Source organism: Haliotis cracherodii, unplaced genomic scaffold, assembly GCF_022045235.1.
Source record: "Haliotis cracherodii isolate W230 unplaced genomic scaffold, xgHalCrac1.p SCAF_13, whole genome shotgun sequence".
Taxonomy (NCBI): Eukaryota; Metazoa; Mollusca; class Gastropoda; order Lepetellida; family Haliotidae; genus Haliotis; species Haliotis cracherodii.
The window spans coordinates 5,085,060-5,157,148 of NW_027266268.1; the positions used below are offsets into that span (position 1 = coordinate 5,085,060).

The 72,089-nt window shown below is 42.3% G+C and overlaps 4 protein-coding genes across 5 annotated transcripts; 1 reads left to right on the forward strand and 3 right to left on the reverse strand.

The window, feature by feature from the left end:
• Positions 1-8,951: 8,951 nt before the first annotated feature.
• On the reverse strand, positions 8,952-10,691 carry LOC139459419 (uncharacterized). The gene is made up of 2 exons (XM_071240871.1): positions 10,687-10,691; positions 8,952-10,491 (listed from the first exon to the last, which is right to left on the reverse strand). The coding sequence occupies exons 1-2, from the start codon at positions 10,689-10,691 to the stop codon at positions 9,141-9,143; spliced, it is 1,356 nt and encodes a 451-aa protein (XP_071096972.1). The 3' UTR covers positions 8,952-9,140.
• Positions 10,692-11,147: 456 nt separating this feature from the next.
• Positions 11,148-45,290, forward strand: LOC139458769 (actin-related protein 5-like). Of its 2 annotated transcripts, none has more exons than XM_071240184.1 (20): positions 11,148-11,232; positions 12,000-12,114; positions 14,016-14,104; positions 15,975-16,079; positions 17,611-17,722; positions 18,174-18,278; positions 19,734-19,927; positions 22,029-22,145; positions 27,320-27,421; positions 27,744-27,824; positions 28,827-28,958; positions 29,301-29,450; positions 30,523-30,606; positions 31,916-32,024; positions 33,076-33,146; positions 34,044-34,138; positions 42,387-42,470; positions 44,118-44,235; positions 44,739-44,850; positions 45,090-45,290. In XM_071240184.1, the coding sequence occupies exons 2-20, from the start codon at positions 12,003-12,005 to the stop codon at positions 45,260-45,262; spliced, it is 2,145 nt and encodes a 714-aa protein (XP_071096285.1). In that variant the 5' UTR covers positions 11,148-11,232; positions 12,000-12,002; the 3' UTR covers positions 45,263-45,290. The 2 variants fall into 2 exon arrangements, with proteins under 2 accessions (XP_071096285.1, XP_071096286.1); XM_071240185.1 differs by having other exon boundaries at positions 18,174-18,269.
• Positions 45,291-47,592: 2,302 nt separating this feature from the next.
• On the reverse strand, positions 47,593-57,684 carry LOC139458771 (ciliary microtubule inner protein 2B-like). Its single transcript, XM_071240186.1, has 6 exons — positions 57,620-57,684; positions 54,465-54,700; positions 51,847-52,019; positions 50,171-50,309; positions 49,148-49,369; positions 47,593-47,672 (listed from the first exon to the last, which is right to left on the reverse strand). The coding sequence occupies exons 1-6, from the start codon at positions 57,682-57,684 to the stop codon at positions 47,593-47,595; spliced, it is 915 nt and encodes a 304-aa protein (XP_071096287.1).
• A 4,953-nt stretch (positions 57,685-62,637) lies between these two features.
• LOC139458772 (uncharacterized) lies at positions 62,638-63,045 on the reverse strand. The gene has a single exon (XM_071240187.1). It carries the CDS (start codon positions 63,043-63,045, stop codon positions 62,638-62,640), a length of 408 nt encoding a protein of 135 aa, XP_071096288.1.
• Positions 63,046-72,089: the final 9,044 nt, after the last annotated feature.

Below are 72,089 nucleotides of genomic sequence, written 5' to 3' on the forward strand. Positions count from 1 at the left end.
CAGCAAAATGAGTTGCTGGGGATAATAAGAATGATGTTCATTGCAGCTGTTTGTGCCTTTTCCAGAAACCTGATATGGAGCATGGAGTTAATCATTTATCTACATGTACAGTTGGCTGAACCACATGTCAACATCACCTGGTCTGTCCTTTGCATATCTCCCAACAGCCATTCCTTCCTTCACACATCTCCCATGAGCCATTCCTTCACACATCTCCCAACAGCCAATCCTTCACACATCTCCCAACAGCCATTCCTTCACACATCTCCCAACAGCCATTCCTTCCTTCACACACATCTCCCAACATCCGTTCCTTCACACATCTCCCATGAGCCATTCCTTCACACATCTCCCAACATCCGTTCCTTCACACATCTCCCATGAGCCATTCCTTCACACATCTCCCAACAGACATTCCTTAACAAATCTCCCAACAGCCATTCCTTCACACATCTCCCAACAGCCATTCCTTCACACATCTCCCAACAGCCATTCCTTCACACATCTCCCAACAGCCATTCCTTAACACATCTCCCAACAGCCATTCCTTAACACATCTCCCAACAGCCTTCCCTTCCTTCACACATCTCCCAACAGCCATTCCTTCACGCATCTCCCAACAGCCATTCGTTCCTTATATAGAGTGAGTGAGTATGGGTTTACGCTGTATTTAGCAATTAAGCGTGGGACACCAGAAAAGGGCATCACACATTGTACACACTTGGGAATCGAACCATGGACTTTGGTGCGACAAGCGAACGCTTCAACCACCCATACCATATCATAGGCCGATAGGCCACCGTATAATGGAGGGTGGGTCTCGGGTGCTTTCTCCGACTGTCATGTTTATACGCATATCACTTCTTCACTCTATTTAGTACTTGTAGGCTACGGGCCTTTAGGTGCAAACAGTATACGATATAACACTTTTCTTTGCTTTTTTAAACAAAAGTGCCTCATTTTACCGTGGAACACTGTACATCGTGGAACATCGCTTCAGCTTAATAACTCTATCTCACATAGTGCTGCTCAGGTATTATTATACTGTGCTGGAGATGTTGAACAAAACCCAGGACCCTTTGATTCTGGTATTGGAGTAGTTTTAGAACAAATGAGGAAAGAAAAGGCTGCAGTTTGTAATGAGGTTAGTCAACTCCGAGATGTAATCCAGAATATTCAGGTCAAATATGAAGAGTTGGACAAGAAATGTGATGGGATAAAAAAGGACACTACAGAATCTCTTTTTGTTATTCGTGATGACCTTTCTGCAATAAAAAAACCCACAGAAGACAATGCAGTCTAATATTGAGAAAGTTTCAAGTCGAACACCCAATCAAGCACGAGCAAATCGAGAAGCTCAAGGGTGAAGTTGATAGGCTGGAAGTAATAGGAAATAAGTTTTGTGACATTATTTTCAGAATATAAACCTTTTTTTTAACCAGCCACAAAAGTGTCCCAATTCGGGAGGAATACTGGTTTTGATAAGATATTCACTGGTAAGATATGTTGTTGATGTTCGATATGGAGAACATGCTATCACTATTCTGTTTGATAAAAATATGTTTGGTTTCAGCAGAGCTACACTATGTGTGTTTACATTTATCCAACCGGAGAGATCGACTTGGTACGATAACAAAGATAGACACAGTGGGGTAGAGAGTTTGCTGTTATTCTTATTGAGTACATTGGAGGAGTACCCAGCTGTTTCTATCATTGTACTTGGAGACATGAACAGTAGAACCGGTGTGACGCTGGACTGAGTGGAGAACGATGTTATTCACCATGTTGAAGGTAATGATTACTTAGTAGATGTTTTTACACAATTTGAGATGGAAAGATATTCATGTGATAAATTACTAAATAACTTTGGAAAAACACCTTTGGAAATGTGTTCATGTCTGAACACATATATTGTATATGGAAGATTTGGGACTGACTATCAAATCGGTGACTATACATTTATTGGTCATTTAGGGTGTAGTGTGATAGATTATGTTTTCGCATCGAGTGACATGTTCCCTGATATCACGAAATTTGATATATTATCTACATCGGAATCGCAGCATCTACCTGTACATTTAGGCATTAAAAAAGCTGTTGCACAAAGTCAGACTCCTTAGGTAACCGTAAAGATAACAGATATATAGTGTTTTTTCCACAGTATGGGATCCTCTTCGACAACAGACTTACTAGAGAATGCAGCACTGTGTTCTGTTACAGTCGCGTTATTAACTGATGCTATTTTATCAGCCGCTTCTATGATAAAGACACGGGTGAGCGATAACTATGGACGTTCACCGTAGTATGATGATGAATGTCTCTGTAAAAAAACATGAACGGTGCCATTATTTAAATGCGTTTAGAAAAACTAAAGATAACTCTTACCTTATTAAGTATAACAAAGTTTGCAATGAATACAGATAATTGTGTGGAATCAAGAGGGACCAGTATTTCTCGTCGCTGTATTAACAGATGGGTATTCAGGATGATCTTGGTGAGGTGGAGGACATAGTGACATGTCCAGGTTATGTGCAAGAACTGACAATTGACATTAGATTCCCTGATCACCAGATCCGAACTTTTTGAAAGCATCAGTGCCTTGAAAAATAATAAAACAGCTGGTCTTGACATTCTTAGTGAATATCTAAAATACTCGTCCGCTGTTATAATACCTTATTTAGAAATCATATTTAACAGCAATTATCAAAACGGTGTTTTTCCTGAATGTTGGGCTACTGGGATAATTATCCCACTACATAAGAAAGGGTACGCCTCTGTTCCTGATAATAATAGGGCTTTAAGCCTCCTGACTATCCTCAGTAAGGTTTTTACATCTATTTTAAACAGAAGACTAGTGTATTGGGCTGCAACACTTGACAATATATCTGAATGTCAGTTGGGGTAACGAAAAGATTATTCAACTATTGATAACTGTTTTGTTTTAAATTCTGTCATTCAGCGTAATCTTTCACGTAAAGGAGGTATATTTTATGTAGCGTCATCTTCTATGGAGGCTATTGTACAAACATGGTTGAGTGCTAAAATGGGTAAAATGTTACAATCCATCTACAGTAATGTAAAAGCTTGTGTTCGTTCAAACAACAGAGTATCTGGTTCGTGCTACTGCTTAATGGGTGTGAGGCAAGGGTGTATGCTTAGTCCTTTTTGTTTCATTTTTTAAATAAACAAACTGGTTACAGAAATGGAACAAAATTGACGTTTTGGTGTTGTTACAATCGGAATTTATTCATAATTTTCTACTTCTATTTGCGGATGACCATATTGTGTTTGGCAGTACTGTCTATAACTTACAAATGAAGTTAAATATCTTGCATGATTACTGTTGTAAATGGGAAATGTCAGTGAATCTATCGAAAACAAAAATAGTTGTTTTAAAAATGGGGGAGGTTTATTACGTTATGAAAAATGGTATTATGATGGAAATGGAAGCTTTAAATAATACTGCAATTCAGGCAAGAAAGTTGTTCATGGTCCTTTTAAGTAGTATACATTCCTTGAAACCAGGCGACTATGCTTATCGTAAGAGGCCACTAACGGGATCGGGTGGTCAGGCTCGCTGACTTGGTAGAAGCATGTCATCGATAACAATTGCGTGGATCGATGCTCATGATGTCAATCACTGGATTGTCTGGTCCAGACTCGATTATTTACAGACCGCCGTCATATAGCTGGAATTTTGCTGAGTGCGGCGTAAAACAACAAACCAACCAATTTTTTAATCCATACTCGCCCCACTTTTACTTCAAATTATTTGATGCCAAGATAACACCAATACTTTTATACGGGGTTGTAATGTGGGGGTTCAGTGACAGAACCAGTAGAAAAAGTTCAATTGTATGCCTGTAAGCGTCTTTTAAATGTAAAGTTATCAACTTCAAATAATCGGGCGTTAGGCGAGTGTGGTAGATATTCTATTCAGTCACTTGCTGTTTTGAAATGTGTCAAATATTGGCTGTCTCTTTTCAATATGCAGGAATTTCGTTTACCCAAAAAATGTTACAATTTGTTGCGCTTGTACGATGAACAAGGCCAAGTAAATTGGGTAACGAAACCTAAAACTGTTATTTTTAGATTAGGATTTGTTGATGGCTGGTTCTTTCAAACATTTGGTAATAAAACCGTATTTTTAAATATGTCACGTCAACGGTTAAAAGACAAAAAAAAATTCAGGTTTGGCATAGATATATATCTGAAAGCCCCAAATGGCTCATAATGTTCAGTTTAAATATCCATTTTATGTGAGAACTATTTGAGTAGTATTACTGTTATTAAATTCAGAACCACATTGACTCGTTTCCGGCTTTGGACGACAATATAATATTCCTCCTGAATTTAGAAAATGGAAAGTATGTAACTTAAACCATATCGAAAATGAATATCACTCTTAATTGATATTAATTTGTCCAGCCTATAGCCATCTCAGGCAAAGTTACATAGAATCTAAATTTTAATCTAAGTTTAATACACTTCTGTCATCGCAAGACCCTATTATGAATATGAATACAGCAATGTACTTGTTTTATGTCAATGCTGTAAGAACACAAATATTCCAACCTTGATAATATGCAATTATGTTATACATATATCACAATCAAACAACTAGCATGGTGTAACATAGAACAAAACAACAAACGTCTAATACTGAAACTATAGTTTCCACTGGCCGTTTTTTGAGTTGCCTGAAGAATTATTCACAAGTCATGTTAACGACCTTGACTCATGTGCACGTTTCACACCTAACCAACCATCACTCATCGCTGAGTCATCAGGAGGACATCACTGTGAGAAACACACACTTACTGTCTCATGACTCTTCTTCTCACTCTTAGAAGGTGAAACAGGTAAAACTGCCTTTAACAAATTTATCCTCCTCGATTTTCCATTGTATGTGAACTGGATCCACCCACCACCAAAGCTTCGTTCTGAAGGGAAGTCACTATTACCATCTCTCCTGTCACTAACTGGCTGACCCGTGAAGGTCCGGGGTAGAATAGGTCTTCAGCAATCCATGCTTGTAGTAAAAGGTGACTATGCTTGTTGTAAGAGGCGACTAACAGTATAGGTGGTCAGACTCGCTGGCTTCGTTGATGAATGTCATCGATCTTAATTGCGTGGATCGATGCTCATGATATTAATCACTGGATTGTCTTGTCCAGACTTGATTATTTACAGACCGCTGTCATATAGCTGGAAAATTCCTGAGTGCAGCGTTAAACAACCAACCAACCAACCAACCAACTAACTGGCCACAGAAGTGTTTTTGTTTGGATGGAAGACTAACGCTTAGTCTTACCACATTTACAGTAAATAAAACTTGCTTTATTTAGGGCTATAGCATCACAGGACTGGTCGGAAGGGAAAATAATATGGGACTGTAACATTCGTCACCACTCGTCTCTTTCTGTAACCTGCAAGAAGACGTGGCTTGTGTGACAAATGAGACTGTGAGACAGACTAGATTGGATGGCTGTTTCTATTGTTGTGCTGTTTGAAACAGGAACAAATGAAGCTGTGGTAGCTAATGAGTCCAGGGTATTTATTATAATAGAATGGAGATACAATGCACTGGATGATCCAGGATGAGTATCAAAGTTACATCAACACATTTCAATAACAAGTCTTCTCTGTTACATCAACACATTTCAATAACAAGTCTTCTCTGTTACATCAACACATTTCAATAACAAGTCTTCTCTGTTACATCAACACATTTCAATAACAAGTCTTCTCTGTTACATCAACACATTTCAATAACAAGTCTTCTCTGTTACATCAACACATTTCAATAACAAGTCTTCTCTGTTACATCAACACATTTCAATAACAAGTCTTCTCTGTTACATCAACACATTTCAATAACAAGTCTTCTCTGTTACATCAACATTTGGTCAATGAGATCAGAATTACAGCAGGGGTTTACAGACACAGAACACTGAGTATTGAGAATGGAGGCAAATAATTTAGATTGCAAGTCTTTGAGGATGCAAAAAGATATGGCTGGTGAATTTTAAATCTTTCAAAATTAAAGACTGCTTTTACATATAACTGACATTCTGTTCTGGTGAGAAATCCTCAGTTAAGAGAGTGAATAGATGATTTTCCGCAGTCTAACACTGAAATCCCATCTATAGTAGGCTTGAGGCTTCGAGACACGGCCTTCGAAATTCACGCTAGTACGCTAGCCTGAGACTACTAATTTGTGCTGGGGACAAATAAAACTTCAAAGATGGTAGTCCTCTTTAGCTAGCAGGGCAACATTAGAGGGCTCTATTTCTGAACTATTTCAATGCTTCACTTTGGCTACAAATTAGAACTGAAATAAGTGACAGTAACAGTAAACATAGTAAACAGTTTGGTCTTCTTCACGTAGAACTAGATACACACTCTGAGGACTAGTGATCAGTTTCCACTAGTTCTCCAAATCAGTCTAAAAAAGAAGAAGTGAATTTCAAGGTTGAGTGCATCATGTGGCCAGCCTTGGACTCCATTACTGAGAGTTGAAGTGAAAATATATAGACCCATATACATCCCTGCTGCAGGCAAGTAATTTGGTATGAAATACAGTGTTCTCAATGGAAATAATTACAAAACTTATCAAAAATAGCACTAAAACAGCCTTGAGACAGAAATGACATCACTGTGGAATCTCTAGCTATGCACACGGGACAGAAGAAAGGTTTTCCTGCCCTGTGCACACACAGGAGACAAGGGAAGCAACATACCATTACTTGCACAACTAGTTATGAATAGTTGACCGTGAAGTGGACTTCTGTTGAAAAGCTGAAGATTTCTTATGGTAGTAATGACAGGCTAAATACAGGATTTCTGGCAAGTGTGTAATAGAGGTATGGCATTTGTAGGAATTATGACATCACTGAGCCCTGACTCACCCAACCAAGTATGTATGACTTTCAGACTAGTACAAGTTATAATTTTATGCAGACAAGTGAAAACCTGTCAAAAAAACCCAAAGAAATATATCTCCATTCTTTCTTTTTTCTAAAGCTGCCATTTCCACTCTTGTTTGCCATCTGCAAGCTTGTTTACCAAGGGAGACAACTCCGGTCATACTTTACAAACATTACATACAGTGTTTTCTCCCTTGAAAAAAACCCAGTTTCTACATACACATAAATATTGATGGTCAAAGAGGTATGAAAAATTCTCATTAATTTCTGGTAAAAAGCATGTAAGCATGAAAATATGCATACTTTGTGAAATGTGAATATAGATGGAACACAATATTCATACAGACTGCCAGAGATCCATGTTTATCATATTCACAATTTCACTTTACTCAACGTAGCAGTAAAAGGTTCAGTGAAAATATCATTCATTTCTTTCAAGACAGTGAAATTATTATGTAAATTGTGGAGACAGTGAACTGGGTCATTCATGCTATCACAGTGAAAATACTTCCTTTATCTTCGCATAATATCTTTATGTTGTACCCTAGTGTGTATAATAAAACTTTATACATCATATACATCAATGTGGAGTGTTGGACAAATAAATAGACTATATATACAAATATTGCATAAAAACATGCAATTTGAAATATGATAAAAACAGTATCAATAACTTATAAGTACAAATCACTTTTGAGAAGTATACCCTGACCTGGTATAAAACCCAGCGAGGGATGCATAAAAACACATGTACCCCTTGTGATATTGCTACAACAAATTTATCTTACCGACATGTTAAATCTGACATTGTAAAAGAACTAAAACAAATTGAAAATTGATAGAAAACAGCTGTTCGATTAAGCTGAGGTTAACTTGTGTAGTGTCACATGACTTTCATTGACTTGGAAAAAGCATGCAGCTTTTTGTCTCAAACGGGTATAAGTGAATTATTCTCCTGCTCAGAAATCCACGTGCAGACTGTTTTCTTTGTGGCGGGGTATTAAGAATTTATTCTCGTACTCAGAAATTTATTTCCCTCCCACATAGGATACACAGTATTTTATCAAGATCAAATGAACCAATCTCAACATTCTGACATGGACGAATGATAAGTGTACTAATAACAACCTTACACAGAAAGATAACAGGTCAAGTGACAGCCCCAAATAAACCTCTAGTGATGTCATGTTTGCGTTGTTGCTGGCCTTCCTTTCACAGAATAATCTCCCAGCAGGGACTTTCTCCAGAGTATCGCTTTTGTTTGTTTGTTTGTTTGTTCAACGCTGCTCTCAGCAATATTCCAGCTATATGACGGCAGGCTGTAAATAATCGTGTTTGGACCAGATAATCCAGTTTGTTTGTTTGTTGTTTACACTGCACTCAGCAATTGGGATACGATGACATGCATCAACCAAGTCAGTGAGCCAGACCGACCGATCCTCTTTCAACAAGTATAGTCGCCTTTTACGGCAAGCATTGGTTGCTGAAGACCTGATCTACCCCGGATCTTCAGATAATTCAGTGATAGACATAATAAGCATCGATCTATAAAATTTTGATACGATGGCATGCATCAACCAAGTCAGCGAATCTGACCACCTGATCCTGTAAGTCAGGTAATTTTAAGATTGTGAAAACCTTAGGAATGGTTCCAGGGGCTAGTGTAGGTTTACCAAAATGTGAGCCCTGGAGATACAGAGGATGTTACCAGGAGAAAGAGACCACTTTGCTTTCTTGATTAATAAGAAATTATGAGTTCTTTCAGTTTGGGAAAAATAAACATTCCCATAGCTTTAGGGAGCGGTCGGGTAGCCTAGTGGTTAAAGCATTCACTCGTCACGCCAAAGACCCGGGTTCGATTACCGACATGGGTACAATGTGTGAAGCCCATTTCTGGTGTCCCCTGCCATGATATTGCTGGAATATTGCTAAAAGCGTCATAAGGAAATACTCAATCACTCAAAGCTTTAGCATTCACCCTACTCCAAACTGCAGTTTAGTGGTACTCTATTTCTGACAAAACAAGGGAATAAATGAAAATGCTCACCAAACACTGAAAACTTTAGAGTAGATTTCTAACATAATTTCAGGGGCTTTCAGAGAAAAAACAACTCACTCCTTTATTCTAAAACTGAGTGTACTTTGAGATTAATTTGTACCATTTAAAATTTGCTAGGACCAGTGGCCAATTATTGTATTAAAAGAATCACCTCAGCAGCGAAGCAACTTCATCCTGAGACATTTTCTGATCCGTCTTGCTTTAACAGGAAATATCCAGCATACCAGAACAATTAAAAGTAAAACTCCAAACACCATTACTGTAACTAGTTTTGCAAACCTATCGATAGCCACATCGAAGTTGGACATGGAACATCTGTATAGTTCTGAATGACGAAAGCAGTACAGATTGGCTTCCGATCCTCTTAGGTATGAGGAAATCTCTCCATAACCACTCTGGCTCACAATGAGAGTTTCGCATGAAGCTAAGACAATTTGATCCAGTATAACTTTTGAAAATCCTCCACAAATTTCTTCCTTGACCCTGGTTGATCTTTCAATATGAACAAGCGGACCTGGCAAGTCGACAATTAGATCTGGAAACATTTTTGCTGCATCAGCGCGAACTTGTTCCGAATCAGATGTCACAAAAATCTTAAAGTTTTCATTATTAGAATGATGGTGGTGATGATGATGATGGTTGTCTTGGTGATGATGATGGTGGTTGTTGTCATGGTGATGGTGGTTGTGATTGTGATCATGTTCTAGGCTCTCGTGTTCATTTCCTGTGTGAAAACCTTTGAAGAAATCCCACACTATTCTTACATCCGAATAAAACCCTCTCACTTCCGTATCGTTCAAATTTGACGGATTTCTTCCGAGTCGAATTTGAGCACATTTAAGTGAAAATCCAAGAGGAAGCTTCATGTTAAAGTCTTGCAATTTCTCCTCTAGTTCAGGAGAAAGGCGAAATAATGTTTTGTAAACATGACTGAAAATCTCAGGATTCTTCATTCCAAGCATCCATTTTAAATTATCAGAATAAAGAACATTGTTTCTCAAATAAGGCACAATGTCTAAATTAAAGGCAAAATAAGTCACTCTGTGAGGAAATGTATCTTCTAGTTTCATAACCTCAGTATTTTTCATAAAAACAGCATCGCTCATTCCCATAAAGAAAGTGGTACTGTCATTGCCCAACTCTGACACATCAATCCGCCAATCAATCAAGTTTGGCAACAAATAGTTGGAGATGTCACACGGCACAGTCATATGAATTCCAAACTTGCTGTTGGTGGCATTAGCTAGGAGATATGCTGCTACTACTCCTTTGAGTCTGTCTGCCCACCCCCCACAGTAGAACGTCCCATCACAGGTATATATGATGTACTTATCACTCGATGCCTGGTCATGTGCATGGGACACCATGGAGAAAGGGTCGTCAATGGCACGTTGATTGCTCTTAAGGGGTAGGAGCATCCTGTTCAGTCCATAGTAAATGATGAGGCATAGGAAGGTCCAGGCGCCCAGGATGGCAAGAAATGACTTGTACATTACATCAAGTCTGAAAATAGAAGGAACAAATATAGAACATCAGAGGTAGAAATTACAGAGACCATATATAATAGATATATCATATGGTCTCTGGAAAATAGAAATGTATTTGTTCTCGAGAACACAGGGCATGGAGATATGATCTACACACTATGTATAATAAGACAACCTACAAGGGGCTCTAGGGGAAATGGCCAAACTTCACGGCATTGTTGAACAATGGAAACATATTTGCAGTAGTTGTAGAGGCAAACAGTTCCACCTATTATCTGGGAAAGGCCGTAAATCGCCTTTTGGTTCTTTGATATTTAACTTTGACTATTTCGAGAGCGAAGAACGTGTCCCGGCACTGCGAAGGAGTTTGCAATGGTCAATGAAGTGTTTATTAGTTTCAGAAAAAGAACACTGTACGGAGCTTAATAAAATCAGGAGACCATAACATTTTGGGGGTCGGAACCGGTTAATTGTGTCCGGAAGGGAGGTCTTAGTTATTGATACCTTATCTGTCTATTTTTCGAAACAGATTTTGTCAAAATGTAGCTTCATGTTATATCGAAAAAATACATAGTTAATTTAATTGTTTGGTACCAAATTATTCAACTTTTGTTCATGTGAATTATTATTTTATTTTATATTTCGTGAGGCAATAATGATATCTCAATGCAGTATGGCGGCATGAGTTTATTTGTGAGAGCGCTTCTTACAACACTGGGGTCTATTTCATCTCTTTGATGCATTATCGATTTCTAGAGTGAGTTCAACTATTCCCCTTCATTGTACGATTACTGACGAAAATTGCGTCAGTTACAACTAACTTACTTTCTTTTACTGAACAAATGTTTTGGGCGAGACTGCTGTTTACCGTTCCTGGCAGCCGACTGTCTCTCGCTTTACATAACTCCGATCTTCCTCTGATACGTGCCATACTTCCGGGTAGCCTACCCTCCTAACACAAGTAACCCACTGGATCGAAGAGGTGTATACCAAAGGCAGACCAATGAGCATTTCGTAGCGGAGCTGCTATGCGGTCCAATAGTCAAAACATGAACCTACATCGTCTTGACTGTAGGAACCCATCGCGGCTCTCGGCTTAGAATTTAGCGCCCGGTAAACTGCTGTCTTGTCGTGTTCCTAAAATTCTGCATTGCACGTTAAAGAAGCTGGCACAAATTGACTTAGGCTGACTGTGTCTTCTGCTTCACAGAACTTGTATTCCTCTAGTTGTGATAGAGTTAGGGTAGGTTACCCTTAACTCCATCTTTAGCTCTTGGTTAGCTCTTGGTTCCCCTTTCCAATCAAGCATCCCTTTAGAATCACTAGGGTTGGGCACCACTTGCCAATCAAACACACCTTGTGACCCTATAGGATCTATTGGTACTGTATACTAAATATCTAAGAAGATAATATTTGAATTTTCTGCTTTTGACTACATGCTGACTTGCAATCGGTAAGTAGATTGTAGATCTATTTATATGAGATTCAACTAAACATGCTGAAAATCTTTTTCTTTTGTTTCAGAAAATGTCTGTGCCCAATCTGTTTTCTTTCAAGGATGAAAAACCAGTGCCTGATCCAGTGCATGAGTATTCAGATTCGCTGAGAGACGGGAAAGTACCACTTGTCATTGATAATGGTATGGATGTTGTAAATGTCATAAGGCTAAAGTTAGGGGACACGAGTGGCCTGTCATCTAAGGCACTGCAATTCACTGTGGAGAATTGCTTGTCTTAGGGATAATTGACACAGCACAAGTAGTTGGTACAACTTGTTGTATGCAATTAGTTGTATGAACTGAAGTTGTTTACAACTTGGCATTCACAATTACGATATCGAAAAGCAGAAGTTACCGCCGTGAATCAGACTCACCATTTTTGTTTACAATTTGACGTGTAAATGTCACATGAATTTCATACACATTTTGATTGGCTGCGTGTACACAACTTGTCGCATTAAAAATATGCATGCCCTTTTCCGTACAACTCACGTCCAACAAGTTGCATATGTTAGCCTGACTTGCCTGTTCACATGATGCAATGTGTTGCATGCAATAAATTGTATATAACTAGTTGTACCCTGTGAATGCCCCTTTAGGCGTTCCAGGAACCTATGGTCATGATTTCACATCACACTGACATGCCATGATATAACTGAAGTACTGTTCAGAATGGTATTAAACCATACTCACTCAGTCATAAGAGCTGACCATAATGAAGATCAGGTGGTAAGAATATATCTGATCGGGCTGAATTTGTGTTTTGTTTTCAACCTCTGATTTGTCTTACTGAATGTGTGTCGAGACATCACCCACTGGTTTGTTTGGCCGAATGTGTGTCATGCCATCAACCACTGGTTTAGTCCATCTTCCTGAGGCAAGGGAGTTAACTGACTATAAAAGTCCAGTTTCCACCCTTGCCGAATGTGGCTGGAATGATGGAGTTATATTTTCTGCGTGTCATGCTATCAACCACTGGTTTGAATGGCTGAACTTTTCTTATAAACAGGCCATCATAATTTATCAGCGATATTGTTGACTGCAGTATCTGTTGATAGACCTTGCACTAGGGCTGGGACGTTTAACTCGGGTACTCGGGTCAGGTGGGTACTGAGTAGGACCCGGGTACCCACAGCACTACCCGGACCCGTGGTTAGTCATGTGATTATATTGTTTAATGGCAAAAAATATCTAGGACTCTATGGTTGCACTATAAGTGACAAATGATCACGTTTCTTACCGACTATGCACACATTCCTTCTGACTTTATATGTTTGCATAAAGATATAATTTCAGTCAACTTCAGATATGCATCGCCAGATCATTTTATACCTGTATCTAAATACATTTTGACAGGGGTACCTACGGTGGGTACCCGGGTAGGGTCGGGTAATAGGGGGATGGGTACCCGGGTAGTAAATTTGGACTCGTCCCTGCCCTACCTTGCACTGTTAAATATTTGTTTGAGTTACAGAACAGTACGGGGTAGCTGACCTAAGGTGTATGTGCACATTCTCTTGGCATTACAGGCAGGGGTTGGGATAACAAGGCAAAGCTTTGGAGAAGGGCACCCAAACAACCTGATATGCCTTAACACTAACAGCAGTAGGGCTGGGACGATACACCAACTGTGTGATCTGATACGTATCACGATACCTTACTCACAATCCAATATGTGTCACGATACTTACATGGTCTCTTATCTGTCGTGCGTAAGCAATGGTAAGACATCATTTTCTTAGACAGGATGGCCAAATACCTGTCACACTGATGATTTACAGTTGGCAGGGTGAAATATGGCACAGTAAATTAAAATATTTGTTTTCACTATTAACTTGCACTACTGATTAGTGTTTAGTGGAACAGTTATTAAATCAAACATTTAAGGTCAGAATCAATATTTTTTACTTAGTGTGTGACTGTGATTGATACTTGTATCGAGAAGTAAAAAATCGTGATCCACCGATGCATCAGTGTATCATCCCACCACTAAACAGCAGTCATGTCGATTCATGGATAATCAAATTCTGATGTGTTTTCAGGAACTTATCAGTGTCGAGCAGGATGGGCCAGTAAAGAGAAGCCCCTTCTGACATTTAAAAATATTACAGCAAAACAGCGAGGAAAAAAGGTGCGTTTGTTTCACTTGACATTGCTTTTTTTAAAACATCAAATGAGATTGTTTTTGGTCATTGTACCCAATCCACAGCCTGGCTGTCTTCGTGTATCATTGTACCCATTTTATGACCTGACTGTCTAGTGTATCATCGAACCCATTTCAATGTCTTTGTCATAGTTAGTTAACATATACAGGTCACAGCAGGCTGAGTGGGTTATCCTATCAATTTCAAGTCTTGTCTGTCAGATTTTTGTCAAACACAGCATCCATTGCCTGTCTGTTTCCATCCTTGATTTTAATAATTCTGGCAGTTTTTAACATGATGATTACAGAGTTACAGATAAGCTGCGTTATTGCGTAAAATGCCCCCCAAAATATTCAAAACTGATTACCGGTACTTTCAATTAACTTGCATACAGAAACACATGCATTAAATAAAAGACTCAAATGCATAAAAACAGCACATGTGAATACCCAATGAAGATTTTTCAGCATGCGTACAAAGGAGCTAACTTCCAAAACACAATTATGGGCTAATTTACTTTTCGAGTCAAGCGTATATATTTAGAACAGTTATAAACATCGAAAACATAATTTCATTTTTTTTAAATCTTAGAATGTTCACTTATGTTAGGAAAAAAACAATTGAGTGATGAATAGGTGAGTGAAAACATATTGGTTACCCAATGAAAAATGTAATAACCCAATTAAAATCGAAACCCTAGAGTAAAAACTCAATTGCTGAAAAAGTTATCTGGAGGTCTGTGATTGACATTGAATACTGCAAGGATGAGGCCCTGCTTTGAAACTTTAGTCAAAGTTCAAGGTCAGAGTTAGGGTTTTATTAAAAAATTGTTGTAGCATTGTCACACTACATCAAATGTCAGTGGCCTGTCTGTCAAAGGTCAAGGTGAAGGTCCTCTTTGAGGTTATTGTCTAAAATATTGATTCATGTAGGAGGGAACCCCCCAAACCAAGAATCATATCAGGCTGAAACAGTGATTCGAAACGACCCGTGAAGATTCCGGGGTAGAATAGCTCTTCAGCAACCCATACTTGCAGTAAAAGGCGATTTTGCTTGTCGTAAAAGGTGACTAACAGGATCGGGTGGTCAGGCTTGCTGACTTGGTTGATACATGTCATCAATCCCAATTGTGTGGATCGATGCTCATGCTGTCAATCACTGGATTGTCTGGTCCAGACTCGATTATTTACAGACCGCCGTCATATAGCTGGAATATTGCTGAGTTCAGCGTTAAACAACAAACCAACCAACCAAAGTGATTCGAAACAGGGTCAAAGGTTTCTGACGTGCCAAAAGCATGCCCTGCTGCACAGTGAATTGTGGCACCTAAACTAGTCCACTGATCCCTGTTATTCTGTGGATTCAAAGGTTGGGTATGTGTGAGGTCATTACATTGTATCAATGTTAAAATCCAGGGGTGATGCAGGAGGAAGATGTGGGCTGTTGCTCTTAATATCAACTGGTTTGTGTGGCCCAGACTTAAATATTTACTTGCCACCCTGATTTAACTGAAATATTTCCTAGTGCAGTGTTAAATAGGCATGTCATCGTATCTAATCGACATGAGATGATGCTCGTCGTATCAACCACTGGTTTGTGTGGCTGTTTGCAGTGTTTAACAAGCATGTCATCGTATCTAATTGATATGAGATCATGCTCGTCGTATCAACCACTGGTTTGTGTGGCTGAGTGCAGTGTTAAACAAGCATGTCATCATATTTCATCGACATGAGATGTTCGTGACATCAACCACTGGTTTGTGTGGCTGAAATACTTATGAGTGCAGTGTTACACAACAAATTGATATGATGCTCGATACGATGAATGGTTCCACATTCAAATGTTTTCTTTTTCTAGGAGTCTGACCTACAGATAGGAAATGATATCAGCAACATTGAGGTTGTCCGCTGGATTCTGCGAACACAGTTTGACAGAAACGTGGTCACACTCTATGATGTTCAGGTAATTTCTTTCATGCTCTGCGTTAATGATCAGCTTGTAATCATGCTTCCAAAACTTTGAAAAGGAATGACAACAGAAGTTGTCATCAAATCATTTTAGGGACCGGTCATTTATCACAGGGATGGGTGTGTCAATTTAATGAATTAATGTGCTGAAAAAAATGACCCTTCCTACATGTCCCAAATGCTTGTCATATTTTTGGATGTCACCCCATGTCCTCATACATGTTTTTCATGACTCTCCCTGAAAAGACTACATTCAAAAGCATTCTATTTTTTATTTATAATAATATATCCATTGTGTTAAGAATTATTTACTCACTCAGTCATGACAAGCATTCATGCATTTAGTGAGGCCACACTATACACTGCTATACCTACAATAAATATCAGTAGAAATCTAAACAAATTCAGGGCTCGAAATTATTAATGCTGCTGTTCCTGCAACACACATATAATAGGAAATGACATGCTTGAATTTTATGTACACTGCCTCATAAGCACGGTCATTTGCATTAAAAGTACTTACGTTAATTTTTATTTCATTGTTCATGTCTTGACAAAATTAAACTGTGAAATGAAAAGTTTTCTCTATTAGCTGATTAGTTGCATGTTCCACTGTCACTTCCTGTTATTAAATCAATTGGCATTATTTGGTGATTTCTGATGACTGTGTATTACAGACGAAATGTTCAAGATTGCATGAAGTACATTTGAATGTAATCGTCTTTCCGTATTTTGATGGAATATGATCATGTAGGTCTTGCTTTTCAAAATGGAAGTGCTCATTCGTGTTGACTGTTTGAAAAAGCTAGCCGACGATCGCTATTTGTTATAATAATTGGGTAGAAAAGACAAAGCACACCTTAATTGAAAAACAGGGCCATTGCCCTTAGGCACATCTGATATTTGTTTTTAATTTCGGGCCCTGAATTCAATATTCCTATAGGCCTGGGGATGGGGGATTAGGAGATTGTCATCATGAAAAAACATGACTTTAGGGAAGGAAAAATATAATTATACTTTGTTTGTATTTTGTATTTTGCTGCAAACCTATTGACTTTGTACTGCCTTAAATATATGCTAAGATGTAGACACAGCAAGCACATTGTTGTGTATGCTTGTTTATTGACAGCAAGCACATTGTTGTGTATGCTTGTTTATTGACAGCAAGCACATTGTTGTGTATGCTTGTTTATTGACATCAAGCACATTGTTGTGTATGCTTGTTTATTGACAGCAAGCACATTGTTGTGTATGCTTGTTTATTGACAGCAAGCACATTGTTGTGTATGCTTGTTTATTGACAGCAAGCACATTGTTGTGTATGCTTGTTTGTTTACAATGTATGCCTGTATATGTAAACAGCAAGCACAGTAACTTAAGGACATGTCTTTTGGAGAGGGTCAGTAATATTTGTGCATTTGTTTGCCAACCTCCCGTGTGAAATATAACCAGTGCCTTGGTGGATAGTTGCCTTTGATAAGATCCTTCTATACCCAGATGTCTTAGACAGAATGTTTGTCTTGTAGGAGCAGATATTTGACTATATATTCACCCATCTGGGCATCAACACAGAGGGTAAAGTGGATCACCCGATTGTCCTGACGGAGCCTGTGTGTAACCCCAACTACTGCAGACAGCGTGAGTACACTACCCTCAAGTTATACTAGACACAGTGGTTGGTGGAGTTGAGCGGAATGAAAATGTAATAATTAGGCTAAAAAACATAATTGTCTTGGTTCTCAGGCACTGCCTGCATCATCACAAAGTCCGCTGCACGTTTCATTGTTATTTCCATTAAAAACATAAAAAAATCTTTAATTACCCGCGTCTCAAACACACAACCCCGACAGTGAAATGCTACAATACTTAAGAACAACATGATTTCACTGTTATTATTGTAAGCAACATTTGGTAACATACTAACTTGAACAAAATTATTGTAAGCAACATTTGGTTACATACTAGCTTGAAGACACCCCCCGACCAAAAAAAAAAAAAAATAATAAAAAATTCTTTTATTTTTTTAAGCCTTAATTAATTTACTTTATGGGTAATATGACAGATGAAGACTGTATTTTTTCTTTATCAGAGATGTCGGAGCTGATGTTTGAGTGTTACCATGTTCCCCAAGTGGCGTACGGCATTGACTCGCTCTTCAGTCTCTACAAAAACAAGCCACACACAGGTAGTGCAAGTAAGGAGTAGTGGGCCAGGTGCCAACCATCTTCCTGAGGCAAGGGCGTTACTGACAATTAAAGTTCAGTTTCCATCCTTGCCGAACCAGGCAACGTGCAGATTTTGGTAAACTGAAGGATTTGTACTGCATGTGTACCCTCAACTGGTCATTGACAGATATTGTGCATACCTTTTCATGTTTTTAATCAAGGTGCTCAAATAATTTGATACACTTCTCGAGGTAAGGCATGTCATATTACAATATAGATCTTGATTATCGATCAGATCGTCTTGACTGGGTGCTGCCATTTTGTTTGACACAGTTGCAAGTAATATGAGAGATGGAATCTGATTGGTCAGTAGGAGGAACATAACTTGTAATAGTCACTGGTGGCGCTACGATCAGCCCTGAAAAATTTGAGCCCAGTTTGGTAAGGGTGGAAACAGGAATTTTATAGTCAGTTAACGCCCTCGTTGGGAAGATGGGTGTCAACTGAATCTACATTGTAAAATGAAATGGAATGTGCGCTGCAATCTAATTAATTGACAAACGCTGTTGGGATTGGATCCTGAAATATTTAAGACTTTTCACTGCATATGAATATGTTTCTATTTTTCTCAACCCCAAGTTTGAAAACCCCTGTGCTATTTTGCTTTGTACAATGTTTACCACGTTAATTGGATATATTAAGTTTGACAAAAAAAATTCAAACAACTTCAGTTCCCCCTTTTGGGCATGATGACTCCCAAACTTTGGTTAGGGTTAAGATGTCTGGTAGTATGTATTTGTGTTCACTGCGCAGCTGGAACTATGACATGTCGGCTGTCCCATAACAACATACTGCTAGTAATACTGTAACAAATGTTATATTTGGGATAACACTTTCTGAGTAAAGTACAGATTCTTGGACTTTGTTTGGGTTGAGTCCTGTCTGGGATTCAAACCCATCTACACTTGTCAAAGGGGTACACAAAGTACGTGATCTAGACTACTAGTTGTCAGACTTTCATTTTGTGGAAGCCTCGGTGGTTGAGTGGTTTAGATCGTTGACTTTGTGTTGACTAATAACGATTAGGTGCCTCGATCTGGCAGTGTGGGTTTGAATCCCGGACGGGACTCAACTAAAACAATGTAGGAGAATCTGCACTTTACTGAGAAAGTGTTATCCCAAATATAACATGTGTTACATTTGACCACTTTCTAACTGGCATTGTGAGTTCATGCTAATAATACTGTTATCTGGTTATGAAAAACTGTAAAGTAAACTTTATAGTAAAGTTTGAATTTGGTGCAGTAGTTAATAGTCATTAGAATGCACTCTATCCCAGTTCGTTTTCAATTTTAAAGTTAGATAAAGTCTTCTAGATTTTTCAATACCTGTCTCAGAAAATGTTAAGTACTCTGTATACAGACCGGTGTACATCCTCAAACATGTTTTTTTTACCACTGCTTATATGATGGTTGTTATTTCAGACTCGATGAACTCTCTCATTGTTGACTGTGGCTACCAGGCTACACACATTCTGCCCGTCCTGAATGGCCGCTTGGACTCGGTCAACGGTCGGCGTATGAACTTGGGGGGCGTGCATGTTGACTCCTTCCTCATGAGGCTTTTACAGCTGAAGTACCCCGGCCACCTGGCAGCTGTCACTCTGAGCCGGGCTGAGGTAGGCCTTGTAGAGAGTGTAGAATAGTTCAGCTGTAGTACCACGGCCACCTGGCAGCTGTCACTCTGAGCCGGGCTGAGGTAGGCCTTGTAGAGAGTATAGAATAGTTCAGCTGTAGTACCCCGGACACTTGGCAGCTGTCACTCTGAACCGGGCTGAGGTAGGCCTTGTAGAGAGTGTAGAATAGTTCAGCTGTAGTACCCCGGCCACCTGGCAGCTGTCACTCTGAACCGGGCTGAGGTAGGCCTTGTAGAGAGTGTAGAATAGTTCAGCTGTAGTACCCCGGACACTTGGCAGCTGTCACTCTGAACCGGGCTGAGGTAGGCCTTGTAGAGAGTGTAGAATAGTTCAGCTGTAGTACCCCGGCCACCTTGCAGCTGTCACTCTGAACCGGGCTGAGGTAGGCCTTGTAGAGAGTGTAGAATAGTTCAGCTGTAGTACCACGGCCACCTGGCAGCTGTCACTCTGAGCCAGGCTGAGGTAGGCCTTGTAGAGAGTGTAGAATAGTTCAGCTGTAGAGGTAGGCCTTGTAGAGAGTGTAGAATAGTTCAGCTGTAGAGGTAGGCCTTGTAGAGAGCGTAGAATAGTTCAGCTGTAGAGGTAGGCCTTGTAGAGAGTGTAGAATAGTTCAGCTGTAGAGGTAGGCCTTGTAGAGAGTGTAGAATAGTTCAGCTGTAGAGGTAGGCCTTGTAGAGAGTGTAGAATAGTTCAGCTGTAGAGGTAGGCCTTGTAGAGAGTGTAGAATAGTTCAGCTGTAGAGGTAGGCCTTGTAGAGAGTGTAGAATAGTTCAGCTGTAGTACCCCGGACACTTGGCAGCTGTCACTCTGAACCGGGCTGAGGTAGGCCTTGTAGAGAGTGTAGAATAGTTCAGCTGTAGTACCCCGGCCACCTTGCAGCTGTCACTCTGAACCGGGTTGAGGTAGGCCTTGTAGAGAGTGTAGAATAGTTCAGCTGTAGTACCCCGGACACTTGGCAGCTGTCACTCTGAACCGGGCTGAGGTAGGCCTTGTAGAGAGTGTAGAATAGTTCAGCTGTAGTACCCCGGCCACCTTGCAGCTGTCACTCTGAACCGGGCTGAGGTAGGCCTTGTAGAGAGTGTAGAATAGTTCAGCTGTAGTACCACGGCCACCTGGCAGCTGTCACTCTGAGCCAGGCTGAGGTAGGCCTTGTAGAGAGTGTAGAATAGTTCAGCTGTAGAGGTAGGCCTTGTAGAGAGTGTAGAATAGTTCAGCTGTAGAGGTAGGCCTTGTAGAGAGTGTAGAATAGTTCAGCTGTAGAGGTAGGCCTTGTAGAGAGTGTAGAATAGTTCAGCTGTAGAGGTAGGCCTTGTAGAGAGTGTAGAATAGTTCAGCTGTAGAGGTAGGCCTTGTAGAGAGTGTAGAAAGGAAGCCAATTTTCCTGATGTTAAAAATAATTTAGAAGTCCGAAGGCTCATAATATTTGATTATTTTGGGGTGTTTTCCTATATCACAATTTGGGCTTGTAGACATTCTGGGTTGATTTCTATAACTTTTATTGCAGAAGCATGAATTATTGCTTAGATTATTATTAGGTAGAGCTGAAGTATGGATAGAGCTGAAGTATAGATAGAGCTAAGCATAGGTGGAGCTGAAGGTGAAATGGGGTTTAACATTGCGTTCAAGATTATTGCACTTATATAGCGACATGCATGCACGTGTGTATGTTGCTGCTTGTCCTAGTCCGGACTAATGCTGATTTTATAGTGCTACAGAGCTGCATAGATAGAGCATAGATGAAGTATAGATAGAGCTGAATTATAGATAGAGCTGAAGTATGGATAGAGCTGAAGTGTGGATAGAGCTGAATTATAGATAGAGCTGAAGTATAGATAGAGCTGAAGTATAGATAGAGCTGCATAGATAGAGCTGAAGTATAGATAGAGCTGAAGTATGGATAAGCTGAAGTATGGATAGAGCTGAAGTATAGATAGAGCTGAAGTATAGATAGAGCTGAAGTATAGATAGAGCTGAAGCATGGATAGAGATGAAGTATAGACACCATCTGATTAAATGGTCTGTTCCTTCTAGTGAAATCATTTATTCCATCTGGTGAAACCATCTATTCCTACATGTGTTCCAGGAGCTGGTGCGAGATCACGCCTACCTGGCCACGGACTACGCTGACAACCTGCATCAGTGGCTGGACGGAGATTACTTTGAGAACAACGCACACAAGATACAGCTGCCATACACCAATGTGAGTCTCAGGACGTATGTGACACTTAACGTGAGTCTCAGGACATATGTGACACTTAACGTGAGTCTCAGGATGTGTGACACTTAAAATGAGTCTCAGGATGTGTGTCACACTCAATATGAGTCTCAGGATGTGTGTGACACTCAATGTGAGTCTCAGGATGTGTGTGACACTCAATGTGAGACTCTGGATGTGTTTGACATTTTACGTTAGTCTCAGGATGTGTGTGACACTTAACGTAAGTCTGGGGATATGTGTGACACTTAATGTAAGTCTGGGGATATGTGTGACACTTAACGTGAGTCTGAGGATATGTGTGACACTTAACGTAAGTCTGGGGATATGTGTGACACTTAACGTGAGTCTCAGGATATGTGTGACACTTAACGTGAGTCTCAGGATATGTGTGACACTTAACGTAAGTCTCAGGATATGTGTGACACTTAACGTGAGTCTAAGGATATGTGTGACACTTAACGTAAGTCTGGGGATATGTGTGACACTTAACGTAAGTCTCAGGATATGTGTGACACTTAACGTAAGTCTGGGGATATGTGTGACACTTAACGTGAGCCTCAGGATACGTGTGACACTTAACATAAGTCTGGGGATATGTGTGACACTTAACGTAAGTCTGGGATATGTGTGACACTTAATGTGAGTCTCAGGATATTTGTGACACTTAACGTGAGTCTCAGGATGTGTTTGACACTTAACGTGAGTCTCAGGATGTGTTTGACACTTAACGTGACACTTTGTAGGGAAGAACTAATCACAGCAGAGTACAGTTGACTATTCTTTTGTGAGAAGTTGGAATTCAGCCCCTCCCATGGACCTCACCTGAACATTACTTGTTTATGGGGCTATATAAGATAGCTACGCGATAAATCCCAAATAGCATTAAAGAATGAAGTGTTTTATTTCACGATAAAACACTGTTCTATCATGACGTTAGATTTGAACATATGATCACAACTTGCTGACTTGAGGATGTGTGGATTGTGAAAATATGTGGGAAATACCCACTAGTGTATAAAAAGGACTTGTCCGACATTGCTGAGGTCAGATTATATTGAGGGAGTCATCATTATTTAAAAACGGGTAAATATGTTTAAAGCTTGTACACTTTATCATCATCCATCAAGAGACTGTACATAATGTTGATCTGTGAAGATCCGGGGTAGAATAGGTCTTAAGCAACCAATGCTCGACGTAAAAGGTGACTATGCTTGTCGTAAGAGGCGACTAACGGGATCGATTTGTCAGGCTCGCTGACTTGGTTGATCCCAATTGCGTGGATCGATGCTCATGAAGTCAATCAATGGATTCTCTGGTCCAGGTTCGATTATTTACAGACCGCCATCATACAGCTAGAATATTGCTGAGTGCGGCGTTCAACAACAAACAAACAAACATATGGTTGATATCTCATATAAGAAATATACGACTCATAGTCGTTGTTTATCATACAATAAACAACTCCAACTCATCGTTTATTTCTTAAACCACAGCAAACATTGCCCTGACCATGCTGATGAGGAAACAACCATTTGTTTACAGGGTTTGTGAGGGGTGGTCGGTTAGCCTAGTGGTTAAAGCGTTTGCTCGTCACGCCAAAGATCCGGGCTTGATTCCCGACATTGGTTCGATTCCTGACATGGGTACAATGTGTGAAGCCCATTTCTGTTTCCACTGCCGTGATATTGCTGGAATATTGCTAAAAGCGGCGTAAAAAAACATACTCACTCACACACTCACTTACAGGGTTTATACTGGCTTGAAAAAGTCTTGATTTATAAGATCCCTCTTGAAACTCCTTTTTACTGTCAACCTTGAAAAGCCTTGAATTTTAATGTTACATATCTGTATAACGCCTTTTATATATTGATTGCGGAATGTTATGTATAGTACTTATCATGGTGTAGTGTGTTCTAATGGCATATTGAAGTCCTTCACTAATGTGAAATGGTGTACCCCGTAAATGAATGTCTTATGCCATTTATATTGCGCTATATTCCCACACCACCGAGGGGCATGCACAAAGCGCTGCATTATTATTACCCTGGTCAGTGGATCAGTGTGTACTCAATTTCATTCTCAGCTCCCTTGGGAGTATACAACCCAGATTGCCTATGATATGCTAGAAGGTTAACAGTCACATTAACCATTTGCCTGAAATATTAGTACTATAATATGCATAAAAATTAGAATGTTTTTTGTCATATTTATTTATAAATGTGTAACCATATGTGGTTCAAATATTATTTTAAAAGTTCAATATAATTAAACTATTACTTTTGATTTTATTCGAAACAGTTAACTCGGTAAGTGATTTCCTTATATCATGTATATGGTGTGATTTTGATGCTGTAATTCATAAGCATTGATCAGCTGCAACTCACATAGTGTGATACTGAGAAAGTGATTTTATATTTGCTTTTGGACAGTTAGATTCAATCATTTTAATTTGAAACACACATATCTATGAAAGGTTAGAAAATACTCTCAGTGCAAACCAGCAAACACCCTTAATTTATTTTTGTTATTTTGACCACCTATCCTAAGGTTTTGTTAAAGAGTACTTTGAGAGAAAAAAGCCTTACCTCATTTTTTTAGATAAAAGCAGCATTTTGCTGTGTCCCTGTTTACTCGTCCTGAATAATGTCTGTGTAGTACTGCAACAGGAACTGTCTGGCAGCTGATGTTTGTAGCACAGCTTAGGGATTTATCTACGCTTCACTGAAGAACACTCCCCATTGGTCAGACTGGTACAGGGATTGTGTCAAAACAGTTTTAATTCAACTTTGTTTCATTTGATAAAATAGAAATTTGATGATCTGGAGTATACTGTTCCAATCTATATATTACAGATTTGCTTTCCATAATTAAAACTAGCATTATGACATTATTTTATTTTCCGACAGTTTGTTTTTGAGATTTGGTTACAAAAGATCTTTGAGATGGTCCCCAGCAAATTTCCTCTTGTTGGTTTAAGGGGTTACATAATTATGAATAATTGTGTCCATTGTGTCTAAGCTGGGATTACCACATAAGCTGGGATATCGGAATTTGGGTCATTCAGAATTAGAAATGTTCTGATTTATGTGATGAAAGAAAATTTTATTTATACATGTCCTAGTGATTTTAATCAGTTAAACTTGTTTGTACATTTTCTGATATAGTCTCTTTATCACATTCATGTTAATGTGAATGAATGGGTTTCAGGAAGTAATTGTTCCAATATTGCAAATTTGATTGTAACATGCTTATAATTAAAAGTAAATTGCAAATGATTCTTGGGCATTTGATTGGCTAACCAACAAATTCTTTCCCCCCCCTTATGTTCCCATAAAACAAAACAAAATTAAGCCTCATCCACTAGCCGACTGACCCGTCGATCTGGGGTAGAATAGGTCTTCAGCGACCCAGGCTTGCCGTAAAAGGCGACTAATGGGAATCGGGTGGTCAGGCTCTCTGACTTGGTTGATGCATGTCATCGTATCCCAATTACGTGGATCGATGCTCATAACATCATTCACTGGATTGTCTGGTCCAGACTCGATTATTTACAGACCGCAGTCATATAGCTGGAATATTGCGGCGTAAAACAGTAAACAAACAAACTAGCCAACTACTGTTTCCTAATTTCCCACTTTATTTTACCCAATAAACTGACTGCCGCGAACAGATTTATGTCATATATAAAAAAATAAAAAGCTGCCAAAACATTTTTTAAATCTTTTTTTTAACCTACCCATGTCAAGTGGTAAACAAAAAATATGTATTCATAAAACAAACACTATGTCCGAAAGATGGACGGTACATCGACTGATTGATGCAATGCAATTGTCCACACCCTGATGGTGACACAGCGATGATGTTAGCAATAGTTAACATTATCAGATAGCCATTTGCTTAACATTTCTTTCTTACCAACTGCTCTTATAACTGAGTTATCTCCCCTTGTGTATGATCTCCCAAGCTCCCCACAGCAACGTCCCATTCGTGGAGCTCTCTAGACTGTCGCTGTCACAAACAAGTGATGACTTCCGTGACGCTGAATACTCTTACCCTAGCTTAATTATTTTCATTGTTTGTGAATCTGAATTTCTGCTTTATTCCAACTATCATGTAATTGGTATAATAAGAATGTAACGGGAAAGTTAAGTGATTTTCTGTTAGTCTGCAATCTTGAACCAATCTGATTATACAAACAAAAATGTAAATTCACCTGGAAAACATGGTCAGTCGTAAACCTTTTCAAAATTCACAATGATGGCATTCCCAAAGACATAAACAAAGTATAAATGTTACTATATTTGCAACGTTACAATTTTCAAGATTCTTGTAATGGTTGTGCCCACACTGGTGGTAGCGGTGTCACCAAGAGTGTAACGAAGGTGTGACGCATTGGGAAGGAGCTTGGAGGTACACCTTGACAGGGGAGATCAGTGACATGACAGGACGTTACCATATTTGGGGTTAGAGGGCAAATTTCAAGAGTTATTCACTATGTGCGAAAATAACAGTTAAATCCCCATTCATGTGACCTCCAGGTGAGACTTGTACGCTACTTGCTTTTATCACAGTTATATCCCCTTGTGTGTGATATCCAGGTGGGAGTTATACACTACGTGCTATTATAACAGAGTTAACTCCCCATTCATGTGACCTCCAGGTGAGACTTGTAGTTGTACGCTACTTGCTTTTATCACAGTTATATCCCCTTGTGTGTGATATCCAGGTGGGAGTTATACACATTACATGCTATCATAACAGAGTTAACTCCCCATTCATGTGACCTCCAGGTGAGACTTGTACGCTACTTGCTTTTATCACAGTTATATCCCCTTGTGTGTGATATCCAGGTGGGAGTTATACACTATGTGCTATCATAACAGAGTTAACTCCCCTTGCATGTGACCTCAAGGTGAGACTTGTATGCTACTTGCTTTTATCACAGTTATATCCCCTTGTGTGTGATATCCAGGTGGGAGTTATACACTATGTGCTATTATAACAGAGTTATCTCCCCGTTCATGTGACCTCAAGGTGAGACTTGTACGCTACTTGCTTTTTTCACGGTTATATCCCCTTGTGTGAGATATCCAGGTGGGAGTTATACACTGCGTGCTATTATAACAGAGTTAACTCCCCTTGCATGTGACCTCCAGGTTAGTGGCGGCAGTCAGCTGACCCCGGATCAGCAGCGAGAGAGAAGGGAGCAGCAAATCCAGCGTCTGAAGGAAGTCAACTCTAAACGTCGCCTGGAGAAGGTGAGACCTGGGTATTCAGGGAGGATGAACAATCTTAGGTGTTTGCTGGCCTTGTATGCTTCACTACATAAGTCTTTGCATGGAATCACCAGGAGCATAGGGGAAATGCAAACCCCATCCCCTTTAGTGTTTTAAAATAACGACATCATCCTGTGTCAGTCCCCAAGCCCATTAAGATCTGTTACTCCATCAGCTCCGTGGTCTAGAGGTAGAGCGTCTGCCTGTAGAGCGGAAAGTCCAGGGTTCGATCCCCGACCACGTCATACCAAAAGATGTTAAAAGATTGTATTTGTTGTTACCCTCCCTGCCTTGTCCTCCCCAGCTGGAGGCGGAGGAAGAGAGACTGCGGCAGCTGATGAGTGTCCAGGAGTTGCTGGTGGATGGAGATGAGGACACATTCACGGTCAGTACGGCATTTTGTCCTTCTGGTAGTTCAAGATACAACACGATGCCTTATCACAAAGGTTTCTATGCTACATGTTGTGAACGAGGGGGCTGGGTTTCTCGCCGCTTTGAACACTATTCCAGGTAGATCACGGCGTGTCAACTTAATATGGGACAAAAGCCAGAAGTGAAACCCAAAAGCACCAATGCTAATATTGCATAACATCATTTTTATCTTCCAAGGCAAGGGAGTCAACTGACTGTAAAAGTCCAGTTTCCACCCTTGCTGAACAAGGCTCGATCATAGCACCACCAGTGGCTATTTCGAGTTATGTCTCTTCTATGTCCCTCCTATTAACAATCATACTCCACCTCTCATACTCTCATATCACTTGGCCACGATATAACTGGAACACTGTTAAAAGCACGTTAAACACAACTCACTCACTCACTCATATCACTTGCATTTGCTTCAAACAAAACAGTCAAGACAATTTGATCGATAATCAAAATCTATATTGTGTTCAAACAGGTTTTACTTCCTGAAGTGCATCAAATCACATGAGCACCTTGATTAAAAACATAAAAAGATTTGGAAAATATCTGTTGTCGCCGAGTTGGTGGTACACATGCTTTACAAATCCTGCAATCGACCGAAATCTGCGAGGCTGTTTACGAACCAGATGTCGATTTTGTTACATGATTTTGATTGGTCTATGCATAGACTCATTAGTCCAGCCAAAATGTAACTCCATTATTACAATATATAACCCAATAATTGCGTGGGTGGAAACTGATCTTTTATAGTCAGTTATCTGCCTTGCTCGGGAAGATGCATAATTTTAAGAGGCTTAAGAAGTTCCAATTCATTTTCGTACCATATCATTTTATATATTCTTTAGTATAGTATCACATGCGTTGTGCACAATATTTGTATTATGAACAAAACCACTGATGCTTTGATGAATCATTGCAGACTTAGTGTTACCCCTATTGTATTGACCTTATTTTCCCTGTACAGAAAGCCCTGTACAACGTGGGCTTCAAGACGGCTGAAGAACTGCAGGATACGGTCAACAAGCTGACCGTCAGTATACAGAGAGCCAAAGCTAAAATACTGGGTGTAGAACTCCCTCCTGAAGAGCCTCAAGAGGTTTGTAATCGGATCACGGGTACCTCTTGCTGATGGTTGTCATGGTTACTAGCTCCTGGGTTAGACAGGATTTATCTTGGCCTGCTCCGAGGCCAATATTCAGCCCCAAGTCTGCAGCAAATATCAAAAAAAATTTAGCTATTTGACTTGACCTTGATTTTTTGGGAAGAAGCCTTGAAAAGATTTTGTGAAATTCTGTACGAACAGTAGATTCTCGATTTGGATTCTTAGATAAAAATTCCTCCCATTGTTTAACAGAAATTAGATTTATTATAGAAGGAACAAAAAGGCATATTTGTCCAATTCTGCGAACAAGTTCGATAACACGAAAGTCTTCCCCAGGTGAAGGAGCCGGTGTTTGACCTGCTGGACATCCCAGACGAGATGCTCGGCCCTGAGCAGCAGGCTGCCAAGAAACGACAGCGGATCCTGAAGAGTGCACGCGAAGGACGACTCAAAGCTCAGGCACTGCAGAGAGCCAAACGCCAGAAGGTGAGTGTTACTCCTTGCAGAGGAGCCCAGAGTCAAACAGTGAGCTTGAACAGTTGATGGCTGCCAGCCTGAGAAGTGAGTGAGGCATCATTCCAACAATATCATGGGGAACACTAGAAATATGCTTCACACATTGTACCCATGTGGGGAATCAAACCCGGGACTATGGCAGGAAAAGCAGACACCTGAACTACTTGGCTACCCCACCATGACCTGTCTGCCCTGTTGTAACATAAGCCCTGTGGGAAATTAGTCACAATTGGTACCCAGCAATTGATGCTGTTGCAACACCTGACTACAGTGAGCATTAGGTGGATGGTTAGTTGTTTAACGCCACACTCAGCAATATTCCAGCTATATGACGGCGGTCTGTAAATAATCGAGTCTGGACCAGACAATCCAGTGATTTACATCATGAACATCAATCCACGCAATTGGGATCGATGACATGCATCAATCAAGTCAGCAAGCCTGACCACCCGATCCCGTTAGTCGCCTCTTACGACAAGCATAGTCGCCTTTTACGGCAAGCATGGGTTGCGGAAGACCTATTCTACCCCGGACCTTCACGGTTCCAGTGAGGATTGGGTGGTTACACTGTGTGACCTGGTGGAGTGTGTATCCACGTAATCTGATGGCATGGAATTTTGCCATTTCTGTACAATCAGTTTGCCTGGAATATTTACCATATTTAAGAGAATGTTAATATTAAAAGTGAGTGGTCTTTTATTATAGGGAAAGGGGAACTGGGGTGTGTCGGATGGGAAGGGGAGAGGCACCCAAAGTTATCACAACTATACAGCTGGCCTTGAAAAAATTACATGGTTCTATATTTTTAAATTTATTATTGGGAGGTCATGGGAATTGTTACATGTATTATTTTTTTGGGGTGGGGAGGGGGTGGGGGATAAAAAAAAAATGGGGTGGGGTTAAAGGCAAAATATGACTTGGTCCGAAGACCAATCACCGGCCCCTCTAACTGTAATGAATGACCAGTCCCTAACTTACAACACAGTAGGTGTGTAGTGTAGTGTAGTGTAGTGGATTTAACAATGACCTGTGAACTTTGCAGGAGTTGGAAGAAGAGCGTCGTCTGGAAGTGAAGCGTCAAGCTGACTTTCACGGCTGGTTGTCAGAAGTCAGGAAAAAGAGACAGGTAATGTAATCGTAGCATCTTGGAACTTGACTTGGTCTTGGTGGGCAAAATTTCAAACATTAAAATCCTACCCTGTGTCAGCAGCTTATGACAATATATGATGCAATAGCCTGCCCCTCCTCAGTGATTCCTGGTCTGATGTTGATGGAGTGAGTTTGGGTTTTACGCCAGATATATGTCATGGTGTACTGCTTGATGTGTGATTCTAAGATGCTTAGCTAAAAGATCAAAAGCACTGACCGTACTTTGTCCTGTCCTCTTTGAGTTACGTCATAATAGGCTGATGTTATGGTGCTGTTCAAATTACCTCCCCCGTTATCTAACGTATCCTTGGTAACATCGTTCTTTTATACAGTCAAGCGACTATCTTCTATTTAGCTATAAGACTTCATAGTATACAAAGCTGTACCTACTTACACTACACGTGGGGGTAGAGTAAACATTATTTTGTAAGGAAAGTGATGCTGGTCAACAATTACCAATTTGGTGAAACCCATGAGCATGGGTATGCGGTGTGGTGCTTACAAACCAAGACACAGAATCATAGCAAATCTGGGATTTGAACTCACGATCACAGGATCCTGGCACATTTTAGGCACACAACACTGTACAGTGAATTGTTGTGCCATAGATGACTGGGCCATCCATGGGCCCATCTGATTATTTGGAGGTAAACGACATCTCTGTTGCGACATCTTTATATGTCATGGACAGAGATATGTTCCATGGGGTTTCATACCTCTTGTACACTGGAAGAAAATAGTATTTTACAATAAATTTCATAATATATGAACATCAGACATTAACGTGAATGAGGTAAAGGAAGTTATAAAAGAAGCCAATTAGAGCGAGTGAGTATGGTTTTACACCGCTTTAAGCAATATTCCAGCAATATCACGGCGGGGGACAACAGAAATGGACTTTACACATTGTACTCATGTCGGGATTTGAACTAGCGGCCGCTTTAACCACAAGGCTACCCGACTGTGCCGCAGCCAATTAGATGTTGTTATGATCTGTTTTTGACAATATCGTCCAGTCACAATTCAGTGTTTCAAAGAGTAATTTTCTACAGAGCATCTCACTGCTTTGTTTTCAAATTCGTGAAACAATAATTAATGAAAGTAGGTCATTGTTAGTGCTCACATGCTAAGGAACCCTCTCCTCTTAATCAAAGAAAATGACTAATTCCTCCTATTTAACTTTGGGTGGAGGACCTTGGTCCTTGATTTACCTCTGATAATATTGGACTGTTTACAGAGTTTGTAAGATTGCTATCTTCAACTTACCAGTCGTACAACTGTTTTAGAAAATTCTTGAAGCGAGGACATCCCGAAGACAAAGGAAGACTGACATGGCCAAGCGGGGGACGTACGCATCCCAGCAACGGATGAAGATAATCTCCCAGCTTGCACAGAGTCAGTTTATTTGTTTGTTTATTAGTTTAGCGCGACACTCAGCAATATTCCATCTATATGATGGCGGTCTGTAAATAATCGAGTCCGGACCAGATTCACTAGAGTCAATATTAGAACATGAAGGGCTGTGAGTTCTAAGTCTCATACACATAAATAATTCATATTCATCAAAACTTAGATCCACAGGATAGGGAATTGAAGTGGTTGACCTTCATTGAGGTCAAGGTCACTGTAAAAGATCCTTCATGAGTGAGTGAGTGAGTTTGGTTTTATGCCCGTTTTAGCAATATTCCAGCAATATCACGGCGGGGGACACCAGAAATAGACTTCACACATTGTACCCATATCGGGAATCGAACCCGGGTCTTTGGCGTGACGAGCGAACGCTTTAACCACTAGGCTACCCGACCGCCCCTCATGAATTAGTTGTGCCCCTTTGAGTTATAAAGCCACCATTTATGGGGTATGAGAAAGAGCATCTACATGTTTGCAGATAGATATTTTCTGGCATATACCGTATTTGGTTCAAGGTGAGGGTCAAGGTCGTTGTACTGGAAGTGCATGTAACTTTGTTATTAAGATAGCTGGAAGGATGAGACTTTGAAGTTGTACAGTTGTACAGCTAGCATGGTATTCAGATACTGAAAGTGATACAGTAGATTCGAAGTGCATATCACTTTCTTACTACAGTAGCTGGAGACATGGCACTTATAGGCCATATGGTTTCTCTGCCTGCCATTAATGTCATTAGACTGGAAGTGCATTAGATTTCTCATTAGGCAAGAGGCAAGGAACCTTACAGCTGGTATGAGGGTGTATTGTAGAACTAGAAGCGGGTGAATGTCCGGACCAAACATGTCGGAGTGGGAGTGCATGATGACAGGAATACATGAGGAAACACTTTCCGAACACTTTCTAGTTATGGAAACAGCTGAAATATCCTACATGACTACCACCTTGGTAGTCACCAGGTCTATGAACTAAGGTTGCAGATAGAATAATTACTCTTTTTAGGGTTGTTGTGAAGAGATTTTGTATTCTGAATTGGCAGATGTAAAGTCATCGAAGAAGGAAGACACATTTGGCCAGAATGATGCTGATTGGGACGTGTACAAGTCCATTGTAAGTGAACTATTTCTCCTGGAGATCCATTGTAAGTGAACTATTTCTGCTGGAGATCCATTGTAATTGCACTAATTCTCCTGGAGATCCATTGTAAGTGCACTAATTCTCCTGGAGATCCATTGTAAGTGAACTAATTCTCCCAGGGATCCATTGTAAGTAAACTAATTCTCCTGTAGATCCATTGTAAGTGAACTATTTCTCCTGTAGATCCATTGTAAGTGAACTAATTCTCCTGGAGATCCATTGTAAGTGAACTATTTCTCCTGTTGATCCATTGTAAGTGAACTAATTCTCCTGGAGATCCATTGTAAGTGAACTAATTCTCCTGGAGATCCATTGTAAGTGAACTAATTCTTCTAGGGATCCATTGTAGGTGAACTAATTCTCCTCGAGATCCATTGTCAGTGAACTAATTCTCCTGGAGATCCATTGTAAGTGAACTAATTCTTCTAGGGATCCATTGTAAGTTAACTCATTCTCCTGGAGATCCATTGTCAGTGAACTAATTCTCCTGGAGATCCATTGTAAGTTAACTCATTCTCCTGGAGATCCATTGTAAGTGAACTAATTCTCCTGGAGATCCATTGTAAGTGAACTGGTTCTCCTGGGAATCCATTGTAAGTGAATTAATTCTCCTGGAGATCCATTGTCAGTGAACTAATTCTCCTAGGGATCCATTGTAAGTGAACTAATTCTCCTTGAGATCCATTGTAAGTGAACTAATTCTCCTGGGAATCCATTGTAAGTGAATTAATTCTCCTGGAGATCCATTGTAAGTGAACTAATTCTCCTGGAGATCCATTGTAAGTGAACTAATTCTCTTGGTGATTTTTGCTCCTGTTTGATGCCTTTCTCCTTCCCTGCTGTGTGTCTGTACTGTTGTGTGTTGTGTAGAACACGGAGATGAACACCAGCGACTCCGAGGCAGAGGAGGAGAAGCTCGAGGAACTGGAGACAATGTTGAGAGAACACGACCCTGACTTCCAGAGGTGAGTCTTGTCAGAACACGACCCCGACTTCCAGAGGTGAGTCATGTCAGAACACAACCCCGACTTCCAGAGGTGAGATGTCAGAACACGACCCTGACTTCCAGAGGTGAGATGTCAGAACACGACCCTGACTTTAAGAGGTGAGATGTCAGAACACGACCCCGACTTTCAGAGGTGAGATGTCAGAACACAACCCCGACTTCCAGAGGTGAGATGTCAGAACACGACCCTGACTTTCAGAGGTGAGATGTCAGAACACGACCCCGACTTCCAGAGGTGAGATGTCAGAACACGACCCTGACTTCCAGAGGTGAGTCATGTCAGAACACGACCCCGACTTTCAGAGGTGAGTCTTGTCAGAACACAACCCCGACTTTCAGAGGTGAGATGTCAGAACACGACCCCGACTTTCAGAGGTGAGTCATGTCAGAACACGACCCCGACTTTCAGAGGTGAGATGTCAGAACACAACCCTGACTTTCAGAGGTGAGATGTCAGAACACGACCCCGACTTTCAGAGGTGAGTCATGTCAGAACACGACCCCGACTTTCAGAGGTGAGATGTCAGAACACGACCCCGACTTTCAGAGGTGAGTCATGTCAGAACACGACCCCGACTTTCAGAGGTGAGATGTCAGAACACAACCCCGACTTCCAGAGGTGAGATGTCAGAACACAACCCCGACTTCCAGAGGTGAGTCATGTCAGAACACAACCCCGACTTCCAGAGGTGAGACGTCAGAACACAACCCCGACTTCCAGAGGTGAGATGTCAGAACACGACCCCGACTTTCAGAGGTGAGTCATGTCAGAACACGACCCCGACTTTCAGAGGTGAGATGTCAGAACACAACCCCGACTTTCAGAGGTGAGATGTCAGAACACGACCCCGACTTTCAGAGGTGAGTCATGTCAGAACACGACCCCGACTTTCAGAGGTGAGATGTCAGAACACGACCCCGACTTTCAGAGGTGAGTCATGTCAGAACACGACCCCGACTTTCAGAGGTGAGACGTCAGAACACAACCCCGACTTCCAGAGGTGAGACGTCAGAACACGACCCCGACTTTCAGAGGTGAGATGTCAGAACACAACCCCGACTTTCAGAGGTGAGATGTCAGAACACGACCCCGACTTTCAGAGGTGAGTCATGTCAGAACACGACCCCGACTTCCAGAGGTGAGTCATGTCAGAACACAACCCCGACTTTAAGAGGTGAGATGTCAGAACACGACCCCGACTTTAAGAGGTGAGATGTCAGAACACGACCCCGACTTCCAGAGGTGAGATGTCAGAACACGACCCCGACTTTAAGAGGTGAGATGTCAGAACACGACCCCGACTTTCAGAGGTGAGATGTCAGAACACGACCCCGACTTTAAGAGGTGAGATGTCAGAACACGACCCCGACTTCCAGAGGTGAGACGTCAGAACACGACCCCGACTTTCAGAGGTGAGTCATGTCAGAACACAACCCCGACTTTCAGAGGTGAGTCTTGTCAGAACACGACCCCGACTTTCAGAGGTGAGTCATGTCAGAACACAACCCCGACTTCCAGAGGTGAGACGTCAGAACACGACCCCGACTTTCAGAGGTGAGTCATGTCAGAACACAACCCCGACTTTCAGAGGTGAGTCATGTCAGAACACGACCCCGACTTTCAGAGGTGAGTCATGTCAGAACACAACCCCGACTTCCAGAGGTGAGACGTCAGAACACGACCCCGACTTTCAGAGGTGAGATGTCAGAACACAACCCCGACTTCCAGAGGTGAGATGTCAGAACACGACCCCGACTTTCAGAGGTGAGATGTCAGAACACGACCCCGACTTTCAGAGGTGAGTCATGTCAGAACACAACCCCGACTTCCAGAGGTGAGACGTCAGAACACGACCCCGACTTTCAGAGGTGAGTCATGTCAGAACACAACCCCGACTTCCAGAGGTGAGACGTCAGAACACGACCCCGACTTTCAGAGGTGAGATGTCAGAACACAACCCCGACTTCCAGAGGTGAGATGTCAGAACACGACCCCGACTTTCAGAGGTGAGATGTCAGAACACGACCCCGACTTCCAGAGGTGAGATGTCAGAACACGACCCTGACTTCCAGAGGTGAGTCATGTCAGAACACAACCCTGACTTCCAGAGGTGAGACGTCAGAACACAACCCCGACTTCCAGAGGTGAGATGTCAGAACACAACCCCGACTTCCAGAGGTGAGATGTCAGAACACAACCCCGACTTCCAGAGGTGAGATGTCAGAACACAACCCCGACTTCCAGAGGTGAGATGTCAGAACACAACCCCGACTTCCAGAGGTGAGTCATGTCAGAACACAACCCCGACTTTAAGAGGTGAGACGTCAGAACACGACCCTGACTTTAAGAGGTGAGATGTCAGAACACAACCCCGACTTCCAGAGGTGAGATGTCAGAACACGACCCCGACTTTAAGAGGTGAGATGTCAGAACACAACCCCGACTTCCAGAGGTGAGATGTCAGAACACGACCCCGACTTCCAGAGGTGAGTCATGTCAGAACACGACCCCGACTTCCAGAGGTGAGACGTCAGAACACAACCCCGACTTCCAGAGGTGAGATGTCAGAACACAACCCCGACTTCCAGAGGTGAGATGTCAGAACACAACCCTGACTTCCAGAGGTGAGTCATGTCAGAACACAACCCCGACTTTAAGAGGTGAGATGTCAGAACACAACCCTGACTTCCAGAGGTGAGATGTCAGAACACAACCCCGACTTTAAGAGGTGAGTCATGTCAGAACACAACCCCGACTTTAAGAGGTGAGTCATGTCAGAACACAACCCCGACTTTAAGAGGTGAGATGTCAGAACACAACCCTGACTTTAAGAGGTGAGATGTCAGAACACAACCCTGACTTCCAGAGGTGAGTCATGTCAGAACACAACCCCGACTTTAAGAGGTGAGATGTCAGAACACAACCCTGACTTCCAGAGGTGAGTCATGTCAGAACACAACCCCGACTTTAAGAGGTGAGATGTCAGAACACAACCCCGACTTCCAGAGGTGAGATGTCAGAACACGACCCCGACTTCCAGAGGTGAGTCATGTCAGAACACGACCCCGACTTCCAGAGGTGAGACGTCAGAACACAACCCCGACTTCCAGAGGTGAGATGTCAGAACACGACCCCGACTTCCAGAGGTGAGTCTTGTCAGAACACGACCCCGACTTCCAGAGGTGAGTCATGTCAGAACACGACCCCGACTTCCAGAGGTGAGATGTCAGAACACAACCCCGACTTCCAGAGGTGAGATGTCAGAACACGACCCCGACTTCCAGAGGTGAGTCATGTCAGAACACGACCCCGACTTCCAGAGGTGAGACGTCAGAACACAACCCCGACTTCCAGAGGTGAGATGTCAGAACACGACCCCGACTTCCAGAGGTGAGATGTCAGAACACAACCCCGACTTCCAGAGGTGAGATGTCAGAACACGACCCCGACTTCCAGAGGTGAGTCATGTCAGAACACGACCCCGACTTCCAGAGGTGAGATGTCAGAACACAACCCCGACTTCCAGAGGTGAGATGTCAGAACACGACCCCGACTTTCAGAGGTGAGTCATGTCAGAACACAACCCCGACTTCCAGAGGTGAGATGTCAGAACACAACCCCGACTTCCAGAGGTGAGATGTCAGAACACGACCCCGACTTCCAGAGGTGAGTCATGTCAGAACACGACCCCGACTTTCAGAGGTGAGTCATGTCAGAACACAACCCCGACTTTAAGAGGTGAGATGTCAGAACACAACCCCGACTTCCAGAGGTGAGATGTCAGAACACGACCCCGACTTTCAGAGGTGAGTCATGTCAGAACACAACCCCGACTTTAAGAGGTGAGATGTCAGAACACAACCCTGACTTCCAGAGGTGAGATGTCAGAACACAACCCTGACTTCCAGAGGTGAGACGTCAGAACACAACCCTGACTTCCAGAGGTGAGTCATGTCAGAACACAACCCCGACTTCCAGAGGTGAGATGTCAGAACACAACCCCGACTTCCAGAGGTGAGATGTCAGAACACGACCCCGACTTTCAGAGGTGAGATGTCAGAACACAACCCTGACTTCCAGAGGTGAGATGTCAGAACACGACCCCGACTTTAAGAGGTGAGTCATGTCAGAACACAACCCCGACTTTAAGAGGTGAGATGTCAGAACACAACCCCGACTTCCAGAGGTGAGATGTCAGAACACGACCCCGACTTTCAGAGGTGAGTCATGTCAGAACACAACCCCGACTTTAAGAGGTGAGATGTCAGAACACAACCCTGACTTCCAGAGGTGAGATGTCAGAACACAACCCTGACTTCCAGAGGTGAGACGTCAGAACACAACCCTGACTTCCAGAGGTGAGTCATGTCAGAACACAACCCCGACTTCCAGAGGTGAGATGTCAGAACACAACCCCGACTTCCAGAGGTGAGATGTCAGAACACGACCCCGACTTTCAGAGGTGAGATGTCAGAACACAACCCTGACTTCCAGAGGTGAGATGTCAGAACACGACCCCGACTTTCAGAGGTGAGTCATGTCAGAACACAACCCCGACTTCCAGAGGTGAGATGTCAGAACACAACCCCGACTTCCAGAGGTGAGATGTCAGAACACGACCCCGACTTTCAGAGGTGAGATGTCAGAACACAACCCTGACTTCCAGAGGTGAGACGTCAGAACACAACCCTGACTTCCAGAGGTGAGTCATGTCAGAACACGACCCCGACTTCCAGAGGTGAGACGTCAGAACACAACCCCGACTTCCAGAGGTGAGATGTCAGAACACGACCCCGACTTTCAGAGGTGAGATGTCAGAACACAACCCCGACTTCCAGAGGTGAGATGTCAGAACACGACCCCGACTTCCAGAGGTGAGATGTCAGAACACGACCCCGACTTTCAGAGGTGAGATGTCAGAACACGACCCCGACTTTCAGAGGTGAGATGTCAGAACACGACCCCGACTTTCAGAGGTGAGATGTCAGAACACGACCCCGACTTCCAGAGGTGAGTCATGTCAGAACACGACCCCGACTTTCAGAGGTGAGATGTCAGAACACGACCCCGACTTTCAGAGGTGAGATGTCAGAACACGACCCCGACTTTCAGAGGTGAAATGTCAGAACACGACCCCGACTTTCAGAGGTGAGATGTCAGAACACAACCCCGACTTTCAGAGGTGAGACGTCAGAACACGACCCCGACTTTCAGAGGTGAGATGTCAGAACACGACCCCGACTTTCAGAGGTGAGATGTCAGAACACGACCCCGACTTCCAGAGGTGAGTCATGTCAGAACACGACCCCGACTTTCAGAGGTGAGATGTCAGAACACGACCCCGACTTTCAGAGGTGAGATGTCAGAACACGACCCCGACTTTCAGAGGTGAGATGTCAGAACACGACCCCGACTTTCAGAGGTGAGATGTCAGAACACGACCCCGACTTTAGGAGGTGAGATGTCAGAACACGACCCCGACTTTCAGAGGTGAGATGTCAGAACACAACCCTGACTTCCAGAGGTGAGATGTCAGAACACGACCCCGACTTTAAGAGGTGAGATGTCAGAACACGACCCCGACTTCCAGAGGTGAGTCATGTCAGAACACGACCCCGACTTTCAGAGGTGAGATGTCAGAACACAACCCCGACTTCCAGAGGTGAGTCATGTCAGAACACGACCCCGACTTTCAGAGGTGAGTCTTGTCAGAACACGACCCCGACTTCCAGAGGTGAGATGTCAGAACACGACCCCGACTTTCAGAGGTGAGTCATGTCAGAACACGACCCCGACTTTCAGAGGTGAGTCTTGTCAGAACACGACCCCGACTTCCAGAGGTGAGATGTCAGAACACGACCCCGACTTTCAGAGGTGAGTCTTGTCAGAACACGACCCCGACTTCCAGAGGTGAGACGTCAGAACACAACCCCGACTTCCAGAGGTGAGATGTCAGAACACGACCCCGACTTCCAGAGGTGAGTCATGTCAGAACACGACCCCGACTTTCAGAGGTGAGATGTCAGAACACGACCCCGACTTTAAGAGGTGAGACGTCAGAACACAACCCCGACTTCCAGAGGTGAGATGTCAGAACACGACCCCGACTTCCAGAGGTGAGTCATGTCAGAACACGACCCCGACTTCCAGAGGTGAGACGTCAGAACACAACCCCGACTTCCAGAGGTGAGATGTCAGAACACGACCCCGACTTCCAGAGGTGAGTCATGTCAGAACACGACCCCGACTTTCAGAGGTGAGATGTCAGAACACGACCCCGACTTTAAGAGGTGAGACGTCAGAACACAACCCCGACTTCCAGAGGTGAGATGTCAGAACACGACCCCGACTTCCAGAGGTGAGTCATGTCAGAACACGACCCCGACTTTCAGAGGTGAGATGTCAGAACACGACCCCGACTTTCAGAGGTGAGATGTCAGAACACGACCCCGACTTTCAGAGGTGAGATGTCAGAACACGACCCCGACTTTCAGAGGTGAGATGTCAGAACACGACCCCGACTTTAAGAGGTGAGATGTCAGAACACGACCCCGACTTTCAGAGGTGAGATGTCAGAACACAACCCTGACTTCCAGAGGTGAGATGTCAGAACACGACCCCGACTTTAAGAGGTGAGATGTCAGAACACGGCCCCGACTTTCAGAGGTGAGACGTCAGAACACAACCCCGACTTCCAGAGGTGAGATGTCAGAACACGACCCCGACTTTCAGAGGTGAGATGTCAGAACACAACCCCGACTTCCAGAGGTGAGATGTCAGAACACGACCCCGACTTTCAGAGGTGAGATGTCAGAACACAACCCCGACTTCCAGAGGTGAGATGTCAGAACACGACCCCGACTTTCAGAGGTGAGACGTCAGAACACAATCCCGACTTCCAGAGGTGAGATGTCAGAACACGACCCCGACTTTCAGAGGTGAGATGTCAGAACACGACCCCGACTTTCAGAGGTGAGATGTCAGAACACGACCCCGACTTTCAGAGGTGAGACGTCAGAACACAACCCCGACTTCCAGAGGTGAGATGTCAGAACACAACCCCGACTTCCAGAGGTGAGATGTCAGAACACGACCCCGACTTTCAGAGGTGAGACGTCAGAACACAACCCCGACTTCCAGAGGTGAGATGTCAGAACACGACCCCGACTTTCAGAGGTGAGATGTCAGAACACAACCCCGACTTCCAGAGGTGAGATGTCAGAACACAACCCCGACTTTCAGAGGTGAGATGTCAGAACACAACCCCGACTTTCAGAGGTGAGATGTCAGAACACGACCCCGACTTTCAGAGGTGAGATGTCAGAACACGACCCCGACTTTAAGAGGTGAGTCACGTCAGAAGACAACCCCGACTTTCAGAGGTGAGATGTCAGAACACGACCCCGACTTTCAGAGGTGAGTCACGTCAGAAGACAACCCCGACTTTCAGAGGTGAGATGTCAGAACACAACCCCGACTTTAAGAGGTGAGATGTCAGAACACAACCCCGACTTTCAGAGGTGAGATGTCAGAACACAACCCCGACTTTAAGAGGTGAGACATCAGAACACAACCTTGACTTTAAGAGGTGAGACATTAGAACACAACCTTGACTTCCAGAGGTGAGATGTCAGAACACAACCTTGACTTTCAGAGGTGAGATGTCAGAACACAACCCCGACTTTCAGAGGTGAGTCACGTCAGAAGACAACCCGACTTTCAGAGATGAGTCTTGTCAGATCACGACCTTACCTTCCAGAGGTGAGTCTTGTCAGAACACAACCATGCCTTCCAGAGGTGAGTCTTGTCAACACAACCTTGCCTTCCAGAGGTGAGTCTTGCAGAACACGACCTTGCCTTCCAGAGGTGTGTCTTGTCAACACAACCTTGCCTTCCAGAGGTGAGTCCTGTCAGAACACGACCTTGCCTTTCAGAGGTGAGTCTTGTCAGAACACGACCTTGCCTTCCAGAGGTGAGTATTGTCAGAACATGACCTTGTCTTCCAGAGGTGTGTCTTGTCAGAAGACTTCCCCTACTTCCAGTGATGAGTCTTATTGAAACATGACTTCCAGAGGCGTGTCGTTACAGAGCTTTATTAGAATTCCTTCAGAGGATATTGCTTTTTTTTCAGAAAGCAAACCACCTTACAAACTTCACCACACCTCACTATGTGCATATTTCCTACAGTTGGTCATCTATGTTCCAGGGAGTTGGACTTTGGAGGCCTGCCGGGAGGAGAGTTTGACATCGCTGACTACTATCGCCTGTATCTGGCAGTAGAGAGAGTGAGGTTGGTCCTTTATACGGAATACACTGTGTGGCCATCACTTCCTCCCTTGTAAAACATGTAATGTACAAATTAGATAAGATTTGGACAAAACATTATCAGTGAAGGGCAACTTGGAATTCAGGTAGTTTCAATCCTGCAGATATCCTGACCATTATCACTGAAGGGCAACATGGAATTGAGATAGTTTCAATCCTGCAGATATCCTGACCATTATCACTGAAGGGCAACATGGAATTTAGATAGTTTCAATCCTGCAGATATCCTGACCATTATCACCGAAGGGCAACATGGAATTGAGATAGTTTCAATCCTACGGATATCCTGACCATTATCACTGAAGGGCAACATGGAATTGAGATAGTTTCAATCCTGCAGATATCCTGACCATTATCACTGAAGGGCAACTTGGAATTCAGGTAGTTTCAATCCTGCAGATATCCTGACCATTATCACTGAAGGGCAACATGGAATTTAGATAGATTCAATCCTACGGATATCCTGACCATTATCACTGAAGGGCAACATGGAATTGAGATAGTTTCAATCCTACAGATATCCTGACCATTATCACCGAAGGGCAACATGGAATTGAGATAGTTTCAATCCTACAGATATCCTGACCATTATCACTGAAGGGCAACATGGAATTGAGATAGTTTCAATCCTACAGATATCCTGACCACTGCCATGTTATATACCTAATTCCGCCAATATGATAAAGTGAAATTTTGTCAGCAAACATTATTGCCAGTAATGTAACTGGTTATTGACATTACAGGTAAATCAGTATCATTTACCATGTATAATGATACGTCTTTCTATAGAAATTATTTCCTCCTTCTCCTTAGCGACTATATAATGTTGCCAGGACGCTAAAAAACAGGAATTTTGGTCCTAAAACATTCAAGTTTTGAGAAAACAGTTTCAGTTGACAATGCTTTCCAATGTGAGTTTTAGTTACACTCTACATAGTCACATTCCATGCAGTCAATCATTCTAATAGTGATTACTTGCTAGTTTTGAAAATACCTTATTTCCTTGAATGCCTGGGCATATATTTCTTTCAGACACAGTGGACCCCGGCATTTAATTGCAAAGATAAAAATGTGGAGAATTCTGTGCATAAAATGTACCCAGTGTTAAATCGAGGCCCCGGCGTTTCGTCGAGACCCGGGCCTATATTTGATGACATATTGTAACATATTTTAGACCAGAGTTATCCCAAATATTCCAATGTGCTTCAATTTGGGGTTGACATTTCAGCTGAGCTCAGTGAATAAATGATTGAATATGTATTGTCTTATGCCAGTGGTTGATAGTATGAGCAGCAGTTCGTGCTGTCAGGGCATGAACGTCACACAAAAACCTGCCATGTCACACATGATGACCACAGATCTGCATTCAAGACCCTCTTGAGAAATGGTCCCCAGCAACCAATGCTGGTTGTCGAGGTGGTTTGTGGATCGGGTGGTCAGGCTCATCTTACCCTGATGCTGCTCACTATATCAATCACTGGTTCCTCGGGTCCAGACTTGAGTGTTTACAGGCGGCTATCATAAGGCTGTTGTGTGTGGTGTTGAACATCAAACAAGCAAAATAGTAATTTCCTTGTTGATAAAGTAGAGACTATATTTGCAACTTTTTCAGAGCACCGGAAGTCTTATTCCAGCCCTCCATGATCGGTGTTGAGCAGGCCGGTATTGCTGAAACTGCTGATTTTGTTCTCAAGAAATATGACGCTGCCTCACAGAACAGTCTTGTACAGGTATTTATCATGTTTACAGAGGACTCTTGGCACAGTGGTGATGTGAATGTTTCAGAATGTGTTCATTACTGGTGGCAATGTCTGGCTGTCAGGCTTCAGTTGTGATGTGAATGTTTCCGAATGTGTTCATTACTGGTGGCAATGTCTGGCTGCCAGGCTTCAGTTGTGATGTGAATGTTTCCGAATGTGTTCATTACTGGTGGCAATGTCTGGCTGTCAGGCTTCAGTTGTGATGTAAATGTTTCCGAATGTGTTCATTACTGGTGGCAATGCCTGGCTGTCAGGCTTCAGTTGTGATGTGATTATTTCAGAATGTGCACATTACTGGTGGCAATGTCTGGCTGTCAGGCTTCAGTTGTGATGTAAATGTTTCAGAATGTGTTTATTACTGGTGGCAATGTCTGGCTGTCAGGCTTCAGTTGTGATGTGAATGTTTCAGAATGTGTTCATTACTGGTGGCAATGTCTGGCTGCCAGGCTTCAGTTGTGATGTGAATGTTTCAGAATGTGTTCATTACTGGTGGCAATGCCTGGCTGCCAGGCTTCAGGGAACGTCTAGAGAGGGATCTGCGACAGATAAGACCGTTTCAGTCGACGTTCAATGTGTCGGTAGCAGGTAAGATATCTATGTATGGTCAAGCCCATTTCTGGACAGATACTGAATGTCTATTTATATGTATATAGGGACATTATTAAATTATGCATCTGTGATTCGTAGAGCAGAAAATTGTTAATCCTTTTGAACTCATAATCATAGGATTCTGGCAAACCTAAGGGACCTTTTATTTCAGGCATTCCTTGCACATTGATCTGACACACCTTGATATAACTGGAACTCACTCACTCCTGTTTCAGCCAATCCCAGCCTGGACAGTTGGCTGGGGGCAAGGAAGTGGGCGCTGTCCCCCCTCCTGTCATCTTGCAGCATCACCAGGGGGGAGTATGAGGAGATGGGGGAGGGCTACCTGAGGGAACACTTCGCCTCCAACAAGTTCATCCCCACCCCCGTGCTGGTACAGAAGACATAACTCTCAACACACTCACTCACTCACTCACTGCCATTTCATTTTGTAATAAATCTTGGAAACAACTTATTTGTTATGCTTTTCATCTCACTGAACTGAAAGTTCTGGTTATAACATTGTCTGACAGTCCATTGTAATCTGATGTGTATTTACATCGGTTAACAATAAGCTCATGATCCTAAACTTTGCATGGAAGATCCCAGCTGTGGTCTAAAGGGTCACAAAACCGTACAGATGAATAGAATATTGATGCTGTCTTACTAGATTCCATATTTGTTTGTTTGTTTATTTGTTGTTGAACACCACAATATTCCAGCTATGTGACAGCAGTCTGTAAATAATCGAGTCTGAACCAGACAATCCAGTGACTGACATCATGAGCATCCACACAATTTGGATACGATCACATGCATCAACCAAGTCAACGAATCTGACCACCCGATTCTGTTTATTTACCTTATGACAAGCATAATCGCCTTTTACGGCAAGCATGGAATGTGTATCACATCACTGATTAGGTGAGGTGAGGTGAGAGGAAATTTGGTTTAACGTCGCGTCCAAGATTATTGCACTTATATAGCGACGTGCATGCACGTTGTGTGTGTGTGTGCGGCTGCTTGTACTAGTCCGGACTGATGCCGATTTATAGTGCTAGCCCACTGAGATACCATGCTGAAGTTTAACATGAATACCCCACTCAGACACAGTATACTGACTCCGAGCCGACCAGTCGTTGTTTTAGCACCTTAATGCCGAGCGCCAGACAGGGTAACAACAAGTACCATCTTTTAACGTCTTTTGGAATGACGCGGCCGGGGATCGAACCCCAGCCCTTCCTCTCTCCGGGCGGATGCTCTACCACTAGACCACGGAGGCGGTCCTCACTGATGTACTTCTTGACGCAGGATGAATACCCCCCATAGATGCAGGATACAGCATACCAATCGTTACAGTGATAACAAACAAACCAGCAAGTTGTCACGGTTACAGATGAGGGCAGTAAACATAACATTACCTAACTGATTCCCAAAGAAAAAATGACAACGCTATGCTACAATATCTATATTTATTTACATTTTATACATCAAAATAAAACATTTATGACAAAAAAAGTTTGAAAATTATATAAATTACACTGTCAATCACTTATCTTACAAACATTTGAAAAAATCTTACTAGAGTACAATCATACACCATGTGCTAAACACTTGTCGTCTAGCTGTGAAACACCCTTGCTTCCTTGTTATTCCATTGCAGTATATATTATTTATACATGGCTTTAATTGGACCAAAGTAATTCTTGGCAGTAAATATCAAGGAGATGGTGTAAAATTTCAAATATTTTCTGGATAGAAATCGAGATATAAAAGTGCCATGCATGCTGTATATTCATTGCAAACACGTCCTCCCATGGAGGCATGATAGATACTATTGGCGTAAATTACTGCCGTTTTAAAAAGTATCATGGCAGCTGCAGGAAGTCGAGTAATATGCACGTGGTGGCCAAATATGGTGGCAGCGTACGAATGTGAATGTTGTTGGAAAATGCTGATGTAGAGGCTATGGGGTTTTCCAGATCGTTGACAAATTTTCACACACAGGTGTAGGTCTTAGCAGAACCTAATATCAGAAACAGCCATCATGCCATAAGGTCACACTTGGATGATTCTCTGTTGTGAATAAAAAGGCATGTAGAACTATTGTGAAGGAATAACAAAAATCATGTTTGCCATGATAGAACTGTAATTGAAGAATGTAACTTAGTTTGATCACAACGAAAAACGAAAATGAAGAAAGTTATTCTTCCTTGTAATAATAAATATGAGGAATAAGCTGGTAATCAGAAGACATGATTATTTAAATTGTAACTTATCTTGGGAGTCGCAAAGCTCAAGACATTTTTACTGAGACAAAAAAACGGAAATGCCAATACCTCAATCACTGAGGTTACTGGTCTACTGAAGGATGTAATAATGTGTTCATAACAAAAACCGAAAGTGTAACAAAATTTTCCTTTTAATAGTAAATAAAAGGAATATGCTGGCAATCAGAAGCCATGATTATTTAACATGTAAATTATTGTGGTATAAACGAAAGTTGAAGACGTTACCAAGAGAAAAAGCAGAATTTCAGATACCTACGTGCATATATCACCGATGTTACTGTTCGTGATTTGTTTGATAAAAAAAATAAAAATAATATTATTAAATCCTGTTGTAGAAGTCTTAATCATGTATGATTTGAACATTGCCTGATCGAACATTGAAACATCTTTTGTGAAAGTTCACAAAAAATAAAAACAAAAAGAGACAAGGAAGGGAGACAACTGCTGCCTACGTCCTGGCTGTGAGAGGGTGTTTCATGGCGTTCTCAGTGCTGTGCCCGAATGTCTTCCCATATCGGAACTTCTGGCCTAAAAGAGAACACCAAGGTGATTAAATACACAGTTATAAAAGGAAGCTGTTGACAATCTTTTGAAGGAGATAACACATTCCTGTACAGTGAGTACCAGTTTGTGCAAGACCTCACATTTACTTTAGGTATAGGTTACACTTTATAGAATGTTGGTTGGCTAGTTTATTGTTTTACGCCGTACTCAGCAATATTCCAGCTATATGACGGCGGTCTGTAAACAATCGAGTCTGGACCAGACAATCCACGCAATTGGGATCGATGACATGCTTCAACCAAGTCAGCGTGCCTGACCACCCGATCCCGTTTGTCGCCTCTTACGACAAGCATAGTCGCTTTTTACGGCAGGAATGGGTTGCTGAAGACCTATTCTACCCCGGATCTTCACCCCGGTCTTATAGAATGTAGACACCTCTATTTGACAGCTATATGTTTGATTTTGTCAGGTTATGCCCTATATAAGTTTGATACATAAACATTGGCAGGTTACACTCTACTGAAGGGTTATACAAACGTGAGGTTCCAGTATACAAAGTCTGGTATAGTGAGGTTCCAGTATATGAAAGTATACTCACCAGGTAAGTGTCTGGTATACTGAGGTTCCAGTATATACAAGTTTGTATTCCTGTTTATACAAGAATACTCACTGGGCACATGTCTAGTATAGTGGGGTTCCAGTATATACAGGTATACTCACTAGGCATGTTTCCAGTATAGTAAGGTTCTAGTATGTACAAGTATAACAACTAGGTATGTGTCTGGTATAGTGTACAGTACATGCAAGTATACTCACAAGGTATGTGTATAGTATAGTGTACAGAATATACAAGGACACTCACTACGCACATGTCCGGTATAGTGAGGTTCCAGTATATACAACCTACTCACTAGGTATGTGTCCAGTATAGTGAAGTTCCACCATATACAACCCACTTACTCAGTATACAGCCGGTATAGGGAGGTTCCAGTATATACAACCTACTCACTAGGTATGTGTCCGGTATAGTGAAGTTCCACCATATACAATCTACTTACTCAGTATACAGCCGGTATTGTGAGGTTCCAGTATATACAACCTACTCACAAGGAATGTGTCCGGTATAGTGAGGTTCCACCATATACAACCTACTTACTCAGTATACATCCGGCATAGTGAGGTTCCAGTATATACAACCTACTCACCAGATATGTGTCCGGTATAGTGAGGTTCCAGTATATACAACCTACTCACCGGGTATGTGTCCGGTATAGTGAGTTTCCAGTATATACAACCTACTCACCAGGTATACATCCGGCATAGTGAGGTTCCAGTATATACAACCTACTCACCAGATATGTGTCCGGTATAGTGAGGTTCCAGTATATACAACCTACTCACCGGGTATGTGTCCGGTATAGTGAGTTTCCAGTATATACAACCTACTCACCAGGTATGTGTCCTGTACAGTGAGGTTCCACTATATACAACCTACTCACCAGGTATGTGTCCGGTATAGTGAGGTACCAGTCCTGTCTCTACTGGGTACACGCCGTTCATGTCGGGGACTATTTTCTCCTTCCTGTGGATGGTAATGGGCAGACCCTTGATAGACTGTGACCGAGCCACGTCGTCGGTGAAGTCGTTCAGGGCGTGGTGGGTGATGATGGGGTAGCCGATGCCGATCAGACCACGTGACCGAGGGACGAATCCTGTGTAGCCTGAAATAATGGGCGAGGTGAAATGGGGTATACCTTCGCGTTCAAGATTAGTGTGTGTGTGTGTGTGTGTGCGTGCGTGCGTGCGTGCGTGCGTGCGTGCGTGCGTGCGTGTGTGTGTGTGTGTGTGTATGTGCGAGATTCGGAAATATGGTTATATAGTGCAAGCCCACTTTGATACCAAACCGCACTTAAACATGTGCAGTTAATGTCAAGTGCCAGGCAGGGTAACAACAAGAACCATTTTTTAACTTTCAACTTGACCACGGAGGCGTCCCTGTAAAAAATGATTTTGAAATGAACAAAATGTATGTGAATCTCTGCTCTGTTTATTGCGACCCTGGTGCAAGGCTATGATAATTGACACCGTTATCAGCAATATTCGAGCCATTTCTTGGTGTATTTTATCGAATCTGGACCAGGCAAACCAGCGGTTGATAGTATGAACAAGTATCCAGGTCAGGAATGACAGCGACTTGACGCTCTTTTCAAAATGCTCGAACATAAAGCTTGCGGCACAAAGGGCTTTTGTGTCCCGGAATCACTGTTTGTCAAACGTGGAACCCATGATGGCATCCTTGCTTTCATCCCTTAGGCGTGCCAGGATCCGATGATTGTGGGTTCGAATCCCAGGTTAGGATCATTTGTTTATCACCACCAGACCCTGCTCATGGGTTTTAACCACAGTGCTAAGCGCCTAACACCGTTGTCACAGGTTTACATCCCTCATTAAACGGACACGACGTGATATAACTTAAATACTGTTCACTTCGGCCTAAAACACAACTCACTCACTCTCCTTACCTGACATGAAGTTTTTGTTGGGGTCAGCATTGTTCATTTCGAAAGGCGACAACATATGTTTGACGACGTTAGGAGATTGGTAGGGCTCGGGTTGCGCGGCTATTGACTTTAGTGGATGAACCTGCTTAGTTTTTAGAGGCTGAAAAAACACAAAAAAACAACAACTAGATGTACATTGCATATCTGCAAGTTTGTTCCTTTGATCGTTTGTTGTTTAAAGCTGCACTCAGTATTATTCCAGCTATATGACGGCGGTCTGTAAATAATCAAAGCTGGACCAGACAATCCAGTGTTTGACATGAGCATCGATGTACCAGTTGGGATACGATGACATGCTTCAACGAAGTCAGCGAGCCTGACCACCTGAACCGTTGGTCGCCTCCTACGATAAGCATGGTCGCCTCTTATGGCAAGCTGAAGGCATATTCTACCCCTGAGCTTCACGGGTCATATCTGCAAGTGAGTGAGTGAGTTGGGTTTAACGTCGCTTTTAACAGTATTCCAGTAATATCACGGCGTGTAAGCTTAATGTGGGAGGAAAGCCCGAAGTGACGCAGGTCTCAGACATTTACCACTTCGGTGAAACCCACGAGCACGGGTACGGTGCTGACAAACCTAGAAATATAATCGGGGCGAACCGGGATTCGAACCCACAATCATAGGTTTCTGGCGCGCCCAAGGGACGCAACTCTGCACAGCGAATTGCGGCGCCTTAGACGACTGGGCCACTCGTGCCCCCCCATATCACACGCACATGACGATACTGTTGGACGACCGGACCAGGTATTAAACATTCTTTAACTCAAGGGTTTATTACACTTTTATTGTTTCATAAGCTTGTGGCGGCATTAAATGGGTTGTAATAAAGTTAACCAATAATACTTTAAGTGTAAACTTTTCATTAACGTGTGCTTGTGGGTTCCAATTCCGGTTCGCCCTGACTATGTTTCTAGGTTTGTCAGCACCATTACCGTGCTCGTGGATTACACTAAACCGGTAGACGTCTGAGACCTGCATCACTTTGGGCTTTCCTCCCACATTAAGCTGACACGCCGTGATATAACTGGAATACTTATAAAAGTGGCGTTAAACCCACCTCACTCATCTGTCAAACGCAACTATAAATCACGTGGTGTTCTACAGAAACGTACCGCCAGATACTGTTGTGTGCTTCAGAAATTCACCTACAAATGACATGGTGTTCATAGAAACCCAAAGACAGATCCCGCGGTGTTCTACAGAAACTTACCTCCAAATACCGTGGTGTTCTGCAGAAACACCGCCAGATCCCGCGGTGTTCTACAGAAACTCGCCGGCAGATTCGGTGGTGTTCACCAGAAACTCACCGCCATATGTCATGGTGTGCTATATATATTCACCTTCAAATCACGGGATGTTGTACAGAAACTCACCGGCAGATCCCGCGGTGTTCTACAGAAACTCACCGGCAGATCCCGTGGTGTTCTACAGAAACTCACCGGCAGATCCCGTGATGTTGTACAGAAACTCACAGGCAGATCCCGCGGTGTTCTACAGAAACTCACCGGCAGATCCCGTGGTGTTCTACAGAAACTCACCGGCAGATCCCGCGGTGTTCTACAGAAACTCACCGGCAGATCCCGTGGTGTTCTACAGAAACTCACCGGCAGATCCCGTGGTGTTCTACAGAAACTCACCGGCAGATCCCGCTGTGTCCTCGGGGTCCTCCCCGTCTGTAACGCCTCCAGGTCTGTCAGTTCCTGCATCTTCCCCTTGTAAGTCCGGCGATCCAGCTCAAAGTCACAGATGGAGTTCCGGCAACCCTCGGCGTAACGCGTGCCGAAATAGTGCTGTCCCTTTGGGATGAAACCTGGCGATGGAAGTCAAACTGCCGCGCTCAGTACATGGTCAATATGAACACCCTAGGTCAATACGTGGCCAATATCAACATCCTAGGTCAGTACATGGCCAATATCAACATCCTAGGTCAGTACATGGCCAATATGAACACCCTAGGTCAGTACATGGCCAATATGAACACCCTAGGTCAATACATGGTTAATATGAACACCGTAGGTCAATACATGGCCAATATGAACACCCTAGGTCAATACATGGCCAATATGAAAAACCCTAGGTCAATACATGGTCAATATAAACGCCCTAGGTCAATACATGGTCAATATCAACACCCTAGGTCAATACATGGCCAATATGAACTACCTAGGTCAATACATGATCAATATGAACACCCTAGGTCAATACATGGTCAATATGAACACCCTAGGTCAATACATGGCCAATATGAACACCCTAGGTCAATACATGGCCAATATGAACACCCTAGGTCAATACATGGTTAACATGAACACCCTAGGTCAGTACATGGCCAATATGAACACCCTAGGTCAATACATGGCCAATATGAACACCCTAGGTCAGTACATGGCCAATATGAACACACTAGGTCAATACATGGCCAACATGAACACCCTAGGTCAATACATGGCCAATATGAACACCCTAGGTCAATATCAACTGCCTCGCTCAGTACATGGCTAAATATCAACTACACAATATCAACAACCTACCGCGATACACATGGCAAATATAAACTGTCTAGCTCAAAACATGGCCAAAATCACCTGCCTAGGTCGATATGTGGCCAGTATCAACTACCTGTAGATCAATACGTGATCAAAATCACTTGCTTCTATAGACCAATACGTGTCCAACTACCCAGCTAAATGCCTGGCAATATCAACTGCTTATAGGTTCAAGATCCGGGGTAGAATAGGTCTTCAGCAACCCATGCTTGCCGCAAAAGGCGACTATGCTTGTCGTAAGGGGCGACTAACGGGATCATTTGGTCAGGCTCGCTGACTTGGTTGATGCATGTCATCGTATCCAAATGCGTGGATCGATGCTCATGATGTCAATTACTGGATTGTCTGGTCCAGACTCGATTATTTACAGACCGACGTCATATAGCTGGAATATTGGTGAGTGCAGCGTTAAACAACAAACAAACAAAATATAAACGACATTGTTCCCAGGGAATACTGTATGTAAAAATTACCCGTCACCCGCCAACCCCCACCCCACCCCCGTGAAGGGAGGCCTCCGGTGAGATTGTGGGTACTATCAACGGTAACCCGATCAGCAACCAGTGGAGCAGTAAATACGAGGGAACTTCGCGTGTACTCGTCACGACATGGACTTCAACAGCCCAGTAAATCAATCCAAATCTACAAAGACGGGATCATTTTCATATGTTCAAGATCGCCTGGTTGAACCCGGATTATGTGCTAAGTCGTACATTCAGACTATCATTATGATCGCCTTGGCTTATATAAGATTCAAACACAGCAACAATGTCCTTCACCGAGATTCTGTAATTGGAAGAAGTGGCCAAGGGAGAGATTATGGCCTTGCCTCGCCATATAGATATTCCAGCTAATGAGTGAGTGAGTATGGTTTTAAGCCGTTTTAGCAATAGTCCAGCAATATCACGGCGGGGGACAAAAGAAATGGGCTTCACACATTGTACCCATGTGACCCCTCAATAATGACCCTGAGTATACTTATTTTTTTGAAACCCTAGAAATTATCTTTACAATCACAGACACGCGATCATGTTCAGACCACATACCTAATCCACTGGTCTGGTACGACTGTTAGGTAAAATTATCTCAAACATAAACAGTACATTAAACAGTGTGATAATAATATTCATATAACACGTGTAAGATTCATGTGCTGGATACAGTGAATGCGTCATTTCGACAAATCAGAATTCAGATTTAAGACGCGTTATCTTAATTACGGACGAAAACATTTCATTTCGACAAAGCAGAAGACAGATTTGAGACACGTTATCTTAATTACGGACGAAAACAACATTTTACATAACACGTTCAGTACAATATACCTAGCACACACATCGACTGTCGTAGATTTATCAAGTTTCATATACGTATGTGGTCAAACATCGATGGCAGTTTAGCTTCATTTGTTAAAGCTAAAACGATGTTTATATCTTTCGATAATATTGTGTTGCTTACATTCAAATGTTCACACTGTATAGAATTGGATACTTACCAGCCTGGTCATTTTCATGTAAATCTTATAATAATTGTGTATGTCTTGTCAAAAAAAAAGCATAACATTCAACTATACGTTTCTTTATACATTCATCATGCATTTATGTTACGTCAGCTATTGTTGTCTTGATACTCCACATTCTACAATATTTGTTACTATTACTTTATGTCTATGGAACTCACTTCTATATAAACCGTTTAATGGAACCTACCTGTGTACCCAGGAACCATTTTCTCTACGAGCTTTTGGTCCCCCCAACTTTGAACTCGGGAGTTGAGAATATTGGCTCGCCGCTGTTGGCCGAGATCGAGGCTAGCAGACGGCTCGATGTCGGCGAGGACGAGGCGCCCGGAACTCGCCACGTCCGTGTCTTGGAGCAGACGAGATGTCGTCCGGCCGAATGTCTGACCGATTTGGTACTTGAATTGGGGACAAAATCCGCCATAACTGCAGGGAGTAGAAAATGTATATTTCTTATCATAAGGACGAATTTCAAAATAACATATTCTTCAGTGCCTTCTGTCCCTTCAGCAATTTCAACACGCCAAACAATCTGTAACGGGAAATAATCGCACAAATGTTTCTTTAAAAAATGTATATAATAAACTCGAGTGATAAAAGTGACACCCCATCCCCTCCCTCCCCACCCCCACCCCCGACACACACACACACTCACACAAAACATGGACGTATGTATGCAAGTGCGAACAAAAATACAGTAAAATTCTGTAATGAATGTAGATAGTTAGTTTTATTCGTACCCCTCTTGCCTTGAGGTACTTTTAATTCTAAACGTTTGGTACCCTATGAAGTTTCAAGATAAGAACAGGTCCAAGTATCTCGTGCATGTCCCCAGAGACGAGTAAAGCAGGCTCTATGGCTGGCTGATTCTGTGTCGTTAATCCTCGTTGGTGTGGCTCGTGGCTCTTGTCTGATCTAATCCTGGTTATATAAATGCCGCTGTGGCCTCTCACAATATTGCTGACCGCGGCGTTAAACTACATTTATTCACTCACTAACTCACGCACTCCAGAACAAGTTGACCAACACACTAACTCACCCATAATGCATTTTAATGGTAAGACGTCATATGTTTTTAACGCCCCATGTGGCAATATTCCAGCTATATCGGCGGTCTGCAAACTTGAGTCAAGGCCAGACAAACCAGTGGATTACTGAGGCTGCAAACCCCCTCCTTGTACGCGGGATATTTAGGGGGTATTCGGGACTCGGCAGTGTGGTACGCGGCACGCAAATAAAGTCCGTATTTGGTTCGCAGATACAGCATTTAAACAAATATAACATTGTACATAAATGAGTCCTTTATATAAGTTCTTTATTCGACATTTTTTCATAAATCTAACATCAAATCTAGCCGTTTCTCAAATCTTTTGAGATTTATATTAAGTAGTATTATTCAAGGATGAGCAATGAGACTCAAGCGAAATATAAGTTGGTATTCGGAGTTCAGGGGAGGAGTTCCATGCCGCCAGGACACACATTCTACCAAGCTGCACATTGTTAGCACCCGATCTGTGTAACTCGACCCCAACAGAAAGCAGACCCGCGGGGATTCCGAGATTTAGCAAATCCCAATAATCTATGCTTGTAAGAGTCGAATAAAAAGGATTTGGTGATTTTGATCGGTGACTTGGTTGATTACGACGTGTTATCGCTGGGTTTGATTATTTTCACAGGCCGCCGATCCCCATGAAGATCCGGGTTAGAATAATCTTCAGCAACCCATGCCTGTCGTAAGAGGCGACTAACGGGATCATGTGGTCAGGCTCGCTGACTTGGTCGATGAATGTCATCGTATCCCATTTGCGTAGATTGATGGTCATGATGTCAATCACTGGATTGTCTGGTCCAGACTTGATTATTTACAGACCGCCGTCATATAGCTGGAATATTGCTGAGTGCGGCGTGAAACAACAAACAAGCAAATCTAAAAAAACAATACCAAACCTATTTACAGCTACACACGCCGAGCATGTGTTTTACACCTAAACATATGGAGTGTCGATTATTTACAGACCGTCGTCACATAACTGGGATATTGCTAATAAAGTCATCGATAACCACTACAATGGTATGAATACAGTTCACCCCTAGACCTATCTATATATGTGCCAAGATCTACTCCGGAAACGAGCACTATCGCCATTTCAGTCTAAGACAAAGTTGTTGCCATGGAAACTTTTTTTCCTAAATCCCAAACTACCAAAAGGCACCAGCTCACCACTAGACCTTTCTATGTGCCAAGTTTGGTGAACAAATATTTACGGTTTTCAAGATCTGCTCCGGGAACGAACACTACCGCCATTTTCAGTCAAAGTCAAAGTTGTTACCATGGAAACTCGAAAAATATACTTTTTGAAAAATTCCGAACTGTCAAAAGGTACCAGCTCATCACCAGATCTATCTATGTGTCAAATTTGGTGCGGTCTTCAAGATCTGCACCGGAAACTACATCGCCATCACGGACGGACAGAAAGACGGAGTCCATTTTTATGCCCCCTCGCAAAACGCGTTTTGGGGTATATTACAGGCCGCCTTCGTACAGCTGGAATATTGACTGCGGCGTAAAACAACAAACAGCTACAGGCCGCCGTCATATAGCTGGAATATTGCAGAGTACAACTTCAAACTACAGAAAACATGGAGTACTTTCACCACTTGGAGCTGAGGCCCGAGAACAAGGTAGATACTGATTCATGTCCAAGAAGCGTTTTAATATCTCATAAACCGTTCTCTCAATACGATATGACATAAACGGAGGGATTTTTGAGATAATCTTTATAATGGATCGAGTGACTTTGATAAAATAGGTAAGCATGTTCTTTGACATGAAAAAATCAATTGTATATAAATTAGGTACTTTCATAGATAGCTAGACGTCATACGACAGAACGAATAAGTACATAATAAAATCTAATTATGTATATCAATATATATCGATTCTATACTTTGATTTCGCAGAGCATACTCTGTATGGTGTGTGCAATGAGGGGAGAGATTGAGCAAAATTCTCCTTGTGAAAATATGTTCATTAAAAAGAATTCGGTGGGGAATAGGAAAAGTATTTAAGCTGCACTGGTGTTAGTTCGAGAAAGCCGACGTATACGAAACTCACTGAAGTGCAAACAACGTAATGAATACAAAATTGATATTTAATTAATAATTCCTCGCGCAATTTTCATTTTTTCTATAGGTAAAGCATATCACTAAGTATAAGAATAAGCAGTTAATCATATTCACGTATATCCGAAAATTGCAAAATATGTAGAGTAGTACTGGTATACAACTCAACAAGCATTAAGTATATCGATATATAGATAAATATGATTCTTGTGATAAACTCACCCAGGCGTATGATACGGGTCTGGTGTCATTACAATACTCTTTCCCTTGCCGTTTGAGCCAGGCATTTTGATTTAGCCGACTGTTGCTTACTGTCCAACGCCAAAGGTTAAATGTCCGAGGAGAGAGTCCACTTGCGTCCAACAGGGAAAGCCCGTGTCGCTATGAAACAATCGCGTTACGTCACGGGATTTGCTGCCACGCGTTCCGTTACGTCACTGGGAAGAACGCCAGAGATGGAATCAGTGAACCCGACGCGATCGGCCTGGGTTTAATATGTAATATTGAATGCAATCCTGTTCCCATGAAACTGGTGTAATATTTTCTATTATTTTGGTGCAGGACTACAAAAGTTAGACGAACAATTTGAAACAAATGAGTATACAAATATCAGGTGATTTGTTTACAATTGCATAGTTTGAGTTCCAAACAACCAACTGAAAAAAAGACCATTTCAGTGAATACGTGGATTTCAAAACATGTCCACTGTGAATTTTGAGTGATTTAAGAAGAATATTGTGACGAAAGAACATGAATCACATGAAATGATTTCATATACCATTACGGTTAGACTACATGAACATATCTTGTTCTTAATACCGACCGACTATGCACATCGGTCCGACCTTAAAGTTGTTTTTGTTTTCATTATAATGGTTATATGCATGGATTCGTATTAATCCGGATTATAGATTATTTAGATTATTTTCAATTCCGAGGTTGCACTTTTTATGCTACCCGTCCTGACATGCAGGTATGCTGTTCGAATGTGCTGTAATGATTTTGCTGCGATGTTTTAAAGCACATGACTTGGAGGGTCAGAGTAAGAGACGGACATTAATATAATTGTTACTATTAAAAGTACAAACGATTGACAGAATTTGATGTTCCTCATGTGAGGTTCCTCATGTGATGATGTCATATATAGTCTGTCTCACAGTCCCTGAACCATATTATTCCCTTCCGCACTGCAACTATTACTGTAATGCTACAACTCTAAATGAAACAAATCTACATTTTCACCAGGGCCAGGATCCCCCATCTCACTGGGGGCTCCCTTTCACAATTATATACTTTCAGAGACTAAATGTTAGTCTAATGTCATATCTACGTCGACTAGTAATCCAAAGGAAGCTGAGTATGAAAACCGAGTGCACACCGATCCATTGACAGGGGTAATAACATGCGCTTTGAGCATGTTTTTTTAGAATACAGTAAACAAACACGCCCATAACGAATTGACGGATATAACGACTTTTTTAAACTTTTTTTTTTTGGTCCCGGACATTTGCTGTATTTATCCTTATAACGAACTACGATTTATAACGAACAAAAATGAGTGGTCCCTTCGAGTTCGAAATAACCGTAGTTTACTGGATTGCATAAAGTGGAATAAAACCATATTCGCTCACTCATCCTTTACACGAGCACTAGCCCAGTGTTCCCAGAGCGCAATTCGACGCGCGGAGTTGTGTCCCTTTCCTGTAGCTGTAAAATCGTAGCTATGCACAGCTGGCCCCCGTGTTTGTACCAACCGGCAGTTATTGATCGTCAAAACAATTAATGTCGGATAGTAAAAACAAAGCCGGACATAGATACTCTTCCTCCAGCCAGGATCCGCTGTCCGTGCTTCGGAGCCATGATGACCCATGGTGTGTGAGGCTCATGGCTTTCAAGAGAGTAAACGCTTGCAACATCCATCGCGTTGTGATTTCTTCCCTAAAATTACAAGAATATAAATAAAACACAAGGTCCGTATCATTGTTTGTTGTTTAACACAAACGGTTTGTAAATAATCGAGTATGGACCAGAGAACCTGTGATTGATATCATGCGCACAGTCTCACGCCGTCAGGGTACGATGACACGTAATTTACAGAGTCTCTGAAACACGCATATGCCGGGGACCCGTGAAGATTCCGGGATAGAATAGGTCTTCAGCAACCCATACTTGCCGTAAAAGGCGACTATGCTTGTCGTAAGAGGCGACTAACGGGATCGGGTGGTCAGGCTCGCTGACTTGGTTGATGCATGTCATCGTATCCCAATTGCGTGGATCGATGCTCATGATGTCAATCACTGGATTGTCTGGTCCAGACTCGATTATTTTACAGACCATCGTCATATAGCTGGAATATTGGTGAGTGCGGCGTTAAACAAACAAACAAACAAAGAAAACAAACAACGCATATGCCGGGCCTTGTCAACAAACAGTCTAACTGAGGGCAAAGTTGGCCCAACCACGCCGCTATTAGGTGTGCATAGTTACATCCCTTAGGCACAACAGGATCCGCTGATCATTGATTCAAATATAAGATTCTCCTTGCTTATGAACACCATATCCGGGTTTATGGATTTCACAAACGCCTACGGCGTCACTTTGGAATTCCTCCAACATTACGTTGACACACAGGTATATAACTGCAATACTGTTTAAAGTGGCGTTAAATTCAAATCCCTCACACGATAAACCACCCTCTTAATCACAGTGAAGCGCAGTTCAGGGGTTGATGTTGGATGTGGTATATAGGATAAGGATAAGGCTCAGTTTTATTCCGTACTGAAAGGCCTCAGGCCAATAGTACAATTCTGTTCTCGGGAGTGGTTGCAGATATGTTTAACACGTCACATTCTAATTAACATAGCATGATAGATGAACATTGATAGTTTTTTTAGAGTATCTTCATCAGTTGTTGACATGATCTATATATTTTGTTGTTGAATGGGATGTACATAAAAAGGCAGTTCAATATATTTACTTCTTAGATGGTCGTATTTTGGACAGACTAACAGAAAATGAAACTCATCTTCAATTACATTTAAACCACATTGCTCACATATTCTCAAATATCTGGCTCTGTTTCTATATCTGCCTACCTCGAAGCTAAGTCTATGAGAACTGCATCTAAATTGTGCTAAACTTATTAAATCTAAATCTTTTACAATTAATATCAAACAAATAGTATTCTGGGGAAATAGTTGTCTTAAAAAGCTTGCAATAATTGCATTTTGCTGAATTAAAACATGCGATGAGCATTTTTGTAAGTAAATAACCTCGAGTCTTTGGCGTATAGATACTAAAAACGAATCTGGATTGTTAGGTACACTTTGATTATGCCAAACATACCCATAGCCGCATTCATTTAATACCCATTTGCGAATTCCATGTTTTTCAAACAATAACATCACATTATAACATTTCCTTGGTAATCTATCAATAGGCATTTTAAGAATCTTGAACCAATACTTGAGAATTCTAACATGTTGAAATATGTAAAGTGGTACACGTCCACATTCACAATATACCATAACACTCGATACATTTCTTTACGTCAAGGAATCGTTTACAGGCATAAAGATGGGCCAGTTCAATAGTTCTGTATCTAGCATGCCCCCAGACCTCTGCTCCATATACAAGAATTGGAGTTATTTTTGTATCAAATATTTAAAAAAAAGTTTTATATGAAGATCAGTGAAAGTTTTTAAACTATGTAAGATTCCTATTCGTATCTTTTTTGCCTGCATTGCTGCATTTCTGGTGTGGCAATTCCACGATAATCTGACTGTGAAAGTTACCCACAGATATATATATTTATAAGAAGTGGCAATTTGTAACGGTTGTGAGTTGAAGAACCATTTTCCCTACTTGATAGTTTATTTCCCGTTTTCTCAGTGTTTACTTGGAGTTTACGATTAGAACAATACAGCTCCAGTTGATCTATCAAATTCTGTAAACCCTTTATCGCACAAGAGAACAGAACTATATCATCAACAAAAACCAACAGAAATACCTTAACAATATCTGGATGCAACTGTATACCATCCGTACAATTATCCTTAATTTGTGCAGCTAGTTCATTGATAAAAAAACAGAACAGGAGTGAGCTAAGAATACAGCCTTGGCGTACACCAATGTTACATGTAAAGTCATCAGAATATAGTCCCCGTTTGGTAACATATGACTTTACATTTTGATAAATATTGCATAATATTTTACCCATTTTGTTGCTCACACCATTTGAAAGAAACAATGACCACATTATATTTCTGTTTACAGAATCAAACGCCTTTTTGAAATCTACAAAAAATGCATACAATTTTTCACCCTTAGTCTGCATCTATTTGTGAATAATCGCATTAAATATGAAAATATTATCCGTGGTTGTGTACCCTTGTCTAAAACCTCATTGTTCTTCCGAAATTTTATCTAATGAATCTGACCAAAAGGTGAGCCTTTTATTGACATTCAAAACAAATATTTTGCTAAAAACACTCAGAAGGGTAATTCCTCGATAATTGTTTATATCAGTAGAACAGGTATACACAAAGGCGGATCCAGCATTTGTAACCAACACTCAGTGTGGGTGGGGAATCCCCTGGACAATACAATCCGGCCGTCCTCGTGACACAAATAACACAAAAGAGAAATAATTTAAAATAATTTTCTTTCTCATCCTTCCAACCCTCCAAAAAAAACAAAATTTAATTGGATGGTATTTACATTTTTATTTCGACCACCGACTCAAGGTTTCGAGACAAGATATCCGTAAAACAAATATTAAACAAGAAAAGAATTATCGAATACTAACAGGAACAACCCTATCATATGTTGAGTAATTACAAATATATATGTGTATATTCTTGTATAACTAATGACAGTATCGCAGGGGTCAAAGGGTGTATTTTACTCGTGGATTTCACCGAAGTGGTAAACGAACACCTGTGTCACTTCCGGCTTTCCTCCCACATCAAGCTGACGCACCGTGATTTAACTGGAACACTGTTCAAGGCGGCGTTTAACCCAACTCACTCTCACACTCACCCAAGGGTGGATTAAGCCTACAACAAAAAGTCATTTTGATAATGACATCACAAACCAGAGCTTTTAATACCCGCCACCGATTTAAAAAACCCATGGATATTCTCAAAAGTGATATCCGTCACATGAAAAGAAATCCGTCACTGTTCCGTAACAGGGCGTCCATTTTCAAACGTCATCAGTGAAAGTTAAACTAGGTCTCACTATTTGTCCATTTTCACTCGAGTCGATTTCCCCCTCTTCTTCAGCACATACGAATGCTGCGACTTAATATCATGCTCACGCGCGACGCTGGCCGCTGTTTTCTTGGTAAGCCGCGCCACAATGCCGTCTAACTCCGCCGGACCGGCCGTCCGCCAAGTACCCGGATAATGGCGTCCTATTTCCGGGTACTCGTATTTCATGTACGGCCTGTTCCGGAACTGCTGCATGTTGCGATGATATTCCTCCTCATACGCTTGACGCTCACGTGACCAGAGTTTTGCCCGGATGGATGAGGCAGTTGTTGGTCTGGAGATGCTCTTGAACATGAAGGAACATGCGACATGAGATAGATCTATCTGTTTGCTACCTCCCGCATCGCCGCTTGTCTCGGAGGAGGTGTCCGACATCGTCTGGAACGAGAAGAAGCGAGATTTCATTATTCCGGGTGGAGGTATCGAGGGGAAAAGTTAGGAATATAGAATACAATTATTTTCATGATGTTTTTCGAAAATACGGAGCAAGGCTGGGTCACTGGTCTAGGGAATCACAAACGGCTGTGCACAGTTTTGACTTTCCATCTTGTCGACACACAATCATGGTGAAACTGGGAATCGAACCAAGGATCACAGGTTTCTGACAGGCCTAAGGGACGCAACTCTGCCGAGCAAATTGTGGCGTTTAGAGACCACTGGGCCACCCATGACCCCAACCTACTTTGAAGGTCGGGCTGGTATCGTATAGCCCGATGACGTGGGCCGTTGTTCATATCTGCCAATGGTCTGCCTGAGATTTGTTCTAATGCTTTTTGTTTGTTTGTTTGCTGCGTAACGCCGCACTCAGCAATATTACAGCTATATGACGGCGATCTGTAAACAATCGAGTCTTGACCAGACCCAGTGATTGACATCATGAGCATAGGTCCACGCACTTGAAATACGATGACATGCATCAACAAAGTCAGCGAGATTGACCGCCCGATCCCGTTAGCCGGCTCTTACGACAAGCACAGTCGCCTATTGCACTCATATCCAATCCCGGTGATTTAGATGGAGTTATGTGCGGTGTAAATTAATCGCTTTTCCTAAATTGGCCTGTCATTTTTTTATTTAAACGTAGCTTGTTCAAAGTTCATTACAGAATTGGTCTTTTTGACAAAACAAACGAAATACAAATCCGCAAAATTCTCAATTTCAAACCAGCGAAATCATCCTGAAATCCCAAAATGGAGGCAAACATGGCGCCCACGCTACTTCCGGCATGCCCACATTCCTCCATGAAACAGATTTATGACCATTCTTGGAAACATGTCATTTTCGAGAAGGTGAGGAAATATCGATTAAGGGCTGTAGGTATTCAAACATTGTACGTGCCTAATACCCACATCATATCGCTTGTGAGTTAGGCGCATGTTGGGTGTGGACACGAAATGCCCTCATTACTTCCACTTGTTGCGAGTGGCAAGCTAGGAATAAAGTGTTTAGTAAACTTGTTCATGATTTGAAACAAATCCAAGCCCTTCTTTGAGGGTCGCTTCAAGCGATCCCTTATCTCAACTGGGGCGTTATTCTCGATACTCAAGCAATCTACACAAAATACATGTCATTTCTGCATTTGTGATCAAATTGGGAATGCGTCGTCTACAGCGAACGCGATGAACGCTTAATAGTTATTGGCATGCTTCAAACTGATACGAGAGGTAGCCAGTATGTTCAGTGTGTCCCAGTCTGTGATTTGAAGACTTTGGAACAGGTTTCTGCAGATACAAAAAGTTAATGATTGGCCCCGCATGCATTGAGCCTCCTAGACCAACAACACAAGACCAGGATCAATTGATCAGAAACCAGGCTTTAAGAAATTGAGTTCAAATCAAATAATTGTTCGCTTGAGCCAGGCCACCGGAGTTTAAGTTACTTAACAAATCGACACATTCTAGCCAATAGTGTTTGTCGCACAGACATTGCCGATGGCCTCGTGTGGTAGGCGTGGACGTCTGGAGGCGTCTTAACGAACGCCATGCGAACGTCGACGTCAGACAACATGTAATCACATGTGGCGGGATCATTAAAACTGCCAGAACGCAACTGCATAGTGTCAATTGAGTGAGTGAGTGAGTTTGGTTTAACGCCGCTTATATCACAGCGCGTTAGCTCGTGTTAGCTTAATGTGGGAGGAAAGCCCGAAGTAATGCAGGTCTAAGACGTTTACCACTTCGGTGAAACCCACGAGCACGGGTATGGTGCTGACAAACCTAGAAACATGATTGGGGCGAACCGAGATTCATAGGTTTCTGGCGCGCCCAATGGACGCAACTCTGCACAGCGAATCGCGGCGCCTTAGACGACTGGGCCACCCGTGCCCCCTAGTGTCAATTGAAGGGTCACTGGACAGTACTGCCGAGACGCAATAGTGGTGCCAATTGTTGTTCCTTGCGACTAACGAGATCGGGTGGTCAGGATAGCTATATTGGTTGATGCATGACATCGTGTCCCAAATGCGTGCATCGATGCTCACGATGGCAATCACTGGATTGTCTGGTCCAGACTCGATTATTTACAGACCGCCGTCATATAGCTGGAATATTGCTGAGTGCCGCGTGAAACAACGAACAATACACAATCAATCCTTAGCCGAACCGGGCAAGGCGCTGCAAGAGGAGTGGGAAGACTCCCTCAAATTGTCATTGGCAGACTGATTCGGACCATGCCAAGCCCTACAAACGAATGTTTGACCAATTGTAGGGGTATGACCTATTTTTTATCAAGTTTCAAACGTTCACTCTTTACAGCACACCACTGTCGTCCTTGTGGTTGTTTGCACCCTTACAATACACCGCCAACATATTCTGTTGTCATGCTACACCTTGTCCTCCCTATTTCTTATCCATCAATTACCATCACTCCATAAATCTTTGTATGTCTGCAACCATCTGTTACTTCCGAATATCCCCTAATATTGGAGAGTATATAATTATTGGCCACCTGAGATTTAAAAATTAAGTATCTAAGAGAGACACCCCCTCCACCTCTCCATTACAATTTTTATATGCCTGAGATTATAGGTACTGTGAAATTGATGATGCAAGTTCTCTAAACCGCTGGGGGCACGGGTGGCCGAGTCGTCTAAGGCGCCACAATTCGTTGTGCAGGAACCCTATGATTGTGGGGTCGAATCCCGGTTCGCGCCGATTATGTTTCTAGGTTTGTCAGCTCCATACCCGTGCTCGTGGATTTCACCGAAGTGGTTAACGTCTGAGACCTGCATCACTTTGGTCTTTCCTCCCACATTAAGCTGACACTCCGTGATACAACTGGAATACTGTTAAAAGCAGCGTTAAACCCAACTCACTCACTCACACATTGAGCTTCTCAAAAGACTTTGATGAACATTGTCACATGACCTAGAAAGGCAAAATCACTAAACTTGACATTGTGGCGTTAAACCAAACTCACTCACTCACTTCAATGAGAGAACGGTCATATGACGTGAAAAATAGAAATAAATTGTCACGTTTGGTTAAAACGTATAAACTGTTAGATGTACGGAATTTTTTATATTTATGAGAAGGCAAAACCATAATCGACAACATTCCGATGCTTGTCTCATAAATCTGCGTAAAAACCCCAATCTAATCGTTAATTATTCCTAGATTAGAAATTACGGTGTCAGTTTCCACAAGGCACTACAGCTTATAATAACGTACCGACCTCCTCAAAGGTGACTGTGTCGTTGAAGAATATTTACATAAACACATGTGGTATCAGGTTTCAGGTGTTGTATATTTCACGCAGTTGTTCGCCAGAAATGTCACGTGGTTTCGTGATTACGGGTTTAACCAATCAGAGCTCACTTCCGTTGCACGATGTTTTCGAGCGCGTTATTTCGAGACGCCATGAATGGAAGCACAAGTGACGTATTCAGCAAATGCACTGGTGGATGTCCTTTTAATTATTGAAACAAGTGGTGAGTATTCATTTAAAACCGAAGTGAAAATAACTTCTACGACAGCTTAGTAAAGCTTTCAAAACGTATAATAGTAGCCATGTGGAAGACATTTCCAAAGTTGATGCTTCAATGACCAAAATGATGCAATTCACTTTATTTTGTTTAGGTGAACAGGTGAACATTGCCTTGCCTTTGCACGTGTATTTTTGACGGTTGCCAACGGTGGGACAGGATACCCCCCCCCCCCCCCCCCCCCCCCCCCACACACACACACACACACACATTCGTCACCACTCGCCCTTTTCCGTAACCTGCAAAAGTGAGTGAGTGAGTATGGGTTTACGCCGCTTTTAGCAATATTCCAGCAATATCACGGCGGGGGACACCAGAAATGGGCTCCACACATTGTACCCATGTTGGGAAGCGAACCCGGGTCTTCGGCGTGACGAGCGAACGCTTTAACCACTAGGTTACCCGACCGCCCCTAACCTGCAAGAAGACTCGTCCCCCTATCGATGAATGTTATGTGCGAAAATACGACAAACCAATCAGCATGCGCGTATGACTTCAAGTTCTTCGGTCAAAGAATCCATCAGGAATAATTGATTTAACATATGTCTTGCATTTAAAATTATACCCAAGGTACAGTTTAATATATTCAATCATACTGTATCATACTGAAGGTTCCGAAGTGTTTTCAAAAGCATCTGGAATATATACGAATAATGTGGAAACTATTCCCCTGGAAGTCAGAGGGACATGTCCCTCCTCTTCAACTCTTACTTACTATCACGCACACAAATACACTTCACAGTTTTGAATTCTGTTGGAAAACACCACGAAAATATATTATCCTTATCCACGGCTAATTCTCACCAAGTGACCGAGTTACAATAACCTACTGTCCTAGCTCTAAGAATAGCGGAGCTATAACCCCTTTTATTTGTATGTGTGAAACCTTTCTGTCGTCTTTTGACGTCAAATCATTTCAGGCTATTTTTTTGTATTGAATGTATAACGTTATACATAAGCATATAAATCCATTTGATAAACATTTATGTCGTTCAGATATCGGGCAGTATTTTGTTCGCTTAAAGCTGCTTCTTAAACAAATCGTCGCACAGTACTTTTAGTCGCAAGATGCGACTTGATGGTGTGTCTTCGTACCCGACGGCGTGGATCGTTGCTTATAATATCAATCACTGGATCATCTTGTCCAGACAATTTACAGGCCGCCGTCATACAGTTGTAATATTCCTGAGTGCGGCGTTTAGTAACACGCACCTTTGTTATGGTACTGCGACTCGCTCACGCAGAATTTGTCAGTCAATTTTGTTTACTAAGTATTCTCTCTCGGTCGTGTGGCTTTTAATGTGACATAAATTACACTTTTCATAGAAGTGTTCTGTGAGGAAAGATGGTAACTTTATGGGGAAAATATGATCCATATACACTTGTCTTGTTTGGGTGTGAGTTGGGTTTAACGCCGCTTTTAACAGTATTCCAGTTATATCACGGCGTGTAAGCTTAATGTGGGAGGAAAGCCCCAAGTAATGCAGGTCTCAGACGTTTACCACTTCGATGAAACCCACGTGCACGGGTATGGTGCTGACAAACCTAGAAACATAATCGGGTCGAACCGGGATTCGAACCCCCAATCATAGGTTTCTGGCGTGCCCAAGGGACGCAACTCTGCACAGCGAATCGCGGCGTCTTAGACGACTGGGCCACCCGTGCCCCCTGTCTTATTTGGAGATAAACCTAAACATATATTGCTTTAATACAGTGATGGTGCACCATTAAGTGATAAGACCAAGTTTGAACACAGCCGGTAGTACAATGTATTTCTGCGATAGTAGTTATAACATATATTGTCCTTTTTGTTTCACAAAATATTGTCAAGCTTTGGTTTCGTCCACCATGCGCGTGAGTATTGCACACTGACAATGCCTTAATTTGGCAAGTTATCATCGGATGATTAATCGTTTGCTTTATTGGCAATAAAATATGTTTCAATCAATGCAGCATTTCAATAAGCATTGGCCGTCGCGATCAATGAAGCATTTACAAACTGTAAGAAAGCCAAAGCAGACTCTCTCAGAGGCACTATCGATAAATCCATTATACACAGTCATAGGGAACAAAGTACAGCAATCTGATTGAGAGTAAAAGGTTGGATCTAAACACAAACTGGAAGATCAGGCTGATTTTTGTTTTTTTGTGTAATAACCGGTGAGCCCGCGTAAATTCATACTTCATGAACTCGATGACCGATCACATGGGCGGATACAGCTTTTTTGAAAAGGGGGGTGCACAATTAAGATCTATTTATTGTCTTTGGTGGTAATTTATACAGAAATAAAGATTTTTTTCGAAATAAAAAGGGGGGTTGCGCACCCCCGCGCCCCCCCCCCCCCCCCCCCCCGCCACACACACACACACACACACCCCACACACCCTTCTGTAACCGCCCATGGATCATAATACGAGCAGATTTAATGACCAGGCAGAATCGTTTTTGAATCGGAGGAATCGGCACTTAATTTGCACGACCTTATTTTTCGATCGTTATGGTGACTTCGATTTAATGTAACACGTCATATTTCAATAGTAGGTTTTACCTAGACTACCAAGGGCCTGGTAAGAGTTACACACTGGGCAGCCCGTGGTCATGTGGGCTCCATTCTGAGAAGGCCATGTTATGCTGGACTTTCCCTGTGAAGAATGTAGTCAGTAGATGTAGGGGTGTATTTTGCTGGTCAGAATGGATAAAGTATAATCTTCCGCTTTCATGGTGAAGTGCAGGAGTGAGTTGCGGGTGCTGTCCACGCCCAACGATACCTCAGTTACTATAGATAGAAAGTTGTAGTTGTAGGTCGTCCGGAAGTCTAGCCTCAAGTTTTCATTTATCGATAGATACAGAATTCGTACCTTTCTGTCTACTAAATAACACCTTTCATGTGGATATAAAAACTATTAGAATTCAAAACGTGCATTCTATTCTTGCAAGATGTGGGTTTTTAATTCAGCTATCTTTCTAATAATTTAAGGGAACAGGCAACATGTAGAATTTTAATTTCATTTTTTATTTCGATTTCCCAAATACTCCAAATTATTTAATTCTTCAGATAAATAATTACAAAAGAAGTACAGAGAATGTTTATACAGCTATCATAAGAAAATATAACATTGCCTTTCAAGGTCATGTTCTTCAACGGGAAGTAACTCTTCACACGCACATCCACAGCCGTATGCAAAATAATACAAAACAGGCATTCTAGGGCGGGCTGATCTTGTGGGTCATCATCCCGAGGCAAGTGAGTTAACTGACTATAAAAGTCCAGTGGAAACTGGACTTTTAAAATCAGTTAACGCCCTTGCCTCGGGAAGATGCTTGAGGGTCGGCTGGTGATAAGAAGGTATGTATGTTTTAATGTTGCCCAAATGAAATATAATTCAGAAGGCCGTAAAAACCCAGCTCATTTACTTAACCATTGCAGTGAAAAATATCACTCTGTGGCCCTTCTCGATATCATTCTAATCATCTAGACGTAAATAGTGGAACGCAAATGGTAGAACCTCGTCAGTGCGGACGGTTGCCAAGTGAAAAAGTCCAGATGAATAGGGGCTCAGTGAAACACAATTGACCCTATCTGTCGTCCAGCTTAGACAGATTTCTATTGCGATGTTAATGGATTGGCAAAGGTTTAGTTTTACATAGTACGGAAACTAGGTCTCTTTTCAAGTTGATATCAACTTCACCAACTACAAATGCATGTAACATGTTCATATCTCGTGTTGTCAAGCGGGATAGATTGGTGCGTGATATCGCCATGATGGACAAGATAGGCCGAACCCGAGCAGGACCAGACAATGGAGTAGTGACGGGGTCTTTAGGGGGCACTGCCCGGGTAAATGGGAGACACATGCAACATGCCACACATTCTCGTGTCAAGGGTACCCCCACGAGCGAACAAGCGATCCGACAGCGCTCAGAAACTATGTTGCGCCATAGTCCGTGTGTCATGCTGTACAGTAACTGGCGTTCTGGCTGAGTTACGCTTTCATGGGATCTCAATCATTGTAACGAATGGGTTTTATTTCATCCCTATGGCTTTACGACGCTATATTTACAATTGCAAACTATACTCAGATTCAAATGTAACTGTGAACATGTCCAAATGCTCTGATTTTCTAAGAAGCGCATATCTAAAAGACCATCGCAGACTCTTTTGTTAAACGTTATCACTGACAATTGTGTCTAGTAATGTTTGTGATAATAATGATGTACAGCTGTTTGAAAAGGGAACGAAATTTGGCGGGTGTTTGAACCCACGATGCTTTAAAACGGAATCAATCTTGCCAAATATAGTGTGTTGTGTCAGAGGTGAGGTGAGGTGAATTAGGGTTAACGTCGCGTCCAAGATTATTGCACCTGTATAGCGACGTGCTTGTGTCAGAGACCATATGGTCTCTGGTTGTGTGCACAGTAAGATTTTGGTTGGTTGGTTTGTTGTTTAACGCCGCACTCAGCAATACTCCAGCTATATAACGGCGTTCTGTAAATAATCGAGTCTGGACCAGACAATTCAGTGATTAATATCATGAGCATCGGTTCACGCCATTGGGATCAATGACATGCATCAACCAAGTCAGCGAGCCTGACCACCCGATCCCGTTAGTCGTCTTTTACGACAAGCATAGTCACCTTTTACGGCAAGCGTGGGTTGCTGAAGACCTATTCTACCCCGGAATCTTCACGGATCGTACACAGTTAGAAGAGTGTACCATCTGTTAATACATTTTCAGTCTGTATCAACATATCAAATTATTTTCGGTTATCCACGCATTTAAAGATTTATTTTTGTCTATTTCAATGAATTCTACCAGTGCTCACGGGCGTTTCATGCGTCGTGCGTTCTAAGAAGGGGCGTTTAGTAGTTACAATGAAGAAGAAATCCCAGCACAGCGAAACCCAGTTAACTCGAATTCCATGCATAACGGTAAGCCGATGCATGTTTAAAGACGATGTGACGTTATGGTCGTGGAACAAGCCTTACCGGCACAAACATCTCGCTTGTCTCGAACTAGGTATAACAAAACTACTACATAATCACATGACCTTCGAGTTGTACTGCATGGCATTGATTTATCGGAATGTGGATGCGTTGCTTAATTTTGTATATAAGTGATTGATTGAGTGGGGTCAGCGATATAAAGTTAACGGCAGCCTATATGATCGAGTGAGTGAGTGAGTATGGTTTTACGCCGCTTTTAGCAATATTCCAGCAATATCACGGCGGGGGACACCAGAACTGGGCTTCACTCATTGTACCCATGTCTGGAATCGAACCAGGGTCTTCGGCGTGACGAGCGATCGCTTTAACCACTAGGCTACCCGACCGCCCCTTTATATGATCGAACCTGAAGGCAACTAGTAAGTGGGAACAGCGATCCTGGCCGTCGGTATTACCGAAACACAATGATGCAGGTTAGATCTTGTAACCCC

Coding starts and splice junctions, on each gene's coding strand:
- LOC139458771 (XM_071240186.1), bottom strand. CDS start 57,684: ATGCCTGGCTCAAACGGCAAGGGAAAGAGTATTGTAATGACACCAGAC. Junction 52,020..54,464: donor AATGGTTCCTGGGTACACAG/GTAGGTTCCATT, acceptor TTCCATCGCCAG/GTTTCATCCCAAAGGGACAG. Junction 49,370..50,170: donor CAACAAAAACTTCATGTCAG/GTAAGGAGAGTG, acceptor CCATTATTTCAG/GCTACACAGGATTCGTCCCT.
- LOC139458772 (XM_071240187.1), bottom strand. CDS start 63,045: ATGTCGGACACCTCCTCCGAGACAAGCGGCGATGCGGGAGGTAGCAAA.
- LOC139458769 (XM_071240184.1), top strand. CDS start 12,003: ATGTCTGTGCCCAATCTGTTTTCTTTCAAGGATGAAAAACCAGTGCCT. Junction 16,080..17,610: donor TCACACTCTATGATGTTCAG/GTAATTTCTTTC, acceptor TTTGTCTTGTAG/GAGCAGATATTTGACTATAT. Junction 30,607..31,915: donor AAGTCAGGAAAAAGAGACAG/GTAATGTAATCG, acceptor CAACTGTTTTAG/AAAATTCTTGAAGCGAGGAC.